Raw genomic sequence first — 72089 nt, forward strand, 5'->3', positions numbered from 1 at the left:
GGTAATTAGTAGAGGTGAAGAACCCGGATGTATGGTTTGCCACCAAGTTTGTCACAGTTGACGTCACAAATGCAACACCTGAAAAGTAAAATATAAATAAAACTAAACATAATCTATTATAGGCTACCTGTTCCTACAAAATGAACTGCAATTAAGTTATTAAAGCCGCTGTCACATACATTCTGCACCGGCCTCGGTGGTGTCGTGGTTAAGCCATCGGACATAAAGCTAATAGGTACAGGGTTCGCAGCCCGGTACCGGTTCCCAACCAGACTCAGTGGGTATGTGTAAGACCACTACACCCTCTTCTCTCTCACTAACCACTAACAATTAATAACTAACCCACTGTCCTGGACAGACAGCCAAGATAGCTGAGGTGTGTGCCCAGGACAGCGTCCTTAAACCTTAATTGGATATAAGCACGAAAATAAGTTGAAAGGAATGCACTCTGCCTGTGGGCCAGGTATACGGTGTGCGGCGCCTAGCAACAATGAATTCATGCGGCGTTATATTATAGTGCCGCATGTAAGAGACTTTTCATATGCACGCGGCGGATTTCGTACATTTTTCATACATCGACGTTATCTGTGCTGCAAAATTTGCCACAGAGTCGATTTGAAAAGCCTACCGCATGCCGCATAAAAAAAACACACCCGCAAACGAGGATCTGGTAAAAACGACTATCATTTGAGCTATTTCAAGAAAAACGTTTGATACCGCACGCCGCATAACACATACCCCATACCGCACGCCAAGGAATCCTCAAAGTAAATTTTCAACGGTCCTAAAGCCAGCGACGCATGTGTCCGTTCATCGGATCCGTCAAACAAAATTATAAAGTTTGTTTTGTTAAATGACACCACTAGAGCACATTGATTTATTAATCATCGGCTATTGGATGTCAAACGTTTTGGTAATTTTGACATATAGTCTTAGAGAGGAAGCCCGCTACATGTTTTCGTCAGTAGCAGACAGAATAGCACATACCACGGCCTTTAATATACCAGTGGTGGTGCACTGGCTGGACCGTCAAACCATGACACATATATCCCAAAGCATGTCCGGGGACTACAGGGGACAACTCTCCAGATTCCCACACAACTTAACACCAATAATACCTACTGAAAACTTATTTTATTATGTTCTAAACTACAGGAATACATAACACATGCAAGTATACAAAGTAATCTGGACTTGACAAAGTCACATGTTTGACATCAGGTCAAAGAACCTCAAACGATGCTAATTGTGAGACTTCAGTTAAATAATAACGATTCCATAGCCATCCTTAAATCCCAGCACTGAGACTAGAAAATTACAATTCAGGAGGGTCTTTCCCAATATGACGTCATTGTATGGAAATCATTGCTCCATTAAAGGGACAGACGCTAGTTTCAGCCCGTGAAAATTAACACTAAGTTTAGTTAATCTACCAACCTGTAACACATTTGAATAAAGTTACAACAGAGTGAAACATGAGTCTGTGACGTTAAAATCGGAAAATATCCTTAAAAATAGACTAGATATCGAATTAATAACCGCTACTTCTCAGATGCACGTGCGGTTTTTTTTAAATACGAAAAATGCATTTTGTGATATTAGAAACAACAGGATGACCAGAAACGCTTCTGTTATACGGAAATGGATAATCTAAACAGTAAAATATGAGTAATGTTTGATTTCAGTGATCATAAACGGCTCTAATAGTGAGACATATGCTGAAGTGTTTAAACACTAGGCTCTGTCCCTTTGAGGGAGCATTTTCGAACACTGTCCGAAACGTGCGACAATCGGATCCGACAACAAAAACGTTACGGACAAATGTCTTCATTAAAACCATTGGTTCGAAGTGATCCGTTATCGGATGCGTTTTGCGGACGATAAATGGACCGTTAACGGATATGTGTCGCAAGCTTTAAGGTTCAAGCATGTTATGTCGGATATACACTCCACCTAACTGAGCTGTCTATTCAAACGTCGGCTCCAAATATAACAGATAAAGTCAAATCTTACTGTGGAGTTTTGAACCACTATTTCTCGTTCCAGCCAGTGCACCACGACAGGTATAATAAAGGCCCTGATATGTGCAAGGACAAAACGTGTTTGTGTTGTTTTCCCTAACTGAATAGTGTTTAATTAATAATACGTGGTTTTCTTCAAATGAATGAAGTCTAATTATATATACAAATTGATCTTCTACGGGCTGTGAAGGCCACTGAGAACAATGCAGGGGTGTCAGGTGCGAATCCAGGTGTTTGTGAAGTGGGGAGGGGGGAGGGGCGCCGGTCATGGTAAGATTTTTTTTTTTAAATACCGTAGGTTTTTATTTATTGTTTTGACGTCGGCGAAAAGAGAGAGAGTGAGAGAGAAGAGAGAGAGAGAGAGAGAGAGAGAGAGAGAGAGAGAGAGAGAGAGAGAGAGAGAGAGAGAGAGAGAGAGAGAGAGAGAGAGAGAGAGAGAGAGAGAGAGAGAGAGAGAGAGCGAGCGAGAGAGAGCGAGAGAGAGAGAGAGAGTGTGTTACATACTAAAAAGAGCGCGAGGAGAGAGAAGGAAGGAGGGAGTGAGAGAGAGAGAGAGATAAGGGGGAGGGAAAGCCAGACATAGAGAGAGGGAGAGGGACGAAGGGAAGTGAACCGCAGCCCTACTTTTACCAATAAAGTACACAACAATACATTATGTATCTTCAAACAATAGTCGGCCTAATGCGTTCGAACGTGTGTACAAACACACTAATTATAACTGCACATGTTAACTACAATTACACGATGAAAGGAAATTAGCTGATGAATTTTTAATGACATCCCTAAGGAAATCTATGAAATACTCATTGTTCCTCGTGCGCTGGTGTAAACCATCGTACTTTGGAATTAATTAAAGATACTATCGCGCGTGTTCACCATTATATATTATAGAATCGTTAACGCTAAAAACAAAGACAGCCAGTCATGTACTATCGTTTTGTTTACTTTTAACTGTTTTGGTACAGGACGCGTGTGTTTATGTGCATGTGTGTTTGGATGCGTGCGTGTGTTGGTACCTGTGTTTGTGTGTGAGCGTGCGAGTGTGTGTGTTTGTGTGTGAGCGTGCGAGTGTGTGTGTGTGTGTGTTTACGCACGTGATGTGTTTATATTTAATATCTTCAATATCATCACGTAATTATTTATCATGCATATATGTAGGGTTTATTTCGTTTATTTTAGATATGTATTGATTTTTCATGCATGAATGTGTTTTAGATACTGCTATAGCGCTTCCCAGCATTATCAGATATTGTAAATATGTATTTATTATATTTTGCTGTTTTTATAATAAAGCTTATAAGTTGTATAACTTAAAGCAATAAAGAACTTGAACTTGAACTTGTGTGTGCGTGCGTGAGAGAGAGAGAGAGCGTGTGTCTGTGTGTGCGTGTGTACGCGTGCGAGTGTCTGTGTGTGCGTGTGAGCTAGCTGCAATGTTGATCAGCTCAAGGTCAACCTGAACCTGTTCGGAACGAATATAATATATAATTATGAGTCAGGTGTCCAAATGAAGCATATGTTTAACATCGTACTTGTTATGTCTGCGTAATGAGCGTGTTTGTTTGTTTGTGTGTGTGTGTGTGTGTGTGTGTGTGTGTGTGTGTGTGTGTGTGTGTGTGTGTGTGCTGTAGCTGCTGTGTGTATGTGCGCGTCTGTATGTCTGTGTGCACGCGTGCGTACGTTTGTGTGTGCGGCTGTGTGTGTGTGTGTGTGTGCGTGCGTACGTGTGTGTGTTGTGGCTGTGTATATCTGTGTGCGTATGTACGCGTGTTCATAGAATATATCACGATAGGTACGGGTCTGAGGTCTGTGGTAAGTTCAGCCGCTCGTTTGTCACTAACGCTTGCTGTACTGATTTCTAAACGTTTAGCAAAAAATGGCAGGCTGAACTTAGATCTGATTTCTCAGAGAGAGAGAAAGAAAGAAAGAAAGAAATGGTTTATTTAACGACGCACTCAACACATTTTATTTTACGGTTATTTGGGTTCGGATCCTAGTCGAGGCATGGAATTTTTAATCCAGATACCGACTCCAAACCCTGAGTGAGTGCTCCGCAAGGCTCAATGGGTAGGTGTAAACCACTTGCACCGACCAGTGATCCATAACTGGTTCAACAAAGGCCATGGTTTGTGCTATCCTGCCTGTGGGAAGCGCAAATAAAAGATCCCTTGCTGCTAATCGGAAAGAGTAGCCCATGTAGTGGCGACAGCGGGTTTCCTCTCAAAATCTGTGTGGTCCTTAATCATATGTCTGACGCCATATAACCGTAAAATAAAATGTTTTCAGTGCGTCGTTAAATAAAACATTTCTTTCTTTCTTTCTTTCTTGCGGTGTCGTTTTGTGTAGGTGTTGCTGGTGTTATATCACATACTACAGTTTAACATTCTAATTTATTAAACTTAACCCATCTCAAACTCCTAGATCCGCCACAACCAGTGCCCCACGACTGGTGTGTCAGAGGCCGTGGTATGTGCTGCCATGTCTCTAATAAAATACACAGGCCTATACAATATATTTTTCTGCTAATAGAAATATAAAAGGAGTTTCCTTTCAGACAACAATATCCGAATTATCAAATGTTTGACACACAGTAGCCGATGACTAATAAATCATTGTGCTCTAGTGGTGTTGATAAACAAAACAGACATTTAACTTTTAAACTTATGTGACGTGATCGCCGATTCTAAAGTTAAAGCCTCTTATACCAGAGAAATTGGGTGTAAGTGTAAATCTATGTAACGAGTTTTCGATATTGTTAAGTGTTTACTTACAAACCTATAAAATATCCAAGAAGCATGACGCATGTTAGAGCCACTTTATTAAAGAGCGGCCATTATTTGGCTAAGTAAAATAAAACAACAGATGGTGACCATCTCGCGTTTGGTGGGGTTTTTTTTTACTTTAAATGTAGGGGGGTGGGGGGAGCTTTTTCTGTTGTTTTTATTATATGTTGTCCAGGAAAGAAATGGGTTGGAGGAGACAGTGAATCTGGAGTGTAATGGTTCGTTCTCTATAAAACAGCCTAGTTATATTCCGAGCAGGGAAGAGGTGTGTCGGGTGTGTACATAACCTCACCCACCCCCGAACCTGCAAGGTCTGCTTTTTGCATGCAGTAATCACCGTTTTTTATAACGTCAACACTCACAAAGGTACTGTTTCTCGTACACCCCCCCCCCCCCAAAAAAAAAAAAAAAAAAAAAAAAAACAACAACAAACAAACAAAACATCTATGCCCCACCTCCACCTAGGAATTGTTTGTACCGTTCCTTTTTTATTATTGGCTCGTTTTTCTTTAAAGGTATTTTTATGTAAGTAGAAATACTCTACAGAGAGATTTGATAGTTTCAAGAACAATAACCTACAATAATTCTGTTTATAAATGAGAAGGAAGGAAGGAAGAAAATGGTTTATTTAACGACGCACTCAACACAATTTATTTACGGTTATATGGCGTCGGACATATGGCTAAGGACCACAAAGATATTGAGAGAGTAAACCCGCTGTCGCCACTTCATGGGCTACTCTTTTCGATTAGCAGCAAGGGGTCTTTTATATGCACTTTCCCACAGACAAGAAAGCAAATAGTATACCACGGCCTTTGGTCAGTTGTGGTGCACTGTTTGGAACATGAAAAAATTTCATTCAGTTGAACGGATCCACTGCGATGGTTCAATCCTGCGACGTAAGCAGCTCAAGCAAGCACTCAACCGACTGAGCTAAATCCCGCCCCTTAAAGGGACATTCCTGAGTTTGCTGCATTGTAAGATGTTTCTCTTAAAGGGACATTCCTGAGTTTGCTGCATTGTAAGATGTTTCTCTTAAAGGGACATTCCTGAGTTTGCTGCATTGTAAGATGTTTCTCTTAAAGGGACATTCCTGAGTTTGCTGCATTGTAAGATGTTTCTCTTAAAGGGACATTCCTGAGTTTGCTGCATTGTAAGATGTTTCTCTTAAAGGGACATTCCTGAGTTTGCTGCATTGTAAGATGTTTCCGACTAATAAAATATTTCTACGATTAAACTTACATATTAAATATATTTTCTTGTTTAGAATATCAGTGTCTGTATATTCAATGTGTTTTTGGTTGTCTTAATATTTGTAAGAAGCCCAAACTGGATTTTTTAGGAAATAAAATGAAAATTAACCTAGTACAAATATTAGAACGATCAGAAACACGTTTAATATACAACCACTAATATTCTAAACAAGAAAATATATTTAATATGTAAGTTTAATCGTAGAAACATTTTATTAGTCGATATCATCTTAAAACATTGTAGCAAACTCAGGAATGTCCCTTTAATTGGACATAAATCAAGATTCGAAGTTATTATGAAATCCTTTATATTCGTGGGCTTACATTTTCGTGGGTTTGCAATAAAATGCATTTCGTTGCAGGACTTAAATTCGTGGATCAAAATAGGTTATATAGTATCATAAATTTGTATTACATGTATAAACCAGGGATCGAAATTAGCTGAAATTCCTGCTGGATATTCGGTCCGGCAAGATATAACAATTGTCGGTCCGTGGTTGATGTTGACAGACAAAGACCACTCGGGATCCCAGTATTTCGATCCCTGATAACTATATTAGACCATCACGAACGACACTGATTTTACAGTACTGTAAATAATAAATAAATAGATCAATAACAAAGTAAATCGTACTCACTGCATACGAAGAATAATGTGCATAACAATCCATCCATATTGTATAGTTAATATTTTCCAGTCCACGGAGAATAAATTTCCTTCCTTATTCTTTTTCACCTTTAGTTCTTTCTGTTTTTTACCTAACGAGAGGGTGTTATTATTTAGAAAGCATGCCAAACGCAGTCGAACATAACAAAGTTGATCGAGCGGCGTGACGATCGTACTGGGCAAAATCAAGATAATAGGTTCGCAGTTAATAACAGACCACAGCACGTATCGCCATGACAGCACCGGGTAGGTCACGTGACGCGTTCTTAACGGTTAAGCATCGACCTTGTGCACAAAGGAGGTATTATTTCGGGTGTATTAGGCAGCACAGGGTATTCGATTTTGTTTACCGCAGGTCTAATCACAAACAAAAGATTTAAGAGACGACGAAAAAAATATTTACCCACCTTGCATAGATCGGTAACACTGGCTTAGTATATTTAGCTTGTTTAAAACCACTCCCGTGTGTGTGGTAATATCCCGCGTGAATGTGACAGTGTGGTGCGCGTCCACCACCACAGCCCCAACCCCCACCCCCACCTATAAATCGTGGCTATGCTAATGAAAACATACATACATGCACGCGCGCGCGCGCACACACACACACACACACACTCACAAAAACACACACACACACAGACCAATACACAGGCACACATGCATACACATACACACACACACACACACACACACAGCACATACACACACACGCACGTTCTCTCACACACACACAAACACACATTCACCCACATATACACGCAGACATAAACAAACAAACACACACACACACACATAAACACACACATAAACACATGTACACACACACACACACACACACACACACACAAACACGCTCATTACGCAGACATAACAAGTACGATGGTAAACATATGCTTCATTTGGTCACCTGACTCATAATTATATATTATATTCGTTCCGAACAGGTTCAGGTTGACCTTGAGCTGATCAACATCCCACACATATTCACTTCTAGAAACGGTTCTCTTCATTTATTTTTTTAAAAATTCGTGCTTATGTCCAATTAAGGTTCAAGCACCCTGTCCTGGTCACACACAACAGCATATCTGGGCTGTCTGTTCAGGACAGAGGGTTAGTGTCAGGGCCGTGGCAACTAGTGGGTGGGGGGCAAGGGGGCAGTTGCCCCCACCCCGAAAAAGTTTGGAAAACATTATAGAAAATTCTCTTCTTCACCGTTTGAGGAATTTTAGACTATTAACTACTCTGTTGCCCCCCCCCCCCCCCCCCCCCCAACAAAAAATCCTAGCTACGGCCCTGGGTGGTTAGTGAGAGAGAAGAGTGTGTAGTGGTTTTGTTGAAACTCGCTCTGGGTGGGAGCCGATACCTGGCTGCGAACCCAGTACCTACCAGCCGTATGTCCGATGGCTTAACCACGACACCGTACAGGCTGGTAAAAAAAATACCCCGGTTCTCTTATTTCTAGAGTGGTAGGTGTGACGGAAGGAAGGAAGGAAATGTTTTATTTAATGACGCACTCAACACATTTTATTTACGGTTATATGGCGTCAGACATATAGTTAAGGACCACACAGATATTGATGGAGGAAACCCGCTGTCGCCACTTCATGGGCTACTCTTTTCGATTGGCAGCAAAGGATCTTTTATATGCACCATCCCATAGACAGGATAACACATACCACGGCCTTTGATGTACCAGTCGTGGTGCACTGGCTGGAGCGAGAAATAGCCCAATGGGCCCACTGACGGGGATCGATCCCAAACCGACCGCGCATCAAGCGAGCGCTTTACCACTGGGTTACGTCTCGCCCGGTAGGTGTGACGGAGCTCCATTGTTTCGTAACATCTGTTGAGGTCTCTTTTCTACGTATTGAAGTATTGATTATTTTGAGAATTCTTGTCGAGCCCCTTTCCTTCCACACACTGATAGACAAAGAAATTTCAAAGAGGAAGGAAGTGTTTTATTTAACGACGCAATCAACACATTTTATTTACGGTTATATCGCGTCGGACATAATTATGATTAAGGACAACACAGATATTGGGAGACGAAACGCGCTGTCGTCACTTCATGGGCTACTCTTTTCAATTAGCAGCAAGGTATCGTTTATATGCATCACCCCACAGACAGGATAATACATACCACGGCAATTGTTAAACCAGTTGTGGAGCACTGGCTGGAATAAGAAATATCCCAATGGGCCCACCGACGGGAATCGATCCTAGATCGATCGCGCATTAGTCGAGCGCAGTACTTAGAGGAGGTCGATTCCTGTTTGTTTACATATTTATTATAGCTTCCTAACCTAAGTTGAGTAGGAACAATATTGATATATGTGATTCATGAGTGCATGTCATTACAGTTGTGCTTATTTCAATGAGTTCGCTTGATGCGCGGTCGGTTTGGGATCGATCCCCGTCGGTGGGCCCATTGGGCTATTTCTCGTTCCAGCCAGTGCACCACGACTGGCATATTAAAGGCCGTAGTATGTTTTATCCTGTCTGTGGGATGGTGCATATAAAAGATAAAAGTGGCGACAGCGGGTTTCCTCTCTCAATATCTGTGTGGTCCTTAACCATATAACCGTAAATAAAATGTGTTGAGTGCGTCATTAAATAAAACATTTCCTTCCTTCCTTATTTCAATGAGCTCTGTCCTGTGCTAGTATTGATTTAGTAAACTAGTCTGGGAATGGCAGTCCTCTTTTGCGGTGCAAGAGGGGTGAGATCTCCAGTAAAGGATCTTTTCGGTAGCGGTTGTCCTTGACATTAATAAACTTACATGCTGTTTATGCAAAACGGTGACGTGATGGCGTGGGGGCGTGTAGCATTTGGTACTGGTTAACAACATGTAAGTTTAATGTCATAATTGGACTCGAGAATATTCTATGGCATCATATTTAGGAAAAAACTGCATTTTAGACACAGTAGCTTGCGACCATTTGGTTGTCAACAATTGCCTAAGCATTACATAGAGTTTCCTCTAGCCTTCCCCTACATATCAATATCAATAAGGCGAATGCTGTGGGTGACTCGAGTTAACTTGGAAGGTGGCAAAGAGGTAACTGACAGCCATGGACCACCGCAACATAGATGAAGACACAGATAGCATCCAAGAGCTTCTGGTACAGTCCTTCATGACAGTTCCAGTTTCGGAGGGGCGAGATTGTGCTGAACACCTACAGGAGTAGAAACCCGAAACTCGGAGGCTTGTTGGTGACGACGCGGATAGATGGTGTCTTCAAAAAGACATGGGAGTCCAGCTACAATGGACACGCGCACCATAAAGAAGATGCTGATAGACGAAGACTATAAGACCTTTGTGGACAGATTTCCAGACCTGTCGTCTATCCTCTACAACTTCAGATGGAGAGAAAGATTACAAGATCTTTACAGACAGATTTCCGGTCTATAAGATATTCATGGACGGATTTCCAGACCTGCCGTCGATCCTTCCCAACCTCAGAAGATACTGACTATCATGTTTGCAGAGGAAGACTACAAGATCTTTATAGACAGATTTTCAGAGTACATCTTCATACACAGATTTCCGGACCTACCGTCGATCCTCCCCCAACCTCCGAAGATACTGACTATCATGTTTGCAGAGGAAGACTACAAGATCTTTATAGACAGATTTTCAGAGTACATCTTCATACACAGATTTCCGGACCTACCGTCGATCCTCCCCCAACCTCCGAAGATACTGACTATCATGTTTGGAGAGGAACACTACAAGATCTTCACAGCTTTCTTAACCTGTCGCCGAACATCCCCAACCTAATGAGATGCTGACCATCATGTTTGGAGAGAATTACTACAAGACCTTCATAGACAGATTTTCAGACCTACTGTCGATCCCACCCCCACCTCTCTCCAACTTCAGAAAATGCTGACCATCTTTTTTGAAGAGAAAGACTACAAGATCTTCACCGTCGATACTATGGCAGGAGGCAGATTTTCAAACCTGTCGTCGATCCATCCAAACTTCAAAAGATGCTGATCATGTTTGGATGGGAAGACTACAAGATCTACACAGATTTCAGGACCTATTGTCCAACCCCCACCCCCAACGGCAGAAGGTGCTGACCCTCATATTTGCAGAGAAAGACTATAAGATACTGACAGATTTTCGGACCTGCCGTGGATACCATAGCAGGAGACAGTGTCGTACATAGGCTAAACTATACGGGGTGCCAGTAAAAGAAAAAGTTAATTAAGGCACGTACAGTAATAGAGTTCAGGCGCGTTTGCAGGGAAGGGTTCGGGAGTAGAAACCCCTCCCTGTTCAAGCAAATGTTCTTCTTTATTATTTTTTTTTGGTTTTGTCATTACGTTTTCCGGGGAGAATGTTTTAATCCCTCTGTAAGCTTCGCTCGCCAGTCTAGACCTGCCCCCTACTAAAAGTCCTGGATTTTCCCCATGTATATTAGCCAGAGTACTCGGACGGTAAGAGAGCTAGACAGACATATGGACAGTTATCACGCTCTCTAACCATCAGAGATCAATCTACATGTATATTAATATTGCGCAATCTCTTCCCACCAAACGGTAGTCAAAGATTCCCGCTTTAATACAACAATCCTATGTTTGATGTTTACATCAATCATTTTCGAGCTCCCTGATAAAAAAAAAAGTTCATATAATTATTACTAATACACACACTACAGGAAGAAACCCGTCGGATTGTAGAATGTATAAAAAAAACCCACTCTATTTATGGCATGTCAGCCTCTTTCTTATAAAGAAATATGGTGACTGTAATGAAAATTGTATTATATTTATTTAGCTGTATTATATTGATACTATGTGCTGTGGATATGCCATTGTCAGGGTTTTCAGCACTTTCAAGTGTCAGATTGGTCAATAATAAACATCATGGATATACAAAATTATATATGTCCATGTTTTTTTCCTGTTGCATGTTAGCATCATATTAATTTGTTTTTATTAGCGAACACAAGCAGTTGTTATCAGTTACAGCAGAATATTCATTTGACATCAACATCTGATAACATAAATTTCCACTCAAAAGCATCTAACAGATGAAGTAAATAAAACAAACTAGAATTAATTTTGCATGTTTTAATATACTTCAACAAAATGTAAAGAAAAATTAATTAATATTACATATAATTTATATAGTCACATCTACATATATAATATAAACTCCGTATCACACACACACATGCACGTAGGCACACACGCACACTGATGTACATTTCAATGTATAAGAAAAAAAAGAAAAACCACCGCTCCAAAAAACATAAAATACCGGTAAATAAATAAATATAATATATTTTTATTGTTAAAAAACTAAAAACACTTCTTTTAAAAACAATTAAAATATGCATAATTTTTTCCTAGATTATTTTGGGTCTCAAATGGGTGGCTGGAATAAACATACTTTTATTTTTGTTATAAGCTTAGATGAACATGTCATGGCTATTTCTTTCTGATTAAAAAAATCATTATCAATTATTATTTCTAATATATATATGGACAGGTGCCAAGACTGCTAAATTTTAATCTGTTTTTCAAATGTTGATTTTATACATTAAAACATTCTTAATAACAAAATAAATGCATTTAATATGTCTCCAAAAATAAATTAAATAAAAATACTTTGTATAAATAAAAAATGTAAGTATAAATATTTGCAAAATATACAGTGAAACCGGTCTAAACTAGACCCTGAATAAACCGAAATCGTGTAAAAAAAAACGGCCAAATTTCATGATAAAAATATTTCTAAATTCTAAAACAAGACACTGTAAACACTGGATCCTGTCTGTAAATCGGACAGATATTAGGTCCCCAACGTAGTCCAGTTTAGACAGGTTTCACTGTATAAAGGTTATAAGAAGGTAAAAGAAAGGAAAGGAATGTCTCTGGTTAGATTAACGTCCTTCGAGAATCAGGCAGGATTCGGTCTTGAGTGTGTGGTTCCATAGGTTGCGTCTCAGCTGAAAGTTAAACGGATCAAAACTATCAGTCTTAGAAACATTGGCCTCATGCAGCGGTGTGCTGATTAAAGTTAGTTTGTTTTGTTTAACGACGCCACTAGAGCACATCGAATTACTAATCATCATCTATTGGATGTCAAACATTTAGACATTCTGACATATAGTCTTAGAGAGGAAACCCGCTACATTTTTTCAAGGCATCCTTTATATGCACCATTCCACAGAGAGGATAGCATATACCACGGCCCTAGTTTTTAAACACTAGCGCATATTTTTGACTATTATAACCGTTTTTGATAACTTAAATCATACTTTACTTAGATTTTATTGTTTAGATTATCAATTTCTGTATATTTAAAGTGTTTTTGGTCATCCTGGTGTTTTTAATATCACAAAATGCATTTCTCATATTTTTAAAAACGCACGTGTGTCTGAGAAGTAACAGTTATGGAGTCGAGTTTTATTAGTCTATTTTTAGAGGGTATTTCACCATTTCAAAGTTACAGACTCATGTTTCACTTAATTGTAACTGTATCCAAATGTGTTACAGGTTTGTAGATTAACTAAACTTAGTGTTAATTTTCACGGGTTGAAACTAGGGTCTGTCCCTTTAATAAATCAATGTGCTCTAGTGATGTTTGTCAGAATGTTAAAGTATGTAGTTAAGTATTATTTGTTGACTTAAGTATGTTCAGGACTCCAATCTTTAAGAAGGTGATCAACATAACTACAATAGGACAATTACACACACACACACACACACACACACACACACCCCCGATTAATGCCCAACTGACCGATAACATAACCACCACCAATTTGACGATTAACCCCCCGATTAGCGCCCAACTTACCGCCGCCCAAGTGTTTGGCAAGCTGGTGTCTGATTGGATGGACATCTGGCTGAGCAAAGCTTCCATGCTGCGTTTTCGTTGACTCGTGCTAAGCAGCTGCTGAGTTTCAGATGATGGCTTCTGTGATAGTTGAGAGCCACTGGTGGAAGCAGAACTGAAAAATTATCATACAATTATTTTAATAATACATCAAATACATTACGGTTTTTGCTGGGGGGGGGGGGTTCACCTGAAAATGAAGTACAATGAAGTGATTCTGTCCCAATCCAAGCCATTGGCCATGTCAGAGACATGCAGGGCTGGAATGAAAAACTGTCATAAAGAGTAGATTCTACTACTTAGCAGCAACACTCAGGTATTGGCTGCTAAACGCGAGTGGGGGAAGGGAGCGGATGGATATGGCATAAAGAGTACATTCTACTACTCTACTACTTAGCAGCAAAACAAAGGTATTGGCTGCTAAACGCGAGTGGCGGAAAAAAGCGGATGGATATGGCATAAAGAGCAGATTCTACTACTTAGCAGAAAAACTCAGGTATTGGCTGCTAAATGCAAGTGGGGAAAGGGAGCGGATCGATATGGCATAAAGAGCAGATTCTACTACTTAGCAGAAAAACTCAGGTATTGGCTGCTAAATGTGAGTGGGGGAAGGGAGCGGATGGATATGGCATAAAGAGCAGATTCTACTACTTAGCAGAAAAACTCAGGTATTGGCTGCTAAATGTGAGTGGGAGAAGGGAGCGGATGGATATGGCATAAAGAGCAGATTCTACTACTTAGCAGAAAAACTCAGGTATTGACTGCTAAATGTGAGTGGGGGAAGGGAGCGGATGGATTTGGCATAAAGAGCAGATTCTACTACTTAGCAGAAAAACTCAGGTATTGGCTGCTAAATGTGAGTGGGGGAAGGGAGCGGATGGATTTGGCATAAAGAGCAGATTCTACTACTTAGCAGAAAAACTCAGGTATTGGCTGCTAAATGTGAGTGGGGGAAGGGAGCGGATGGATATGGCATAAAGAGCAGATTCTACTACTTAGCAGAAAAACTCAGGTATTGGCTGCTAAATGTGAGTGGGGGAAGGGAGCGGATGGATTTGGCATAAAGAGCAGATTCTACTACTTAGCAGAAAAACTCAGGTATTGGCTGCTAAATGTGAGTGGGGGAAGGGAGCGGATGGATTTGGCATAAAGAGCAGATTCTACTACTTAGCAGAAAAACTCAGGTATTGGCTGCTAAATGTGAGTGGGGGAAGGGAGCGGATGGATTTGGCATAAAGAGCAGATTCTACTACTTAGCAGAAAAACTCAGGTATTGGCTGCTAAATGTGAGTGGGGGAAGGGAGCGGATGGATTTGGCATAAAGAGCAGATTCTACTACTTAGCAGAAAAACTCAGGTATTGGCTGCTAAATGTGAGTGGGGGCAGGGAGCGGATGGATATGGCATAAAGAGCAGATTTTACTACTTAGCAGAAAAACTCAGGTATTGGCTGCTAAATGTGAGTGGGAGAAGGGAGCGGATGGATATGGCATAAAGAGCAGATTCTACTACTTAGCAGAAAAACTCAGGTATTGGCTGCTAAATGTGAGTGGGGGAAGGGAGCGGATGGATATGGCATAAAGAGCAGATTCTACTACTTAGCAGAAAAACTCAGGTATTGGCTGCTAAATGCAAGTGGGGGAAGGGAGCGGATGGATATGGCATAAAGAGCAGATTCTACTACTTAGTAGAAAAACTCAGGTATTGGCTGCTAAATGTGAGTGGGAGAAGGGAGCGGATGGATATGGCATAAAGAGCAGATTCTACTACTTAGCAGAAAAACTCAGGTATTGGCTGCTAAATGTGAGTGGGGGAAGGGAGCGGATGGATATGGCATAAAGAGCAGATTCTACTACTTAGCAGAAAAACTCAGGTATTGGCTGCTAAATGTGAGTGGGGGAAGGGAGCAGACTCCAGACTCTAATAAGAGTCTGAGACAGTAATGTCATGACAACGCCATACCAATTGTATGCATGTGACATCATTAGATTATAAAAACGGACCCAGGTTGATGGTTAGGGGCTGGACTCATATACACTAAGGGTGAGGTAACTCTAACAGAAAGCTCGAGTGCTGAAGTTGGAGATCTTGGGTCGCAAGGTGATCTCTAACAGACCACCATACCATGCATATACAGTTATTATGACTATAAGCAAACGAAAAGAAGAAGGAAGGAAATGTTTTATTTAACGACGTACTCAACACATTTTATTTACAGTTATATGGCATCAGACATATGGTTAAAAACGACAGATATAACAGAAGAGAGAAAACCCGCTGTCGCCACTTCATGGGCTACTCTTTTCGATTAGCAGCAAGGGATCTTTTATATGCACCATCCCACAGACAGGATAGTACATACCACGGCCTTTGTTACACCAGTTGTGGAGCACTGGCTGGAACGAGAAATAGCCCAATGGGGAAAAGAAGAAGAATGAAACAGCCCTAGTACATTTAACTGGATACTTACTTCGCTATGGACTCCTTAGCAATTCTATCTTGAATGATATTAATCAGCCACTCTTTCTTCTGACGGAAAGCTCTGTCGTAAGTCTCGCGGAACCGGATGAAATTCAATTCTTCCACGCTCCGATCATCCTGTAATAATAATGGTAATAATAACCAGGGCTAGCTCTGTCACTCGCCAAATTTGCCAATTGCGAATTTTAAAAACAATTGGCGAATTTTATTTTAATTTGGCAAATAAATTTTATGTAATAATTGTTATGCTATTAGAAAATAACTGGGTTTTAGCAATTTTTAAGTTTAAATAGGTGATTTGGCTCATTTTTCTGCTCACCCAGAGCTTGCCCCGATAATAATAAAAAAAGGAGTATATATTTGGCCCATCCAATTCAGTAAGTATGGGAAGTTTCATTCCAGTTGCCTCAGTAATTCCAGAGAAGATAGTTTTTAAAAAATTTACAAAGGTATAACCATATTTAAATTGAAAGTGGCTGTCATACACTTAATCCTATGAAAATGTAAAATAACACACTGATATAAACATATGGGTTCAGCTTTGTCACTGAAATCCATTTAGTTCCAGGTGCTTGATTTTGATTGGTCAAAGGTACGAGGCCATGTTTTTTTCCCCAGACATCTCAAAAACAACAACTTTTTAAGTACATTACAATGCACTCCCATGTTTTATTATTTTGTCAAAATCCACTATAAGATTGATTTGTTAGGTTCCCAGGAAAGCTTGTTAATGTGATATCCAAGATGGCCACCATAATCAAAGATTAAACACTTTATAAACTAGTTTATTACGCAGGAATATGCAAATTGTCATGATTCCAATACTGACATCATTCCCATTAAAAAAGAACACATTTTATACATGTATATCCATACATAATTGGAATATCAAGTAACTGCTGATTGAAATTATAGTTGAGTATAAAATTTACAAAAAGACATAATAAACTTGAAAAAAAACACGATAACGAGATAATAACCTGCATGTGTATTTGTATCGTCAATATCATACATTAAAATAATACAATAAAATAAATATATTTAATATGCTCACCAGAGGCTTGCATAAAACAATTTGTATTCCTGATATAGGACACTGATAAAATTACCAAAAAACCCCCATATTAAACTCGAAAAAAAGAAGAAGAGATAATAACCGTCATGTGTTTTTGTATTGTCAATATCATACATCATAATAATACAATAAAACAAATATATTATGCTCACCAGAGGCTTGCATAAAACAATTTGTATTCCTGTTATAGGACACTGATAATAGCACTGTGGTAAAAAAAACTAATCTCTACTGATCATGTTGTGTCAGTCTACAGTAACTTTCCACAACATTAGTTAGACCTATACTCACTTACCGTATATCTTCGCCTGTAAGTCGATCTCGGCTATAAGTCGAGTCCCTAATTTCAAGCCCTGAAAACGTATTTTTTTATTGACCCGTTTATAAGTCGACCCATGAAAAACTACTTATAAATATTGAAATATTTCTTATTTTCAGCACATGAGAACAATAATATTTGAACAAAAGAAAATTATTTTACAAACTTCGGTTTTCACGTTTTGTACATCGCAATATGATCAGACTATTCCAATCAAACTATCATTATTACATAGCATCAAAACGAAATATTCCCTTAGTAGAGAGTGAAAGCTGTTTGACTGTTACTGTATGGTACTGTACAGATGGTTTTGTGCACAGACAACAACTTTATTTATAAACACTGACAACAGATCACTACGATAAAACTGAAAGTATCACGTTTTGCCGCCATATTAATACATGTAAGGAGGATAACTCTGGAAAGTACACTGGTTTTTGTACCAAATGATGTGTGTCCCTATTGCTCTAGATAAGTGAACTGCAGAGATCAGTCTATTTTAAGGGAAAGCTCAGTAATATTCATGAAGTTAATCACCGCCAAAACATTGTTTGAACAACCATTAATGCCAGTGACCAGATTTCAAAATAAACTCAGGCAACAGGTAGTTAGTATTGTTTACATTTTTACTATTAGTGATGACTGTTAATTTAACTAAGTGGACTGTTGTCTTGGCATGTGAGTGAGATCGTACGCCTTTTCGCATAACCAAAACCGTTCTAATGCCAAAAAAAATAGGTTATAAAAAATAAATGTGTCAAATTAAAATATTTGAGTATAAATACATGGCATACTTCAACAATAAAACTTGTAAAATAATCCCCAAAACAGTAATATTTTTTGGTGAATTTTTTTTACCCTCTTATAAGTTATAAAATACTTTTTGGGTGAAAAAAATTCGACTTATAGGCGAAGATATACGGTACATGCAATCCACATACATCAAATCATAGCACACTCTTGAAGAACTTAAACTACGCACATGATCTCTTCTATTTAAAAACACACCCACGATTGCAACTTAAATAACTCCCAAATGACATTCTGTTATATCTGAAAAAGTACTGGCTCCAGTTTTTAAGGTAAAACCGCACACATGATTTCTGTTTCACGTAAAATGTCGGCATGTGCGTTTGTGCCGTCAAGAGTTGTCTGCTCTTACCACTTGTTTTGTGATTGCTTTTGGTTCGTTATTCTCCAACAAATGACTAACATCGGTGAATTTTCCTGGCCTGTCGCTGGCGCTCTTTCGAACCTGTAAATTAAAGATTTTTATTAACGACATGCATAGTACCACAGATTACAAAGTTCAATTCTGACTCATAGTGGATTACAGATGAAAAATTCTATTCACTCGGCATATGTTAACATCAACATTTTACTTTTCAACAAAGAAAGAAAGAAATGCTTTATTTAACGATGCACTCAACACATTTTATTTACGGTTATATGGCGTCAGACATATGGTTAAGGACCACACAGATTTTGAGAGGAAACCCACTGTCGCCACTTCATGGGCTACTCTTTCCGATTAGCAGCAAGGGATCTTTTATTTGCGCTTCCCACAGGCAGGATAGCACAAACCATGGCCTTTGATATAAAAGTCATGGCACACTTGCTGGAACGAGAAACCGCCCAATTAATGGGCCCACCAACATTTTACCACTGGGGTACATCCCACCCACATTAATACACATAGACGTACAGGCTCCCAGTTTTGTAGGGGAGTGGGCTGATATTTGCCCAAACTAAATGAAAATACCAGAATCTTGATATTCACATTAGCAGTACTGCCAAACAGCTATATAGGGTTGTAAACGAAATTACTACACATTTTACATGGATTACAACCAATATTGTGGGTTGAATCATGGAAAAACATGGTCAAAAGGTTTCAGACTAGCTCATTCTGCCCAGAAATCTCTATCCTTTTTGCCCGAAAAACTCTATCGTTTTTGCCCGAAAATGAAGATTTGCCCCCCCCCCCCCCCACACCTGTCTCATACGCTTATGTCCATACAGAGACAGTCTGTGAAACAGCCTCAATATTTCCTAGCTTACTGGTACTTGTGTCATCCCTGTTCTGATCTCTGTCTCAAAGTTAGAAAGCGCTTTAATGACATCGTGTCCAGATGGTGCCGTGGGAATGCACACTTCAGATAGTTCCTCTTTGATACGGCCGGCCACGGATATAACGCTGGAGTACCATTGTTCAAACGTCGGTATCTTCTGAAAAGGAAAAAAACAGAAATGTTTTATTTAACAACGCACTCAACACATTTTATTTACGGTTATATGGCATCGGACATATAGTTATGGACCACACAGATATTGAGAGAGGAAACCCGCTGTCGACACTTCGTGCACTACACATTCCGATTAGCAGCAGAGGATCTTTTATATGCACCATCCCACAGACAGGATAGTACATACCACGGCCTTTGTTACACCAGTTGTGGAGCATTGGCTGAAACGAGAAACAGCCCAATGGGTCCACTGACAGGGATCGATCCTGGACCGACCACGCATCAAGCGAACACTTTACCACTGAGCTACGTCCCACCCAAAATGGGTAATAAATGGAATAATCAACTCGCTACTCGACAGCACCGTTTGTCTTGCACTCGTGAATTGATGTTGTCCCTCGCCAAAGGCTCGGGAAGGACAACATCAATTCACTCATGCAAGACAAACGGTGCTGCCTCATAGCTCGTTGAGTATTCTCTGAATATTATACACTCGTTGATACCCACCTCAACTTTGCGGTTGGACATCACTCTGACGAATCTACCGTAAGCCTCAAGGAGCGGGTATTCCAACTCAGCCCCGCCCGACTCTTTCATCACACTCTCCTTGGCTTCCAGAGGTGGTCTAGAAATGAATGAATGAATGGATGGCTTGATGGATGGGTGGCTGGATGGGTGGCTGGATGGGTGGCTTGATGGATGGCTGGCTGGCTGGCTGGATGGATGGGTGGGTGGGTTTTTTGTATGGATGGATGAATGGGTGGGTGGGTGGGTGGATGGATGGATGGAATGGATCGATGGATGGATGGGTGGGTGGGTGAATGGATGGATGGATGGATGGGTGGGTGGGTGGGTGGATGAGTTGGTGGTCGGGTGAATGGATGGATGGATGGGTGGAAGGGTGGGTGGGTGTTTGTTTGAATGGATGGATGGATGGATGGGTGGATGGATGGACGGCTTGATGGATGGGTGGGTGGGTGGGTGGGTGAATGGATGGATGGATTGATGGATGGGTGAATGGATGGGTGGATGGATGGATGGGTGGGTAGATGGATGGATGGGTGTGTGGTTGGGTGGGTGAATAGATAGATGGATGGATGGATGGATGGATGAATGAATGAATGAATGGATGGATGGGTGGATGGGTGGATGAATGGATGAATGGATGGGTGTGTGGTTGGGTGGGTGAATAGATAGATGGATGGATGGATGGGTGAATGGATGGATGGATGGATGGGTGTGTGGTTGGGTGGGTGAATAGATGGATGGATGGATGGATGTAATTTGTCAACATTTTGTCTCATAAGTGTAAAGTTTGTCTTCTTTAATGACCCCACTAGAGCATATTGATTTATTAATCATCAGCTATTAGATGTCAGACATTTGGTCATGGTGACATAATGAGGAAACCCGCTACATTTTTTCATTAGTAGCAAGGGATCTTTTATATGCACCATCCCACAGACAGGATAGCACATACCACGACCGTTGATATACCAGTCGTGGTGCACTGGCTGGAACAAGAAATAGACCAATGTACCCACCGATGGAGATCGATCCCAAACTGACTACACATCAATCGAGCGTTTTACAACAGAGCTACGTCCGATCCCCTTTCCTACATGCAGATTGTTACAACTTTGTGACAAAACAGTGAAATTCATCAAGTGTCGTTTTTAAAATTACATGCACTCACCTCTCTTGCACTGGTGGCTTAGAAGTCTTAGGTAGATCATCGCTTTCCTTCACCTTCAGACTCTGTAAACAAACCAAGGGAAAGTCTTGCATATACATATAGATTGGTTTATCATACAAAGAGTTCCAAACACCCAAAGGGAAAGAGACATACAAACACGAGACAGAGACAGAGAGAGAAAGACAGACAGACAGACAGACAGACAGACAGACAGACAGACAGACAGACAGACAGACAGACAGAGAGAGAGAGAGAGAGAGAGAGAGAGAGAGAGAGAGAGAGAGAGAGGGAGAGACAGAGACAGAGACAGAGAGAGAGAGAGAGACAGAGAGAGACAGAGACAGAGACAGAGACAGAGACAGAAAGAAAGAGACAGACAGAGAGACAGACAGACAGCCAAATGCATGGATAGATTAAAAAGTTATTACCATGCAGTGACTATCAACCTGGATATAAAATCTTGTGTAGAATGTTACCATGCAGTGACTATCAATCTGGATATAAAAGCCTTATGTCTGATGGCTTAACCAGAACACTATCGAGGCTGGTGAATTAAACTCAGTACCTACCAGCCTTATGTCCAATGGTTTAACCACAATACTATCGAGGCCAGTGAATTTTATCATGCAGTGACTATCTATCTACTTCTAACATCCCTGAGCTCCATGTGTCTCCTTGGTGACTATCAATCTACCTCTAACATCCCAAAGCCCCACGCATCTCCTTGGTGACTATTAATCAACCTCTAACATTCCGGAGCCCCTCCTTGGTGACTATCAATCTACCTATAACATCTTGGAGCCCCATGTGTCTCCATGGTGACTATCAATCTACCTCTGACATCCTGGAGCCCCATGTGTCTCCTTAGTGACTATCAATCTACTTGTAACATCCTGGAGCCCAACGTGTCTCCTTGGTGACTATCAATCTACCTCTAACGTCCCGGAGCCCCTCCTTGGTGACTATCAATCTACCTCTAACATCCCGGAGCCCAACGTGTCTCCTTGGTGACTATCAATCTACCTCTAATGTCCCGGAGCTCCTCCTTGGTGACTATCAATCTACCTCTAACATCCCGGAGCCCAACATGTCTCCAAAGTGACTATAAATCTACCTCTAACGTCCCAGAGCCCAACATGTCTCCAAAGTGACTATAAATCTACCTCTAACGTCCCAGAGCCCAACATGTCTCCAAAGTGACTATAAATCTACCTCTAACGTCTCGGAGCCCAACGTGTCTCCAAAGTGACTATAAATCTACCTCTAACGTCCCAGAGCCCAACATGTCTCCAAAGTGACTATAAATCTACCTCTAACGTCCCAGAGCCCAACATGTCTCCAAAGTGACTATAAATCTACCTCTAACGTCTCGGAGCCCAACGTGTCTCCAAAGTGACTATAAATCTACCTCTAACGTCCCAGAGCCCAACGTGTCTCCAAAGTGACTATAAATCTACCTCTAACGTCCCGGAGCCCAACGTGTCTCCAAAGTGACTATAAATCTACCTCTAACGTCTCGGAGCCCAACATGTCTCCAAAGTGACTATAAATCTACCTCTAACGTCCCGGAGCCCAACGTGTCTCCAAAGTGACTATAAATCTACCTGTAACGTCTCGGAGCCCAACGTGTCTCCAAAGTGACTATAAATCTACCTCTAACGTCCCGGAGCCCAACGTGTCTCCAAAGTGACTATAAATCTACCTCTAACGTCCCGGAGCCCAACATGTCTCCAAAGTGACTATAAATCTACCTGTAACGTCTCGGAGTCCAACATGTCTCCAAAGTGACTATAAATCTACCTCTAACGTCCCGGAGCCCAATGTGTCTTCTTGGTGACTATAAATCTACCTCTAACATCCCGGAGCCCAACATGTCTCCTTGTTGCATCGTGCATATCTCGTCCTTGCCCACGTTGTACTGCGAAGAATTCTGAATCTCTCGCATCTCCTTTCTGAATCTGTTCTGCAGGTCACTGGCGTATTTGATGAGGTCATTCTGAACACTGTTGAGCTGAAACAGTAATTTTTGAGACTAGATCAAAGTCAAAGTTGTGTCCTGCAACTAGGGCCTCCACGAGTCCAAAATATTGTGACTCGAGTAATCAAAGGTCAAACTCGACCCAGACCCGAGTACCCGACACTTATACTATATATATATAATACTAGATGATGATGAGATTAAGGAATAAAGTAAAATATCATTGTGCTTCTTAATTCCAGCACTGAAAATGGATGCCAAATCATGCCATTGTATTTCATTTAGAAGTGCTATGACAGACGGACGGTCAGTTTAAAAAGAGAAACAAGCGCATGATCATATAATGATTGTGTAACTTATATTGTTGATTATCTACTGCTGAAATTATTGTCCTACGTTGCAAATTGTATTGTATTTGCTCATTGTATTCAACCTTGTACAGGTACTCGAGTCCTGTGAACACTCGAGTCTTTCTAGACTGGACCCGTGCCTGAGTGCTTCAGTACTCGTGGAGACCCTACCTGCAACCGCTTTTAAACAAGACTGAATTGACAGATTATGGGAACAAATTAAAAGTGACTTAGCAGAATATCATTTGTCATGTGACTTAAATAAATTATAGTCCGTTTGTGGCAAAAGGGAACCGATGAATTGGTGTCGTTATAGGATATTAAACTCACTACCATTTTCCGTATGATGTTTATGTCCCGAGTGAAATAATGTTCAACTGTCACGAGCTTTAGCAAGGGACATAAATGTGATAAGAACTGGTAGCAAGTTTAATATCCTCTTTATTAACCATCAATCGATTTCAATTTCTATCACTAAACTCATCTGATTAACGTTCCGGTATTGTCGTAGTCATATGGATCAGGCATGGTGAAGCAGAGGGTGCTGGGGGGAGTAGGGATCTAGCCCCCCCCCCCCCCCCCCCCCCCCATAATTCTGAATCAAAAATATGATTGGTTGTAAATCCCCTGAACCCCACTAGAAAGTCATGCGCTTGGCACCCTCGATCTCACTCAGTCAGTCCCCTCAATGTTCACATGCTTCCGCCATGCCTGCATGTACATGTACCAAACATCTGGTCATTTTGATGTCTAGTCTCAGAGAGGAAACCTGCTACATTTTTCCATTTGTAGCAAGGGATCTTTTATATGCACAATTCTACAGGCAGGATAGTACATACCATGGCCTTTGATATACCAGTTGTGCTGTCATGGCTGGAACGAGAACTACAATGTATCTTTAATTACCTGTAGCTTCATTTGATCCCAATTCTGTTCAACTTGCTCTTCCGCTAGTTTAGCCTCGGGCTGCAATGTAGATATACAAAATATGAAAATAAACTTTTGTGTCATGGTAACAAAACTAAAATAAACTTTTGTGTCATGGTAATAAAATGAAAATAAACTTTTGCGTCATGGTAATAAAACGAAAATAAACTTTTGTGTCATGGTAATAAAACGAAAATAAACTTTTGTGTCATGATAATAAAAAGAAAATAAACTTTTGCACCATAATAAAATTAAAATAAACTTTTGTCATGGTAATAAAAACGAAAATAAACTTTTGTGTCATGATAATAAAACGAAAATAAAGTTTTGTGTTATGGTAATAAAACAAAAATAAAGTTTTGTGCTGTAATAAAACGAAAATAAACTTTTGTGCCGTGGTGATAAAACAAAACCAAAGTTCTGTGTCACGGTAATAAAAAATGAAAATAAACTTTTGTGTCAAGGTAATAAAACAAAAATAACGTTGTGCGTCAAGGTAATAAAACAAAAATAAACTCTTGTGTCATGGTAATAAAACAAAAATAACGTTGTGCGTCAAGGTAATAAAACAAAAATAAACTCTTGTGTCATGGTAATGAAACAAAAATAACGTTGTGCATCAAGGTAATAAAACAAAAATAACGTTGTGCGTCAAGGTAATAAAACAAAAATAAACTCTTGTGTCATGGTAATAAAACAAAAATAACGTTGTGCGTCAAGGTAATAAAACAAAAATAAACTCTTGTGTCATGGTAATAAAACAAAAATAACGTTGTGCTTCAAGGTAATAAAACAAAAATAAACTATGGTTTTCACACATCACTGGTTGACATAAAAACTGCATTAGAAAACCCCCATGAAATAGTCGGTATACCTGTAGCGATTCCCATAGTTCACCCATATTAAGCGCGTCCAGTTCTTCCTTGGTCAGATCATGGGCAGAAATTTCTTTCTCTTCAACCTTCACTTTGTCCTTTGTTTGCTTAATAGGATTAATTGGGGTCGACTGCGACTGCAACTGCAATTTTATGATTACATGAATTTAGCTACATTTTTGTAAAATTGTTGATAACATTTTTAGCTAAATATGTTGGTCTCAATTGCATCTCACTTTTATGAGAATTTTAAAATATTTTCTCATACAATCTGGATGTATAAGTATCAGATTTAGTGGCTCAGTATTAATACACAATGGACTTACATTATCCCAAAGCACAATGTACCTACATTTTAATCATAAAGTATCAGATTTAGTGGCCCAATTAAAGCACAATGTACCTACATTTTAATCATAAAGTATCAGATTTAGTGGCCCAATTAAAGCACAATGTACCTACATTTTAATCATAAAGTATCAGATTTAGTGGCCCAATTAAAGCACAATGTACCTACATTTTAATCATAAAGTATCAGATTTAGTGGCCCAATTAAAGCACAATGTACCTACATTTTAATCATACAGTATCAGATTTAGTGGCCCAATTAAAGCACAATGTACCTACATTTTAATTATAAAGTATCAGATTTAGTGGCCCAATTAAAGCACAATGTACCTACATTTTAATCAAACTATCAGATTTAGTGGCCCAATTAAAGCACAATGTACCTACATTTTAATCATAAAGTATCAGATTTAGTGGCCCAATTAAAGCACAATGTACCTAGATTTTAATCATAAAGTATCAGATTTAGTGGCTCAATTAATGCACAATGGACTTACATATTAGCTCAAAGCATAATGTACCTACATTTTAATCATAAAGTAAAATATTTAGTGGCCTGAAGCACAATCAGAGGCAGGTCTGGGTGGGGGGGGGGGGGATGCCAGAGGCCCAGGCCCCTTTAAATTTTGCGAGTTATAATTTTATTATATATTAATTTTCTTTTTTTTTACAATCCCCCTCCAAACCTCCCCCAAAGTTCCCTTGGCATTCCGCCTCGTGTCACTGGGGCCTCCCCCCCCCCCCCACCCCCGAATGGATTTTCTGGATCCGCCATTGACAATGTACATTTTAATCAATTATTTGGTTAGTCATTAATATGTTTGTGCAAACTGATGATCGATAACAAAATGTCCCAACACAAATTATAACCTACCTTTTGCTTTGAGGAAATTGACTTTGATTTCAATTCAACTAGTTCGGCTTTTTCAGTATCCGTTTCTTGTCTGCAAAACAACTGAGGTGCACCGTAATCTTCCGGGTATCTCTTCATCATGCTCAAGTAATATGCCTTATGTGAACGGTATCTGTCTGGGGTTCGAACAAGGGTTGGTATATCTCCAACAGAGGTCTGCGTATCATTATTAGAAAAAAAAACAATCATAATGAGGGGAAAAAGTACCAGATTTAGTGGCCAAAAGCACAATGTATCGACATTTAAAATCATAAAGTAACAGATTTAGTGGGCCCATATAGCACAATGTACCTACATTTTAACTACAGTAAAGTATTGTTACAACGAACCAGAAGCGACCATGATAGTTAGTTCGTTATACACATTTGTACAAGTTGTTCATTAATGTATAGGGAGATAAAACAGGACTTCACGATCAGTTCGTTCTAAGCAATAGTTCATTCTAAGCATGTTTGTTATAAATGTACTTTACTGTACCAGTATAAAGTATCAGATTTGATGGCCCAATGAAAGTACAATGTACTGTGTATCTACATTTGACTCATAAAGCAGAAGATTTAGCACCCTATTAAAGCACAATGTACTTATATTTTAACTACCAGTATAACATATTAGAGTTAATAGCACAATTAATGGACCTACATTTTAGTAATGGTACAATGGTAAAAGTACCTACATTTTAGTCATAAAGTAGAAGATTTAGTGACCCATCGGTCAATGTACATTTTAATCAATTATTAGTTAGTCATTGATAGTTTGTGCAAACAGAGGCAGTTTGTTTTGTTTGACTTTTGTTTGACGACACCAGTAGAGTACATTGATTTATTAATCATCGGCTATTAGATCTCACACATTTGGTAATTTTTGTGCAAACAGATGATCAATCACAAAATTTCCCAACACAAATTACAGTGTTCGAAATAAGCACTTGTCCCTTTGTCCTGACAAGTGAAAATTCACTCGGACAAGCAAAATATACCTAAATGGTTGTCCAGTGGACACGTAAAACTTTTCAATGCAGTTTAATTTTGAGCAACCAAAAATACAGTCCCTGTACTTTAATAAAACAAAACATTTAACTGGACAAGTGAAAACATTGCTGGACAAGTGAAAACATTTAACTGGACAAGTGAAAACATTGCTGGACAAGCAGATTTTTCAATGTACTTGTCCGGTGGACAAATGAAACATTCTGCTTATTTCTATGGCTGAATTATAACCTACCTTTTGCTTTGAGGAAACCGACATTGATTTTGATTCTTCATCTGAATAATCTGTTTCGGTATCCAATTCTTCCTCCGAATAGCTGGTCACCATTTCCTGTGTGTCGGACAACTCGGTTATGCTATACACATCCGCATATCTGGTCATCGTGCCCGGTTTGTAATATGCCTTAGGTGTACGAAAGTCGTCTTGTGTTCCTTCAAGGGTTGATGAATCTCTAACAGGGGTCTGCATATGATTAGGATTAGAAAAAAAGCACAATGTACATGTATCTACATTTATTATTATAAAGTAGGAGATATAGTTGTCCAAAGGACAATGTACCTACATTTAAAATCATAAAATAGCAGATATAGTTGTCCAAAGCACAATGTACCTACATTTAAAATCATAAAATAGCAGATACAGTTGTCCAAAGCACAATGTACCTACATTTAAAATCATAAAATAGCAGATATAGTTGTCCAAAGCACAATGTACCTACATTTAAAATAATAAAATAGCAGATATAGTTGTCCAAAGCATAATGTACCTACATTTAAAATCATAAAGTAGAGATTTAATTGTCCCAAGCACAATGTACCTACATTTAAAATAATAAAACAGCAGATATAGTTGTCCAAAGCACAATGTACCTACATTTAAAATCATAAAGTAGAGATTTAATTGCCCCAAGCACAATGTACCTACATTTAAAATAATAAAACAGCAGATATAGTTGTCCAAAGCACAATGTACCTACATTTAAAATCATAAAGTTTCAGATTTAGTGGCCCATAGCACAATGTATGTACATTTTAATCATAAAGTATCAGATTTAGTGGCCCATATAGCATAATGTACCTACATTTTAACTATAAAGTATCAGATTTAATGGCCCAATTAAAGCACAATGTACTGTACGTACATTTTAATCATAAAGTAGCCCAAAACACAATGTACATTTTAATCATAAAGTAGCCCAAAACACAATGTACATTTTAATCATAAAGTAGCCCAAAACACAATGTACATTTTAATCAATGATTACTTGGTCAGTGATACATTTGTGTAAACTGATGATCAATTATAAAAAATTTCAACACAAATTATAACCTGTTATGATGTAGCAAGAACATAGGTTGGTATTACAGAAGCATACGTTTTTATTCCGTTCGAGTGTATCACATATCGTTCGGGTGCATCACATATTGTTCTCGAACAGAATAAAAATGTAGGCTTCTGTAATACCAACGTATGTTCTTGATTACAACATAACATCACTTACCTTTGGCTTTGAGGAAACCAACTTTGGTTTTGGTTCTTCAAATAAATCGGCTTTTTCGGTATCCATTTCTTCTTTGTCACCATGATGGTCATTCAGGTAGTCCAAGTAATGATTCTGAGTCTCAATTAGCTGAAACATCAATTCATAATATTCTCTTTCATCAACTTACACTTTAATATAGTTTTAGTTTGTGTTATACCAGGTCAGGGCTTCTAGATTATGGTAGCCCCACTCCCATGGCTAGTGATATTCACTGTAATATGACACACATAAAACTTAATCAGGGCTTCTAGATTATGGTAGCCCCACTCCCATGGCTAGTGATATTCACTGTAATATGACACACATAAAACTTAATCAGGGCTTCTAGATTATGGTAGCCCTACTCCCATGGCTAGTGATATTCACTGTAATATGACACACATAAAACTTAATCAGGGCTTCTAGATTATGGTAGCCCCACTCCCATGGCTAGTGATATTCACTGTAATATGACACACATAAAACTTAATCAGGGCTTCTAAATTATGGTAGCCCCACTCCCATGGCTAGTGATATTCACTGTAATATGACACACATAAAACTTAATCAGGGCTTCTAGATTATGCCTCTAGATTATGGTAGCCCTACTCCCATGGCTAGTGATATTCACTGTAATATGACACACATAAAACTTAATCAGGGCTTCTAGATTATGGTAGCCCCACTCCCGTGGCTAGTGATATTCACTGTAATATGACACACATAAAACTTAATCAGGGCTTCTAGATTATGGTAGCCCTACTCCCATGGCTAGTGATATTCACTGTAATATGACACACATAAAACTTAACCAGGGCTTCTAGATTATGGTAGCCCTACTCCCATGGCTAGTGATATTCAGTGTAATATGACACACATAAAACTTAACCATGGTAGCCCTACTCCCACGGCTAGTGATATTCCATGTTGGGCTAGCAAATAACTACTATTGCCATGCCCGATGGCTGATGAATTTGTTTTGGTCAAATGCTGCAGTTGTCTATTTTGTAATATGAATATCCTGCCCCCACCACAATCCTCCAATGTTAGTGGTTTTAAGCTCTATCTCCATCTTTAGGTGACATATCTGATTATTACTATTATTTAGTAAAATTGTATTAACTAAAAGTAAAGTAGGGCTAGTGAATTTTTAATCGTGAATAGTACATTTTTTAGATCACTGAGCCCATGTGGCTAATGGATTTTTTTTTTAATTTTAGAAGCCCTGGTTATACCAAACTAACATTAGTTTCGAACCAAGTGTTTGACAGTATGCACTCTTAACTACGGTTAAGAAGAAGAACAACAAGTGGCCGAGGGGTTACGGTTGTTGGTTAATTGTCAAATGTCATGCGAATCGGTGCAGTAGGTCCGAATCCTACCAACCGACACTTGGTGTTTTTAAATATTATAGTTTTCATATTATATTTTATATCATAATTTGTACATATTTTTTTGGTTAAAGGGACATTCCTGAGTTTGCTGCATTGAAAGATGTTTCCTACTAATAAAATATTTCTACGATTAAACTTACATATTAAAAATATTTTCTCATTCAGAGTATCAGCATCTGTATATTCAATGTGTTTCTGGTCGTCTTAATATTTGTAAGAAGCCCAAACTGGATTTTGTCTTCAAATAATTGTGTAGGTATAAACAAATTATATTTTAGGAAATTTAACCTAGTACAAATATTAGAACGATCAGAAACACATTCAATATACAGCCACTAATATTTTATGAAGAAAAATATATTTGATATGTAAATACAATCATTGGAAAGTCTCTGTTAGTCGATAATATCTTAAAAATTGCAGCAAACTCAGGAATGTCCCTTTTAAGTGGAACATGAATTTCATTGTAGTCTTTCCAGAGCTCGCAATAGCGGCCTGTGAAAAGCAGGCAATGTTTTAGACAGAGTAGGTGAAATAAAAATTCACCTGCTAAAAAACCCTGAAAGACAGATCTATGTACGATCATCTCACCTTCTATTTAGCTGAGGCTGAGCTTGTGATTCTGTTATGTTTCAAGTTTATAATGCTTTAAAATACACCTCACAGGTCCGTGCTGTCTTTATTTCCAGCAGTGTGCGGGACGTACCTCAGTGGTAAAGCTAACGCCTGATGCGCGGTCGGTCTAGGATCGATCCCCATCGGTGGGCCAGCATAGAGTGGGATGTAGCCCAGTGGTAAAGCTAACGCCTGATGCACGGTCGGTCTAGGATCGATCCCCATCGGTGGGCCAGCATAGAGTGGGATGTAGCCCAGTGGTAAAGCTAACGCCTGATGCGCGGTCGGTCTAGGATCGATCCCCATCGGTGGGCCAGCATAGAGTGGGATGTAGCCCAGTGGTAAAGCTAACGCCTGATGCGCGGTCGGTCTAGGATCGATCCCAATCGGTGGGCCAGCAGAGAGTGGGATGTAGCCCAGTGGTAAAGCTAACGCCTGATGCGCGGTCGGTCTAGGATCGATCCCCATCGGTGGGCCAGCATAGAGTGGGATGTAGCCCAGTGGTAAAGCTAACGCCTGATGCACGGTCGGTCTAGGATCGATCCCCATCGGTGGGCCAGCATAGAGTGGGATGTAGCCCAGTGGTAAAGCTAACGCCTGATGCGCGGTCGGTCTAGGATCGATCCCCATCGGTGGGCCAGCATAGAGTGGGATGTAGCCCAGTGGTAAAGCTAACGCCTGATGCGCGGTCGGTCTAGGATCGATCCCAATCGGTGGGCCAGCAGAGAGTGGGATGTAGCCCAGTGGTAAAGCTAACGCCTGATGCGCGGTCGGTTTAGGATCGATCCCCATCGATGGGCCAGCAGAGAGTGGGATGTAGCCCAGGATGAATCTCACAGTGACACAGAGGATTCCTGGTCTCCATAAAGTTTTTCTTCTGTGTTTTTCGGTGTTGGCCAGTGAGCATCTCTCAGTTCGCTGTGTTGTTGGCAGGGCATATTTCTATTGTCTTGATTTTTAAAAACAACAGCAGGCCATATTTTACTTCCTATTTTAAGCCTGCGGCTTTCTGACCGAAATCGTTAAAGTTTCTCGTACATTTTTGTTTCCAGGATCCAGCTTAAACCCTACTCACCCCGAACCATTCTTGGAACAGTCCTTACCACTTTTTCTGTTTTCTTGAGCTTTTCATCCAGTTTGTTGATTCGTTCCGTTATTTTCCCTGTGTCTTCTTCTTTCCCAACCTGTTAATTGATATTATATTAAGAGAAAAATGGACATGGACACAATAAAATGTATGCATGAAAATAACTGTGTACTTCCGTCCACCTGCATCCCAGCCATAAATAACACCCTGTCCCACCCCACCCTGCCCCACCCCACCCCACCCATTCGAGCATAACACATCTGATGGAATATTTATTGTCCACCTGCTTCCCAGCCATATATAACACCCTGCCCCACCCCACCCTACCCCACCCATTCCAGCACAACACATATGGTGGAATATTTATTGTCCACCTGACTCTCAGCCATATATAACACCCTGCCCCACCCCACCCCACCCCACCCATTCCAGCATAACACATCGGATGGAATATTTATTGTCCACCTGACTCTCAGCCATATATAACACCCTGCCCCACTCCACCCTACCCCACCCATTCCAGTATAACACATCTGATGGAATATTTATTGTCCACCTGCTTCTCAGCCATAGATAACACCCTCCCCCACCCCACCCCACCCCACCCATTCCAGTATAACACATCTGATGGAATATTTATTGTCCACCTGACTCTCAGCCATAGATAACACCCTCCCCCACTCCACCCTACCCCACCCATTCCAGCATAACACATCTGATGGAATATTTATTGTCCACCTGACTCTCAGCCATAGATAACACCCTCCCCCACTCCACCCTACCCCACCCATTCCAGCATAACACATCTGATGGAATATTTATTGTCCACCTGACTCTCAGCCATAGATAACACCCTCCCCCACTCCACCCTACCCCACTCCACCCTACCCCACCCATTCCAGCATAACACATCTGATGGAATATTTATTGTCCACCTGCCTCTCAGCCATAGATAACACCCTGCCCCACCCCACCCCACCCCACCCATTCCAGCATAACACATCTGATGGAATATTTATTGTCCACCTGACTTTCAGCCATATATAACACCCTGCCCCACCTCACCCTACCCCACCCATTCCAGCATAACACATCTGATGGAATATTTATTGTCCACCTGCCTCTCAGCCATAGATAACACCCTCCCCCACCCCACCCTACCCCACCCATTCCAGCATAACACATCTGATGGAATATTTATTGTCCACCTGCCTCTCAGCCATAGATAACACCCTGCCCCACCCCCATCCTACCCCACCCATTCCAGCATAATACATCTGATGGAATATTTATATATGAAGAATGTTTGTTTGCCGACAGCACTGTATATACATGATCACAGTAACATATTCTTCCACAACAAATATTACTGAATCTGTGGCATGAAACAGTTAATAGCTCGGAGACAGCATGGAATTTGTTATCAGGGCCATAGCTAGTGTGTGTGGGGGGGGGGGGGGGGGGGGGGCAGGCACAAAGGGGCAGTTACTCTCACCCCCCCCCATAAATTGTTTTTACTGGTCATTGATATTGATGTTTTAAGTATGTAACCTCTCTGAAATGGAAAGAAGGACATGTTTTATTTAACGACGCACTCAACACATTTTATTTACGGTTATATGGCATCGGACATATGATTAAGGACCACACAGATATAGAGAGGAAACCCGCTGTCGCCACTTCATGGGCTACTCTTTTCGATTAGCAGCATGAGATCTTTTATATGCATCATCCCACAGACAGGATAGTACATACCACGGCCTTTGTTACACCAGTTGTGGAGCACTGGCTGGAACAAGAAATAACCCAATGGGGCCACCGACGGGGATCAATCCTAAACCAACCACGCATCAAGAGAGTGCTTTACTTTAACACTGGGTTACGTCCTGTCTCTGGTTCAGATGAAGTAGCTAATAGGCTGCGGATTAAAAGTTAAAAATGCCTACCAACAGAGTGACCATATTTTGGTCCTCGTGGTCTTCGAAGTGAGAAATGATGTCGTCCATCATGCACCAGTCGCCTTCGCCCGTTTCTTCTGTACCCGACTCATCCGACGATGAGCTGGATGAACTCGTCCAAGCTGTTGCAAAGAAGGACAAAAATCATAAAACCAAGCTGTCTATCTACTATACTATACTCCTCAAAAAAAGTAGGGGAACCTGAAATATTAATGTTAATATCAACTATTAGACATCCTAGTAAAGAACGTTAAGGTCTGTTTATCAACACACCGAAACACATTCCACAGTTTGCATATGCATCACGCAGTTGCCCCATACACGTACGTGGGGTGTCATTCTCGATTTTGACCATTTCCAGGAAGGTCGATTAATCACTGTGGAACGGGGATCGATCCTAGACTGACCGCACATCAAGAGAACATTTTACCACTGGCCTATGTCCCGCCCCTTCATGAATTAGTAAACTACCAGAGAACGAACCGTTTTCAACATTGACAACATGTGGTAATTCCTCCTGGTAGACTGAACAACCGTTCGCGACTTACTTCAATACCTGCTGTGTGCAACGTTTCTGCTAGAGGGTACCAAATAGAGGGTAAAATTACGTACCCTAAAATCTTTCAAATTAAAGGATATATGTTTTCAAATTTTTAGATAATTTTTTTAAATTATTATTATTATTATTTATTGTCCCAGAAAACATCTGTAATGCTGTAATGGTAGGGTTTTTAGATAATTATAGTATGGGAGTGTTCGAGTGGGCCGTTGGAATCGACAGAGAACTGTCCTACACATTTTCATAAACATAAATACGTAGAATCCACATAGGCATAAATTTCTGATTCAGTTCAGATATTAGAATATTCCGTTTTATTAGTTTGCACTGAGATTAAGACTTTTGATTACCGGTAGTATTTTAGAAACATGTTTCGTTTTAGAATGACCAATCAAGCACTCCCCAAGCATTACGAATGAATCCTTCTATGAACAATATCGAACATTGACGATGTTTTACAAATGAATCGTTCGTATCATTTTGGCAGTTTACACACTAACATGAGAGCTGAGATCAACAAATGAAAGAAGATATTGATGTATTTTTGGCAATTTATTTAATGTTTCCAGAAGAAGAAAAATGTCTATCGATTTCAGAACTGATATGGCCCAATTTAGGGTCTTTTGTGAACTTGCCCGTAAAATATAGGGCTTTTTAGGGCTAGATCATCAAAATAGGGACTTTTTAGGGCCACCCTTCAAATTTAGGGACTTTTCAAACATGTCTGAACCTTGTGTAACTTGGTACTCGCTATCTCCTTCGGGGTTGTTCTTGGGTTTTGCCAAGGCGTTACTGACAACATCCTGAAAACAAACAAAATGTAGTGATAGATAATGCTGTATATAGAGAATCATACATGAGTGGCCGTTAGATACCATTTATCTCACGAGCAAAAGCAAGTTTGATACGTTTTTAAACGAGTTGTGAGATAAATAGTATTTAACGGACACGAATGTATTACTCTTTTTCTTACATCTTCTCAAAAACAAGGTTTTAGGCAAATTTTAACATCTTTTTCGACTAAAAGTTATTTACAACTGTTGCACTTGTATAGCTGACTTACGTGTCACAGCCTGCAACCACTACAAAAATGGGTGCCTGTACACCTATGGTGCTGAGCATACCAAGAAATAAGATGTACCATGGAGTCATAAATTGTTTCTAAGAACTTTTTCTGACCTTCACATTGTTCTGTTTCAGTAAAGATTCCATACAAAAAACACAAAACAAATCAAAAAGAAAAGAAAAAGACATACCAGGGAATCATGAATTGTTTCCTGGAACTTTCTACGATCTTCCCTCTGTTCTGCTTCCCTCTGTTCTGTTTCGCTATCTTCATAACTGTCATCTAGAAAATTTGGCACAGACCTTGAAAAAAATGAAATAATAATAATTATATAAAGTTTTGTTTTGTTTAACAACACCACTAGAGCACACTGATTTATTAATAATCAGGTATGTGGTGTCAAACATTTGGTATTCTTACACATAATCTTAGAGGAAACCACTACAAGGGAACACTTTTTTTCAAAATTTGTTTTGGTGATCATTTGAAAATTGAATAGCAGCTACTATTTAAAGGGACATTCCTGAGTTTGCTGCAATTTTTAAGATGTTATCGACTAACAGAGACTTTTTAACGATTGTAATTACACATCAAATAAATTTTTCTACAGAAAATATTAGTGGTTGTATATTAAATGTGTTTTTGACCATTCTTGTATATGTACTAGGTTAAATTTCATTTTATTTCCTAAAATATAATTTTTTCGTACATACAAAATTATTTGAAGTCAAAATCCAGTATGGGCTTCCTACAAATATTAAGACGACCAGAAATACATTGAATATACAGCCACTGATATTCTAAACAAGAAACTAGATTTAATATGCAAGTTTAATTGTAGAAATATTTTATTAGTTAGAAACATCTTACAATGCAGCAAACTTGGGAATGTCCCTTTAACATTTTAGATTTTAATCAGACATGTGGAAAGATATTTATATCATTAGTTACGTGTTGTTGGGTTGTTGTTTTTTTGACAGGGTATATGGGATTGTACACTCCTCCAAAATCTGTATTTCCTGAGGCGCAGACGAAGGAAATATAGATTTTGGAGGGACATACAATCCTGTATGCCCTGTCAAAAAACGTGTAACGAATTTATTATCATTTAGATTTTTGTTTTATAATTAAACTAAAATTATACTACGAGTTAAACTTTTAAAGTGCACACACATTTTGAGTGAGAATTTTTTTTGTTTTTTTTTTAATAAATAATTATTCAAAGTATTTACAGCTTTTTTGTTAGCTGTTTGGGCATAAAGAGTGTCGTCATCAAGGATCCCGGGCGATTTCACCCTAAAATCATTTCGAACCCTGTTGTGCAAAGGGAGACAAAACTCTTAGCGCCTTATTATCTTGCGTGTTTTAAACGTTTATGATTGTTGTAATCGTATCGGTAAAACAAAATTAAACACTCGCAGCCGAACAAAAATATTTGTCGTGTTGTACTAACTTGTAGAACCTGTAAAAAAAGCATGTCAAGTTATTACTTAAAATATGTTCGTGATAATTAGCCCAAGTTCTAATACGGTAACCGATTACGCAATGCTATATTCTAGCATTAGCTTTCAATACGCGAAAAACTACAATTTATCGCATTTTTGGGCCAAAAGTACTCAAGAAATCTTCAAATAAACAGTAAAAATAAATTTTACCGAGTTGTGGTATTCCCATAATGGCATTTATAATGAATTTAAGACTTTTAACAAATTTAATTAGCGAGTCGTATTGGAAAAAAATTGTCGGTCTCATCCGCAGTTTGTATTTTCGTACAACCAGTCGAGCAAATCACGTGACATTTCGTGCACCCAATCAAATTGTGTATTTTCCCGCAAATGACACCGTGTACTTGTGGTAGCTGTAGCACATATTCCAGTAATATATACTTCCCCAATGCAGGGAAACCCTTAACAGCTCGGGGCTTATTATAGCATATTCTTTTATATAATATTCACATCTGCCGATGATGGGCCGATGATGGGCCGACATCGGTTTAATGTCGGTAGCCGACGTCGGACCGCTTCCGTACGGACGAGCAAAAATGACTACGGGCCGACATCGGCAACCGACAGCGGGCCAACGATTTGGTCGACGATGGGCCATCGATGATCCAACGAAAAAGGCATGTTGGGATGCTTTAAATATAGACCAATAAAAACGCATCAAATTTATATAAAAGGTAACATGAAAAAATATATATATATATATATATATATATATATATGCATGTATATAAAAAAAACGTATCGTCCGTCAACCTGTTTCAGTGGTTGCGTCATTTGTGCGCAACAGTACGTACATTTGAAGATTTCTGACGTCGTTGACTTTTGCATGGGGAAAGTAAACAAGTGTCTGTCACATTCACAGACATATTCGTAAAAACAAGGTTAAAACGAGCAAAGAAAGCAAGACTGAACTGGACTCACTCATAAACACGGCACATTTCTTAATGTCTTTTTTTCTATGATTTTCAAAGACTGTAATTTGAAAGAAAACTTAATTTTAAAAACTATGTTTGTCTGTTCTCAACTGTACTATATAGTTATTGAAGACACATGATTGTCACGGAAGGAAGGAAATGTTTTATTTAACGACGCACTCAACGCATTTTATTTACGGTTATATGGTGTCGAACATATGGTTAAGGACCACACATATACAGAGCCGGTTTATCCTAGTGGCACGTGTAGCAGTATATATATATATATATATTTTGCATGGGGAAAGTAAACAAGTGTATATATATATATATATGTATATATATATATATATATATATATATATATATATATATATATTATTTACTATTATAACCATTCATTTGCTCACGATTGAACAAGACATCAAAGTTGATATATTCGTTTTCCTAAAGTGTTGTTTTTTAATATATTGGTTCTCGAGGACTCCGTTTTGTAATTTGCCTTAAAATATTTCATATGATAGGACTACATTTTAGTGTGAAATATCGATGCACGCAATTACTAGGGGTAGTAGGCGGCTTTAAAAATATAAGAATATTGAACTAATTTATTTTCTTGTGGTTTAATAATTTCTAAATTGGGCGGGACGTAGCCCAGTGGTAAAGCGCTCGCTTGATGTGCGGTCGGTTTGGGATCGATCCCCGTTGGTGGGCCCATTGAGCTATTTCTCGTTCTAGCCAGTGCACCACGACTGGTGTATCAAAGACCGTGGTATGTGCTATCCTGTCTGTGGGATGGTCCATATAAAAGATCCCTTGCTACTAATGGGAAAATGTAGTGGGTTTCCTCTCCAAGACTAATATTATGTCATCTAATAGCCGATGATTAATAATCAATGTGCTCTAGTGGTGTCTAGTGGTTAAACAAAACAAACTCTTTTTTTTCATTTCTAAATTCGATGTTAAAAATTTAAAAATTGTAAATAAATTTATCTAAACAAAAGCAAATTAAAAATTAAAACAATGGTCTGTTCGTTTGTTTATAATGATGACAAGAGTACACTAATACCTGGTGCTTTTCTTCGGCTTCAGACCAAAACCTCTCTTCAGACTCTTGTTCTTCTGGCTTTTGGTCGTCCTCTCTTCGTTATTTACAGCCACATCAGACGAGGGTCTGTTTTTCGCAAGAACGGTCCTTAACTTTTCCATTTTGAATGCACGGCAGCTATTACCAGTTATGACAGGACGTAACAAATAACAATTGGTCGTCAAGGAAACAGACGGCGGCGAAAGCTACGTCATTATGTCACGTGGTGTAACGTTCGACAGATTGGTTCGTTGACCATTGTCCTCTTGTGCATGATTAGTTTAAATTTAAAAAAAAAAAGTTTGTGGGTATTGGGTATTCAAAAGCAAGTGCCTCCTACCCTTCCCCAGGGGCGTTAGCTGGGAGGGTAGGACGACTCCCCTGCCCACACTGAGGCTAAACTATTTTTTACAGTGCAATATTAGGTTATTGAAATAGTAGTTCATTAAGATAAACGTCTCGGGCACGATATTTGGTATTGTGATGTTTATTGCTGTGCCGTCCTATAGCAGTTTGTTTTGTTTAACGACACCACTAGAACACATTGATTTATTAATCATCGGCTATTGGATGTCAAACATATGGTCATTTTGACACAGTCATAGAGAGGAAACCCGCTACATTTGTCTATTAGAAGCAAGGGATATTTTATATGCACCATCCCACAGACAGGATGGACACATATCACGGCCTTTAATATACCAGTCGTGGCGCACTGGCTGGAATGAGAAATAGCTCAATAGGCCCACCGACGGGGATCGATCCCAAACCGACCGCGCATCAAGCGTCGTCCAATAGAAATAGGTACTTCTAGAGGAAATGTAGACGAAAAGGTCCGCTATTTTAATATTATACACCCCACCCCTCCCCCTCCCTCGGCACGTGTGCAGTTATTTTAGCAGGAAGTGGTCTAGACAGTCGCGAGTGACGTTTATGGGGGGTGTCGAGACAAGCTTCCCCGAAAAATGTATTGAAAGAAATAGAAAATCAGCTCGAATGGGGGTCGACACCCCCCCCCCCTCCAAACTTCCTTGGAACAAGCGCCTGCCTCCCACCCACCCCACCACCCTCATCCCTCCAGATCACGCTACTCTCCTTTCTCCAGGGATGTGATTTTTCAGCTTTTTATCCGATTTCAGCTTTTTTTGCATAAAATAAGTTTCACAAAATAGATTGGATTTGATCGGAAATGCTAAAAAATTACCTTTATTTAGATATTGTATTGATATTTCAGCTTTTAAAAGATATTTTTAGCTTTTATTTTAAAATAGGTATCACATCACTGTTTCTCCCTATGCAGCTCGGACTCGTAGGAACCTCTGGGGTGGGTTGAGCACAGACTAATGGTGGGTACAAGTAGGGAGGAGCGCAGTCCCCCCCCCCACCCACCCCCCCCCCCCTCCCACATAGACGCATGTCCTTTGATATACCAGTCGTGGTGTACTGGCTGAAAGGAGAAATAACCCAATGGGCCCACTGACGGGGATCGATCTTAGACCGATCTCGTCCCGGGTCGTTTCAAAGCATGACGAATCGGTGTCGTTTTCAGCCTACTTTGCTTTCTTCCATAAGCGTCAAACTGTGGAGGTTTAAACAGAATATGGGGGGGGGGGGGGGGGGACGTAGCCCAGTGGTAAAGCGCTCGCCTGATGCGCATCGGTGTGGGATCGATTCCCATCGATGGATCCATTGGACTATTTCTCGTTCCGGCCGTGGTATGCGCTATCCTGTCAGTGGAATGGTGCTTATAAAAGATTACTAATGAAAAAATGTAGCAGGTTTCCTCTCTAAAACTACATTAAAAAAAAAAAAAAAACCCACCACAGTCTGTTATCTTTAAGATGAATCTTTAAGAACAAAGTATGGTACAAATGTATCCCTACCCTTTAATAAAACATCCACACCAATATCATTAGATAACAAAAGAGAGGTGACGGAATTTGGATGTATATGGATACCCTTTAATAAAACATCCACACCAATATTTCTTATACATGGAGCATTAGCCCGAGTACTCTGTAAGAGAGCTAGACGGACATTTGGACGGTTATGGATCATTAGCCCGAGTACTCTGTAAGAGAGCTAGACGGACATTTGGACGGTTATGGATCATTAGCCCGAGTACTCTGTAAGAGAGCTAGACGGACATTTGGACGGTTATGGATCATTAGCCCGAGTACTCTGTAAGAGAGCTAGACGGACATTTGGACGGTTATGACAGCGTCGACCATATAGAAAAACTGTGAAATTTTATAAATGGAAACATAAGTCATCGGAAGAAAAAATAAGAAACATGCAAACAAGTAAAGCTAAAGATTTTTGAAACTTACTTAAATCAATAAATGACAATAGTACTACGAGTGAAACAAAAATAGATCTAGATAAACTATTTGAATATTTTAAGGACATTAATGAAACGAATGATGATGAAAATGATGAAATAAATATCGATATTTCGTATGAAAATAATATACTTAATGGTGAGATAACCAAAGATGAAGTTCTAAATGCTATTAAAAATCTTAAAAACAACAAAGTTACGGGCATTGATGAAATTCTAAACGAATATCTTAAATATGCAGAAAGCAAACTCGTTCCTATTTTTACAAAATTATTTAATCTTATTCTTAAAGCCGCACGCCCTAGTTCCATCCAGCGAAAATAAATTATAATTTAGTTAATCTACAAACCTGTAACACACTTAGATCACGTTTTTATAAAATGGAGTGAAAAAGCAGGTTTTATATCGATAAATGCCATGGGAATCCCCATGTCCCAATTGCTTGAAATAATTTTGAAAGTTAGTATTCTGATGTCACCGGTAGATGTCGCTCGAAGCACAACAATGTCAACGTCACGACAAATTTCACAGAGTGCGCACAGACTTGGGGTGCGTTCCTTTCACCTCTCTTGGACATGTTCCAACTGTTCTGTCCTGGTTGTATCCCCTCTCCAGATATCGTAAGACTTAGCAAAATTATTGGTTTTAAGGGTTTGTAACGTTTTGTATTGAGATACTTACTTGTCTGAACTTTATTGTTACTGAAAATGTTCACGAACTGTGAAGAAAAATCTCACAAATGAACAACAAGCAAACGACAACAAATCGGATGTTGATTGCGCGAACCGTGCACGAGAAAACAAACCGAACCAAAATGATAACGGTCACGTGGTATACAACCGTCTGTGACATTGAAATGGGAATATCCCCTCTAAAAATAGATTAGACCTTGTCTGCTCAACGGTTTTTTTTCAGAGGCCCGTGGCATTTTATGAAATACGAAAAATGCATTTTGTGGTATTTCAAACACCAGGATTACCAGGATTACCAAAAAACACTTCAGGTGAATGGAAATGTATATTCTAAATAATAAACGGTAAGTAAAGTTCAATTGTATTTGTGAAAAAATGGGTTTAATAGCGAAAAACAACGGCGTAATGGTTAACAACTAGGGCGTGTCCCTTTAATAGTGGCATACTGCCAGATGATTGGTTAAAGGGTATTATTAAACCTATATACAAGAAGAATGGTAGTCCAAAAGAACAGCTATTTTAAATAACAGATCAACTATTTTTGTTGAATTTACTGAAAAGCTCAACCACAATCAAGCCGGTTTCCGTAAACATTATAGTACAAATGATCATATTTTTTCCTTATATGCTTTACGTGAAATCACACAACGAAAGAAAAAACTGTATTGTGCCTTTGTTGATTTTTCTAAAGCATTTGATACAGTATGGCGAATAGGTTTATTTCAAAAGATGTTAAATTTAGATGTAAATTCCATTATATTTCTTAAGAGACATACTGAGGCTTAGAGTACCCTAGCCCGAGTACTCTGACTGTAAGAGAGCTAGACGGACATTTGGACATAAACACGCTCTCGTTACAGTCAGAGACCAACCTATGTCTTTTTTTGGCAATTCCTGACTACCAAACGGTAGGCAACGAGTCCCGCTCTAATACCACAACAATCCTATATTTGACGTCAAATACCTTTACATCAATCATTTTCGAGTTAAGTGATACAAAAAAATCCACATATTAATCACTAATACACATACTACAGAAAGAAACCCGACAGCACCCACATTCAGGTACGCTTCGTGACACTCCGTCGCAACAATTGCAAAGCTCGGCGATCTATTTCGAGACGTAGACCACGTGATCGCGCACTGGGCGATTCCGCCTTGTGCAGCAGTTACAGGGGCCGTCTCATATCAAGCGAAGTTACAACATGGAAGAGTTGGCTAATGCCGTTTTGGATGAATTTGGATTTCATTACGTCATTAAACCAAAACAATTACACATTATTGATTCCATTTTGAATTTGAAGGATACATTTGGGGTGTTATCGACAGGATACGGCAAAAGTATGTGCTACGTACGGCCTCCTCTTATGAGATGACCCCTGTAACTGCTGCACAAGGCGGAATCGCCCAGTCTCGAAATAGATCGCCGAGCTTTGTAATTGTTGCGACGGAGTGTCACGAAGCGTAGCTGAATGTGGGTGCTGTCGGGTTTCTTTCTGTAGTATGTGTATTAGTGATTAATATGTGGATTTTTTTGTATCACTTAACTCGAAAATGATTGATGTAAAGGTATTTGACGTCAAACATAGGATTGTTGTGGTATTAGAGCGGGACTCGTTGCCTACCGTTTGGTAGTCAGGAATTGCCAAAAAAAGACATAGGTTGGTCTCTGACTGTAATGAGAGCGTGTTTATGTCCAAATGTCCGTCTAGCTCTCTTACAGTCAGAGTACTCGGGCTAAGAGTACCCCAATCCCTGTGATTTATGGTACATTATTAATACACAGTATATAAAACAAATACATACACATTACAGTATAAAAAAACAAAAAACAAAAATACCATCCCAGTTATTAATGAAGTGACTTTTTGTAAAACGCTTGGGGGAAAACCCCATTTGCTCAGGTCTCACTACACAGATGACTTCCACTATAGTTCCTAATTGTGGCACATGTTATGGTTCACATATTCACTTCTAGGAAATGGTGAAGAATTAAAACAATATGTATGTTTAATGGTAAGCCTTCTGGCTGTATTTTTCCCATGTTATTTTGTAATATTGTGCATCGACCTTTTGGGACATGGGTATATAGCGCAAGTGACAGCCGGAGTGAATCGGTTAATGAACCACCTGTTCGGACCGGTACTACAGCCAGATGCGGTCATATAGCAAAAAACTGAGACGGAAATGTTCACAATTTTGGAGTGAATATAAATGCTTATATAATGTATGTTCGCAATGGTGTATGTTGTTAGTGCCAACGAGAACCCGTTCTATGGGCAATCTTCGCTTGAAGTTGGGCAGTTTAACATCGGTTTCAATGGCAAATGACATCTGTGTAGTGAGACCTCAGTCGATTTGACCTGCACGGACCTGTGATGTAGCATCCGGCGTTCTGTTAGCAGGTCAACATGCCGACAGCAGAGAATTATTTTTCGAAAAACAGCTGATTCGTAACGGACGCTAGTTTGGACATGTTGGTCTCATAACATTTGTACATCTACTCGAATGGTACCTCGATTAGTGAGGAAGTGGTATATAAGCACGTTAACCTAGTTACCTACCTACCTGTGAGGAGGACATATGTTCAGTCCCGACTTTTGAAAGTGGGATATTAACATTTGACTGTAACAAAAATATGTGTTCGGATCAGAACGCATTTAAAACAACAAGCAGAATAAATAACATTATTTTATTGATTAATATCACATAAAATAGGGATCTGAATTTATTGTTTTAGACAGATCGGTATGATGCAATGCAGGTATGAACACATACAAATAATACGATTTATCTTGCTACCTACACCCGTTACTACAGATGTTGTTCATTGTTTATTAAGCTTTCAAAGACACCACGGGGGGGGGGGGGGGGGGGGAGAGAGACAACCCACACTATGTATATACATGTGTATGTATTTTATAAAATTTAATAGTTTAAAAAAACAAATGATGGGGGTGGGGGTGGGGGTGGGGGCATGTTCCCGTGGGCACCCTCCCTACGCCACTGCTGCGACAGCGCATGACCGTAACACTTTTCAAAGAGGCACTTTTGTGGGTTATATTTGTTGTATCTGTGAAAATGTCCTTCTCAACTGAATTTGAAAGAAGTCTGGCAACCTCGAGCCATACCATTATATTTTACAATGCCGCCCCTGCTCTGGTACCCTCCACGCCTACACCCTCACCCTTCTGAGCTCTAGTTTAGCTCGTGTTCGTCGTAGTTTCTTGTTTGCTGTATTATGCGCAGTCGTAGAACATGTGCCGGTGGGGATACAGGCTTGGAAGAGATGTTTAAAAAAAAAAAAGGTGTCATATTTATCGACCACATTAAATAACTGTCGTAATCCCCAGGGATGAAGTGGTCACTGCAGATCCTATCCCATCGTGATTGTCCTTTCCATTACTCACGGGTTCTGTTTAAGAGCCACCTCCATACAAACCCTGTGATTGTCGGTTTGTTTAAAGTTCGGAAAAACTGCTGCTTTGATACATCCAAACACTAAACAATGGTTCACCATATTTTACATTTAAAAACCCTCTCCAAAAGAATATACCATCGATACAATTCAATTCAGTAGAATAAAATGTTTGCGTTTTAAAATTACACGTGTCCCACCTTCCCAGTAAAATTTCTGAAAGACTGCGAATCACGCTTTCATGTTATGTCGGTTAGCGCGTCACGGGGTCACATGACTTAGTTCTTGGAGTCGACAGGCGTTTTGGCAAGCGATGGGAAAAACGCGATTTTCCTAGGTAAATAGTGTTTGCCATATCGATGCTCTCAAGGTGGGACACCTCTGGCCTTTTTAGTTGCAGTGTATTAAACATGGATACTGTTGCATCAAGGCATCTTATCATATGCATATAGCTATAGTTGTGAAAAAAGTTTAAAGTTTGTTTTATTTAACGACACACCAAGAGCACATCGGCTATTGAACGTCAAACATTTGGTAATTCTGACATGTAGTCATCAGAGGAAACCTGCTACATTTTTCCTAATGCAGGAAGGGATCTTTTATATGGACCTTCCCACAGACAGGAAAGCACATAATATGGCCTTTGACCAGCTGTTGTACACTAGTTGGAACCCAATAGGTTGAATGGATCCTCCGAGGTGGTTCGATCCTGTGACGCATGCACCTCAAGCGAGCACTCAACCGACTTGGCTAAATCCCGCCCTCTGTAGGTGTGAGGTTTTGGTGGTTTGGTTTGGGGAGGGAGGTGGGGTGTGTTTTTGGGGTGTGGGTTTTTTCCCCCGAGGGGTGTGTGTGTACAGATAACAAAAACTTTTTAAAGATAGCTTCGCACACCAGTTAACTCTATGACCCAGCTCACAACTGTCTGAAAATAGTTGTACACCATGCACATTTAATTTCTCTTCACAAATACATGTACATATGTTATTGTAACCATCGATATAGTCGTCGTATTCCACTTGTTCAAGATAATGTGGTATATATATATACAATACTATACGAGTTTTCGCTAGATATAATTTTTACGAAACGTTTGGGAAGTTCACGAGTTTCGTAAAAATAATATCTAGCGAAAACGAGTGTGGTATTTTATTTATTACACTCCTTCAAATCACGCAAATTATGAAAAACCAATTAATCAATTTTGCATTTCAAGACCGGATGTCGATTTGCATAACTAGCCGGTGCATGACTACGTGCCGCCGTATTGAGAAATAGTTCGTTGTACTTCCGCCACTTCTCAGTGACGTTTTCAGGGGAGTGGCGTAGACGTACTTCCCCTTAAATTTCCATCAGGTTTCTTTTTTAATTTAAAGAAAGATGTAAGGTACATGCATAAATATATGTTTATTTTCACATTGGGTGAAAAATGGGTAAAACTAATGCATAATTCCATCTTTTAACAAAACGCCCCCAAGAAACAAATGTTCCCGTTACGCCACTGGTTATGCTAATAATGATGAATTCACAAATCACAACTGACAATAACAATTTGTTGACCAAAAATCTAACCAATAAGAGATTAACAAGTGTTTTTGCAGTTAAAAACGTGTAGCTTGCAAAAGCAGCTGAATTCACGGGAAAACTAAAGTTACAACTTTAAGGTCGACGACAGTCACTTTTTACGCCCTTGTTTTGGCTTTGTACACAATAAATATAGCATATCTTACCGTAATTTCACTTGAAATCCATATTTCGTAAAAAGTACAATTTTTTTAATCACAGAATTTTCTTCAAACACATTCAGGTGCTTCAGTAATGTTAAAAATAAGACACAAAAAAACAAACAAACAAATGTTCAAAAAAAAAAAAATCAATAGGAATTTTGCACTGGATTTTTTCCAGCATTCTTAAAACGGAAACGTCATGTACCCAATTTATGGTTATTGTAAGGAGGTGCAAAGTGACGTCATTGGAATTCTGACGTCATTCAAATTCAAAATTAGCTACGGTCTCACTACACAGATTACTTCCGGGTTCCTGATTGTGACACGTTATGGTTCACATATTCACTTCTTGGAAATGGTGAAGAATTAAAACAATATGTATGTTTAATGGTAAGCCTTCTGCTGTATTTTACCTGTGTTATTTTGTAATATTGTGCATCGACCTTTTGGGACATGGGTGTACAGCGCAAGAGACAGCCGGAGTGAATGGTTAATGAACCACCTGTTCGGACCGGTACTACAGTCAGATGCGATCATATAGCAAAAACCTGAGACGGAAATATTCTCAATTTTTGAGTGAAAATAAATGCTTATATAATGTATGTTCGCAATGGTGTATGTCGTTAATGCCAACGAGAACCCGTTCTATTGGCAATCTTCGTTTGAAGTTGGGCAATTTAACATGGGTTACAATGGCAGATGACATCTGTGTAGCTTCGCCACATCAAAATAAAAACTGGTCTACTAACCTTGACCCCTGTTATGCTAATAAGGTCGCTGTCCAACCAATCGAAATTGACTCTGCTCCCTGTTGACAAATCAAAATACAGTTTGTAATACGCACCTGGTGGTGCGTACGAAATTTGTACGACACCGCTATATCTTCACCAGGAGGATAATAAACACCTGGATTATTGCAACGTGGCCATAAATCAGTTATACATTGTGGTATACATCTTAATTATTGAAATGTAGCCATAAATCAGTTATATTTTGTGGTATACATCTTAATTATTGAAATGTAGCCATAAATCAGTTATACATTGTGGTATACATCTTAATTATTGAAATGTAGCCACAAATCAGTTATACATTGTGGTATATTGCGATTCTGGCTACGTTGTTATAAATCGAGGGCATAACAGGTTTTTAATTTTATTTAGTCAACGTTTGCTGCTTAAAATGGGGGTTGTGTTGGGGTTTTGTTGTCGTTTGTTTTGTTTAAACAACTAATGTCATGATAACGAGCTATACCTAACAAGGAACGTACTCCAGGCGCATGATCAGGGGGAGAAAAGAGGAAATGTTTTCTCTAACGACGCACTCAACACATTTTATTTACGGTTATATGGCGTCGGACATATGGTTACGGCCCACACAGATACTGAGAGAGGAAACCCGCTGTCACCACTTCATGGGCTACCCGTTTCGATTAGCAGCATGGGATCGTTTATATGCACCATCCCACAAACAGTAGTACATACCACGACCTTTGATATGCTAGTCGTGGTGCACTGGCTAGAACAAGAAATAGCCCAATGGGCCCACCGGTGGGGATCGATCCCAGACCGATCACGCATCGAGCGGGCGCTTTACCACTGGGCTACGTCTCTCCCCAGATCAGGACCCATATTCACAAAAAAGTGTAAATTTACGTCTACGACTAGCACTTACGTCTGCCGTAGATTTACGTTTACGTGCAAGAAGCACCTTATTCTCAAAGATGGTCGTAAATGTAAACGTAACTTAGTTGGACGTAAATCTACGATTTAACACTCTCACTGGAGTAATTAATAAAAACACATTAGAAACGATGGCTACCGGGTAAATAACAAATGCGCAAAACGCAATTTTGTTTGTCGTCTGCTAACAATAACATAGCGAACAGTGAACCATGGCATTTTGGTATTGGTAGGGATCCGCGTTTTGGTACGAACTTGAGGACATTTCTTAAAAAGGAAAAGATAACTCAGGAGAAATTGGCCGTGTCGAAAACATCCGTTCGATCACGAACAAAAATATGTTCAATCCGTGGGCGTTCGCCATCGCAAACTGCTTAATTTATTGGAAATACTGCTAGTTTCCGTAAATAATAGTAAATAACGGCGATCGTGCTTGATTTATTATATGTACACAACTTACGTGCAGCGGTAGTTGGAACCTGAGGCACTCTTATATTTACGTCCAACTTTACACGTAACTTACGTTTTCGTTGTTTCGTGAATAGCTCTTCAGTCGTAGATTTACGTTTACGTGTAAAACTAGGCTTACGATATTTTGTGAATATGGGTCCAGGAGGAGAGTTTCAAAAGGTCAAAACCACCCTCTGCTCAACCAAGTTTTCGTTTTTCTCAGTTGTATTTTCCAGTGGAGCATGACTCGACCCCTCAATAAACTTTGGTCGCCATTGTCTAGACCTCGCCCTGCTAAAATCCCTTCACACGCAGCTGTACACTGTGTACATTTCAAGTCACATCGCAGTGGAGGACCCAGCAAATCCATTTAGGGGTCCCCATTGACATGAGGCGGAATGCCCCCCCCCCCCCCCCTCCTCTAGATCAGCCTTTGCATAGTGTACATTTCAAATCACACAATGCGTGCAGATCAACTGCCGCACGATTTTGTCTTCAGCATGACTCCTAGCTCAGTGTTCAAGTTGGGTCTTTGAATATGTTCGAGTTGTTGAAGTGTTTTTCTAGCTCTCTTTTCACTCTGTCGACATTGACCTTCAAACGACCTTCATACCGGAGAAGCTCTACGTCATCAAACCACCATAACTGGTCACATGGTTTAGCCTTCTCGTTTCTGCATCTTCTGTAGTGATGGAGTGTTGCAATTTTCGGATCTACAGGCGATCTGGAAATTAAAAAAACAAACAAACAATAAAAATGGAAATGAAACGAAAGTGGAATATAATGATTCTTTAACAGTTGGGGCGGGGCGTACCCAGTGGTTAAGCGCTCCATTGATGCGCGGTCCGTCTGGGATCGATCCCCGTCGGTGGGCCTATTGGGCTATTTCTCGTCCCAGCCAGTGTGCCACGACTGGTATGTCAAATGCTGTGGTTACACGTTCGTTTCACAAAGAAACCCGACGCCTCTATGCGAAACGAACCTGCGCTGTACGTTCTTGTGGTGACGTAGAGCAAAGTGTGTGCCCACGTGACACGTTGGTTCTGGTCAACAACATGTAAGTTTAATGTCATCACTGGACTCGAGAATAATCAAACTATTTAAAGCTCTGTGGCATCAGATTCAGGAATTTTTTTTAGAGTATTTTAGACACGGTTGCTGGCTACCATTTGGTCGTCGACGATTGCAGAAGTATTACACACAGTTCCCTCTAGCCCTACCCTACAACATATCAATAAGGGGAGGGCTAGAGATGAATCGAGCTAAATAAACGAGTGCAATAAATAGGAAGCAAACTAAGGTATGTGAATCAACTGCTATCGAATCACTAACCACTAGCAACTAAACCTCTGTCCTGGACACATAGCCCAGATAGCCGAGGTGTGTGCCCATAGCAGGTCAGGTCACGTTCAGAGAATGCTGTAGTAGCGCACGCCTGTCATGGGCGCAAGTGCCAACTAATGCCGGCTCCTTCGTCCAGAATTTGTCCAGGACAGCTTGATTGGACCTTAATTGGATATAAGCACGACAAAAAGTTGAAATGAATAAATGAGTGAACGAATAAATGAATGAATGAATGAATGAGTGAATGAATGAATGAATGAGTGAATGAATGAATGAATGAATAAATGAATGATTGATTGATTGAAAGGTATGTGACGTTCTGTATATTTATATATCGCACCCTAGCCACAATTTAACTCTACATCAAGGCTAGGAGTGTTCCTGAGGCACCCCCCCCCCCCCCCCCCCCCCCCCCCCCCCCCCCCCCCCCCCCAACCAGCCTAAAGTGACAAACCAATTGTGTAGTGGGTGTTGTGCTCAACCATTGTTTGTTTTCCTTCTGGTCTTGGCTCGCGGCCTATGTGTGGATTTCTAGAAAGACTCTTACACCAAGTGTCTTTCGACGGCGGCTGCGTGGTGTGTATCCTGCCAGTACACTTTAGAAGGTAAGTGCACGAGCTTCTGTCTATCTTTTCTGGGTCTCATACGTTTAACGTACGACATGAACAGCAGGTCAGTGTTGTTGTTAGTCCTGCCCCAGTTCGTGACGAACTGTTCCACCAGGAAGATGAAAGCACCAGCTTCGGGTTGAAGGGACGCCATTTTCTGCAAAAAAATGAAGAAAGAAAAATGATGCTTGTGTAACAAGTGATCGACCTCGGTTGTGTAGTAGGTAAAGATTGTTTGTTTTTGTTTAACAACACCACTAGAGCACATTTATTTATTAATTATTGTGTTTTGTTCGTTTGGGCTTAGGTTTTGAGTCCTTGCAACGTATACGAATACAATAAAAGAGGAAGCATTTGTTGGTAGTAACTTTTATCAGTGCGTCCACCATTACAGGCCTGGAGTGAGAACCCCGGAAGTACTACGTATGACGTAAGCAAATCATGTTAGATACTCTCTAACCTTACATCCCCCTTTCTCTAATTTAAAAGCTTAAAATTATTCTCTCCTTTCCCAAGCAACACTCCAACTCTTGCTTTAGTCTTCAAATGGGACACTGGTTAACTAATGAAACTTCAAAGAAAAACTAATTTCCAACAGTTCTTTCTTTCTTCAAAACAGTCCAACTTTAACTTTAGTGTTCAACTGGGAAAACCTGAATGATTACTTAAACTTAATAAAACACATAATCTACTGTGACTACACAGTTAAAAGCTATCCATATTTAAAGGTCAAGTCTTTTGGGTACTTTAACTACACGATCCCACATGGAGAAGATACAGAAGCCGACTGCTCTATGGTCTCTTTGGGCTTCACGGGGACAGGGTCCACGTCCATATCAATGTTGTCATCTGCAGAGCTTGGCAATGTCGATGGCACTGCAGGGTTGACCCTAGGATAAGATGGCGGGGTTGAAGATCGTCGGTTCAGATGCCTCCGGTTCCTTCTGAATAGCCCAGATGGTGTCTTGACTATAGATATAGGATCTTGAACCAATAGGCTTCACGACTTCAGCCTCCATCTCAGTAGGTTGCTTGATCCAGACTGGATCACCAGGCGACAGAGTAGGAAGTGAGGTAGCTCTGTGTAGCCTGTCAAAATTTTCTTTCTGTGTTTCCTTCTGGGTGGCATTTGCCAACTTTATGTCAGACAGCTTAGGCCAATTAGGTATAAGCAAGGGAGGGACGACTTGAACTCTCATCATCAGACAGCGGCCCATGGACATTTTAGCTGGACTGAAACCACACTGGAGCGGAGTCACTCTATAGTTAAGTAGTGCCAGATAGGGATCCTCGGCTTTCGTCACAAAGTTCTTCAGTCTGTACAGCTCTCTCCGCTTCCCCATTCACTTGAGGATAATGAGGACTGCTAGTTTAATGGGTGAATCCATAGTCTGTAGCAAATCGAGTAAATTTGTTTGATGAAAACAGCGGTCCATTATCTGATTGAACGACTTCAGGAATATCATGGCGTGCGAAGATGCTCTTGCAGTGCAAGATCACAATCTCTGAAGAGGTCGAGTACTGTAAGTGTGCCAGTTCAATGTTGCGAGAGAAATAATCAACCACCAGTAGATATTGCTGACCACGCCAGTCAAACAAGTCCATTTCCACTCTCTGCCAAGGGTAATTGGGAACACTACTCGACTTCAATGGTTCAGGTCTAGCTTTTCTCTCTGTTTCACAAGTCCCACAGTTTTCTACCATGGATTGAATCTGCTGAGATATTCCTGGCCACCACACAGAACACCTGGCCAGTGCTCTGCACTTTACAATGCCCTGATGGCCATCGTCAATTCTGGTCAAAATATCTTTCCTTAGTCCTGCTGGGATGACAAGCCTAGTGTGAAATGGTCATTGAACCGTTAGCTCGTCTGTCACTATGAAGAATGGACAGACATCTGTATCAACTTTAGACTTTACTGCAGGCCACCCTGCTTTGCAGTAGCGTGCAACTTGACTACAGACCTAGTCTTCCTGCTGCCTAATCTGGATCTGCATTAACCGATTCTGGGTTGCCGGTAAACCATCAATCACTGACAAAGGCTGTTGTTTCATTTTCCAACAGTAGGTCAGCTTTCTGAGGGGATCCCACAGGGGCGCGTGACAGTGTGTCTGCAGTCATCAGGTTCTTACCCACTGTGTACATCACCTCATAGTTGTACCGCAAAAGGAGCATACGAAACCTTTGTATTCTTGGCGATAGCTCATCCAAGCCTTTTGACTTCAAGAGTGTCAATAACGGTCTATGGTCTGTCTCTATGGTGAATGATGGGAGCCCCAGTAAAAAATCCGCAAATTTCTCACATGCCCATGTAGATTCCAGTGCCTCCTGTGCATAACGTTGCTCTGTTGACGTCATGGATCTGGAAGCATAGAAGACAGGACGCCACGTACACTCCTTCTCCTGCAGCAGGACTGCTCCCAGCCCATAGGATGATGCATCTGCCGACACTTTAGTAGGTCGACCAGGACTATATTGAGCTAGCACTGGTAGTGAACTCAACTGCTCTTTCAGATTGACAAACCCATGTTCCTGTGCATCTCCTCAGGTCCATTGGATGTCTTTTCTTAGCAACTCACGAAGAGGTCTTGTCTGGTTAGCGAGGTCTGGAGCAAACGTCAGCACAGTTCAACATGCCCAGAATACGTTGCAATTCTGGCACATTGTGGGGACTAAGCAATTTCTGGATCATCTCCACTTCCGCTGGATCCATCTGCACACCTTCCTTCGAGATGATATATTCCAGAAACATGATACTGTTCTGACTCAAAGCATACGTTTCATTTAGGGTTGCACCTGCACCTTCCAATCTCTGCAGAACCTCCTTCAGCCTCTCATCATGTTCCTGCTGTGAGCGTCCTGACACCAGGACATCATCGAAATCACAGATCACTCCAGGGATATTAGACAGCAGCTGTGACATGATACCATAAAACACCTCAGGACCTGAAGAAATTCCAAAAGGTAACCGCTTGTAACAAAAGCGTCCAAACGGAGTGATAAATGCTGTCAGCTCCGGCGAACCTTCATCTAGTGGCACTTGATGAAAACTACTATTAAACTCCAGTTTGGTAAACACAGTCACTCCAGCCAGCTGTACCAACAGCTGGTCCGTGGAAGGAAGTTGGTAGTTTTGTCGCTTGACACTCTCGTTTAACTTTGTCAAATCTACACACAACAGGATTCTGTCTTTCTTCTGTTTTGGCACCATTACTATCGGTGAACACCAGTCTGTTGGTGTAGTCACCAGACGAATCACATCCAAATCTCCCAAACATTTCAGTTCCATTTTCACTTATATCTGCAGTGGCAGTGGTACCTGCCTTGGAGCAGAGACTGCATATGGTACCGTATTCTCTCTCAGCCTAATCGTGTAGGTTTCCTTTGTTCTACCTAGACCCGAGAAGAGCTTCGGATACGCCTCTTTGTAACTATTGGATGTACTCTGAACAGAATGTATGCGTTGAACCAGTTGTAGTGCTTCTATCGCTGGCCTACCTAACAGTGGGTCTTGCAAATTCTGCACAACATAGACATCCTGGGTTGTGACAGCACTTTTGCACTTCATCTTTGTGCTAAACGTTCCCAACACATTCAGTTAGTTTCGGCCAGGGACAAACAGTTCTTTCATAGATTTCTAGAGTGGAGTTTTCATCTTCGGAATACAGCTTTCTGGGATCACAGTCACATCTGCACCTGTGTCCAGCTTGAAGCACAAACTTTGATTCTCCGTGAAAACATTAATACGCCAAGACTCAACCCCTGTTGTCTTGGAAACTGCGCCTAGAAACGCATTTTCTTCTTCATCTTGGGTCACACCACCAACGTCTCTGTGAGATCTGGCTTTCTGTCTATCAGGCTTTCCAACCTTGCTGTAACACATTGCAGCATAATGTCCCTTTCTAGAACACTTGTGGCATTCAGCGTCTTTGGCTGGACACACATCTTGTGGTTTATGTGGCCTTCCGCATTTCATGCATTCATTTTGCTGTATATGTTTGGTTTCTGTGCTATATCTCTGACTCACTCGATCTACGATCCCTGGTGCATTGCTTGTAATTGCATTTGCTTGAATGTGTGAGGACTCATGAGCTCTACATACTTCAATGTATGACGACAAGGTTAACTTTCTATCCTCTAAAAGGTTCTGTCGTCTGTCACCCCAAATACTACCCTGGCCCTTAGCATGCGTTATTCATATGTGTTAAAGTTGTATGTTTTGACGAGTTTCCGCAGAGAGGTTACATATGCGTCAGTTGTCTCTCCCTCTTCTTGGTTTCTTTTGTTGAAGAGAAATGTTTTATATATTGTATTGGCTTCGCACAGGCAAAACTGTTCAAAACATTTTTAAGCACCACATGAATGTCATTTTCATCTTCATCTTCCCCAAATGAAAACCCATCAAAGATGCCAAAGGCTTCTTCATCTACACATGCCATTACAGGCCTGGGGTGAGAACTCCGGATGTACTCCGTATGACGTAAGCAGATCATGTTAGATACTCTCTAATCTTAAATTAATCACCAGTTAATGGATGTCAAACATTTGGTAATATTTACATATAGTCTTAGAGAGGAAACCCGTTACATATTTCCATTTAATAGTAAGGGATCTTTTATGTCACAGCATTTGATATACCAGTCGGTCTGAGATCGATCCCCGTCAGTAGGCTGTTGGCTTATTTTTCGTTTCAGCCTGTGCACCACAATTGGTATGTGCTGTCCTGTCTGTGGGATGGTGCGTATAAAGATCCCTTTCTACTAATGGAACAATGTTGCAGGTTTAATATATCCATTTGGACCTCAAGTGGCGTCGTTAAACAAAACAAACTTTAACTAACTAACTTCCAATCGGTGCTCGGAGCTTAATTGAACATAAGAAAGAAAGTAAATTAAAATGACTGACTGATAAGATGAATGAAAGGATCGATGGATGGACTGATGAATATATAAATGGTTGGACAGATGAATGGATAGATGTGTAACTGAAAATATTGGTTTTATGTATTTTATGATGTTAGAAGGGTTTATACCATAAATTTCCACAGTGTTTTGTGATATCTGGTGGAGCATAAGCATACTGGTTAAATTTGTGACCACGGTTGTTTTTTTAAGGCAGTATTTTTAGTTCCTACAGAGGGAAAAGTAAGCTGCAGGTAAAAAGCTAGTTACGATATTATAACGGAAACTTTCGTCTACGTCTCAGAAGACCTTGTCGATGTCAGCCAGTACATTATCGTAAACAAGAATTCAGGCTGTCGAAAGGTAAACGTCACCTGCCAATTCATCAGGGCGGAAGAACAACATAACTAACGGACGGACGAATGTGTGGATGACTCACTTTGAAGAACTCGGGCAGGGTGATGTTCTCTTTCCTGGGCATCACGATTTCGTCGACGTCGTACACCCCGACGTAGTCGTAGCCAGACAGACGTGCGCTGCAGTCGAACACCATAACCTGTTCGTCTGCCTGAAACTGGGCGTCGTTCGGCCGATCCACATCCAGGAAACCACGTCCAGGGGGCGCTGCTGTCGGGTAAAAAGAAAAGTTCAAAGTTAAAAAGTGTTTTTGTGTTTATCGACACTACTAGGGGTCGGATGATTCGGGGTTCGGGTTTTTTTTTTTTTTTTTTTTTGGGGGGGGGGGGGGTGGGGGGGGGTTACATGAATGTAAAGTATAACATTAGTCAGAATTATATCGTCTGCTGCTTGTTGTGCATTCGGACATTAGTGTATAGTTCGAACGGACCTACAAGGAAAGTGTGGTTCTTTCTTCGTCCGAAAATTGTTACATTACCCTATATATAGCTGGTTTCAAAACTTGTGGCAGCATGTTTCAACCATTTCTCAACCGAAATAGTGCAACAAATGGACACACAAACCAACAATGTATAACCTACCGTATTCATTAAATCCCGATTGAAGTATTTGCGTAATTATTAACAAAATAAATATTCCAATGACAACCTCCAAAACCTTTCCCGCCATTTTAAATTTGCTAAATAGAGGGAAGCAACTCGTCCCGCACATTAAGGAAAGTGCTATGTATACACGTGTACAAGTTGGGGGGCATAGACAATGGGAGGCCACGTGTACTTAGTGCTTGGTAAAGCTGTACCCTAACCGGCCGAGGGCGACACGAGCGATTATTTTAGAAATCACTGATTTCAATAGACCTCTTTCACATTCCACTGCGCATGTGCCCGTTGCGGGGTAACTCGAGGACGCAAACCGCGCAACTCAATATTCGCAAAAACGCGATCTCGCAAACCAGGTCACCACTAGACATGTGGACAAGTTGGGGGGGGGGGGGGGGGGGGGACACGCCAAGTTAGGTTCAGTGAACCGCATAGACAATGGGAGGCCACGCAATAGGACCTCCCAGAATGGGGGTTACGCCAAAACCTTTCGGGAAAAGATTGGACTAATATCTCCCAGGTCTTGCGCATGATTAGACGTCCAGGTTCGGGTGTCATCTTATTCCGAATCTATAGCGGTAGGTGAACCCGACAAATTCTGTCGACATCCAACAAGAGGTAGTTGTCATTTGTGAATTATTGCTTATCGACCCCCCCCCGACAAGCGAAATAAAAAATATTGCCCCGTGACGTCAGGTCCACCATGTTGTTAACGCCCGGCAGTTGTCAAACCATCGGTTCGGATTCGTTGACGCAATAAATTGTAACAATCCCTCATCGGCTATGGGCTGAAATAATATATATTATATAACTATATATATTATATATATTATATATATATATATATCTATATATATATATATATTATATATATATATATACATGTATATATATAGTATATCGATATATACGACTTTTTCCTATGCTTGTAAATGTACTGATGGTATCGCTAACGATCTCGACCAATGTTCTCAAGTAAAAAATACAAAATAGTAACCAAACACTATTGTACATACAAATATGTGTTTACTTCAAACTGATAATCTTCTAAATTCTTCAAAACAAACAACGCAAACAGCATGTCAACTTAAACTTCTGCGTTTACATGTGATGTCAAATTTTGAGCCGCGTGTGACGGCTCATATATGATTTAAAACTTCGTAAATATCAGATATTATTTCAAGTGAAGTCGTATGTATCTGATATAAATGACCGGCCTCGGTGGCGTCGTGGTAGGTCATCGGTCTACAGGGTGGAAGGTACTGGGTTCGGATCCCAGTCGAGGCATGGGATTTTTAATCTAGATACCGACTCCAAACCCTGAGTGAGTGCACCGCAAGGCTCATTGGGTAGGTGTAAACCACTTGCACCGACCAGTGGTCCACAACTGGTTCAACAAAGGCCATGGTTTGTGCTATCCTGCCTGTGGGAAGCGCAAATAAAAGATCCCTTGCTGCTAATCGGAAGAGTAGCCCATGTAGTGGCGACAGTGGGTTTCCTCTCAAAATCTGTGTGATCCTTAACCATATGTCTGACGCCATATAACCGTAAATAAAATGTGTTGAGTACGTCGTTAAATAAAACATTTCTGATATAAATGATAGTGAAAATGAAATAAAATAAAATAATAAATAAAATAAGATAAATAAATAAGTAAATAAATAAATAAATAAATACATAAATAAATAATTTGTGGATAGACATGTAACACTGATTAGTAGTTGTACGACTGTCTTTTTTAATGAAACGATAAGGGGAAAATAGAGCTGCGATAAAGGTCTATGTGAGTTAGGGGTTTTGTTGGGTTTTTTAGGGGGAAGGGGAGGCATATTTTATTAAATTTTAAATACTGATAGCCTACATGTGGAGAATTAAACAGCACTGGAAATCCGCGTGAATATTTAACTATAATTCTAATTTATTAAAAGTAGCAAACACATTCCACTAAAGTTAATTTTATTGTATGAATCTTTTAATTTTGCGCTGTTAAAATACCCTTGACAGGCGGCTCCAGAGACTTCGTCTAAGTTAATGTTTCACTGCTTTTGGTCTTAAACTTTAGTAGACCGTTTTTCGCAGCCATTTTAACATCTTATACAAAATATGTATGTTAGTCGCTAGAGATTCACAGCTCCTAGGAAACTACACGACGCTCATGACAACTGTCGATCATGCCCCCCAATTTGTATATAGCCTCGATACCGTCCAATTCTGCAAGGGACGATACTTTTCGCGCACATGCGCAGTGGGAATGTGAAAGAGGTCTATTGCCATATCCTAACTGGACGCGTGCGACGCGACACATTTATCCGTCGCGCCGTACGCGTGCGGTTAGGATGTGGCAATTGAAGTCAATGATTTCTAAAATAATCGCTCGCGGCCGGTTAGGATACAGCTTAACGCTGATTTACGAGAGCGGGATGTAGCCCAATGGTAAAGCGCTCGGTTTAGGATCGATCCCCGTTGGTGGCCCATTGGGTTATTTCTCGTTCTAGTCAGTGCATCACGACTTGTATATCAGACCGTCATAATATGTGCTATCCAATGAAATAGATGAAAGGAAACAAATACGTTTGACCTACCGGCCAGTCCCACTGGAAACTCAAACGGAAGTAGAATCAAGTAGCCCTGTTTTCTGTAATATTCCAGAACCATCATCGCTTCTTTTTCCAGACGGAAATGAAATCCCTGGATTTTGTGCACACCTTGTAACTTCTGAATCTCAAACCACTCCACCAACCTTTGCGCGCTCACTTTGTTATACAATGCTTTCAAACAGACGGCCATCTTGCCTTCGTGCCTTTCCGGAAATACGACCGGAATACTTTTAGTCACGTGATCAACGCAGTTCGTCGCGGAGAAGAACACTCTGTTTTGGCTTGAGCTATTTTTAGAAAGGTCGCACCGAAACTGGTGCGCTCCTAGAAAGCCTTCAATATGTCTAAACATAAAAATCGCCCTCGCGGTGACAATACGGCCGCGTGGGTTGAAGAAACAACACAGGAACGAGTTGTTGTTGTGTTTGTAGTACCTCCATGCCGTGATGACGACGGCGAAGTGGGTGCTGTTGGAGCGATGACGGTTCACAATGGCCGACTGGACAAAAACCTCTCGGTGGATGACTTCTATCGGGTACCAGGCAACATTCTGAGGTATAAAAAACACAATAAAATATATATAATATTTAAAATCACAGAGTCAGTTGGTAGGATTCGAACCTACTGCACCGATTCGTACGCATTTGACAGCCCCGCGACCTAACGCAGGGTTTAGGATCTCTGCATGCGGCAAAGTCTTTGGATTCTAATTAAAATTGAATTTAGAGAGAGAAAGAGAGAGAGAGAGAGAGAGGAGAGAGAGAGAGAGAGAGAGAGAGAGAGAGAGAGAGAGAGGAGATAGGAGAGAGAGACAGATAGACACACAGAGAGACACACAGAGAGACGGAGAAAGAGACAGAGAGACAGACGGAGAGAGACAGACAGAGACTACTACTACTATAATGACTGCACTGCAATAATTGACTAATAGTAACACAAAAAATGGCCACGTGGTAGTAAAAACATTGTTTTGTTTAACGACACCACTAGAACACAATGCTTTATTAATCATCGGCTACTGGATGTCAAACATTCGGCAATTCCGACATACAATACGATTGAAATCAGCTCTACCGGTCCACCATGTAGTTATAGAACAGTGGAGCTGACTTTAATCAGATTGTTCTGACATACAGTCTAAGAGAGGAAACCCGCTACATTTTTCCATTAGTTGAAAGGGATCTTTTATAAGCACCATCCCACAGACATGAAAGCACATACACCAGTCGTGGAAACTGACTGCTACGAGAAATGGCCCAATTGGCACACCAACGGGGATCGATCCTACACCGACCGCGCATCGGGCAAGCGCTTTACCACTGGGCTACGTCCTGCCCCAATAGATAGATAGATGGATGGATGGATGGATGGATGGATAGATGGATGGATAGATACACAGACAGACAGACAGACAAATAGTTATATAGACATTTAACTAATGGCAGTATTCCGGACCTGGTGTCATCAATTTCCGACATTGCAGCTTTAATATCTGAAAGGTTATTGACATCTAAGCCAAAACTTAAAACGTCAGTTTGCGCTAAGTCCATTTATTAAAATGCAGGGCTGAATCCATCATTTCAAACGCAGGGCTAAATTGGTCAGTTGAAATACAGGCCATAATCCGTCAATTGACATGCAGGGCCAATTCCGTCAATTCCAATCCATAATCCGTCAATTCACATGCAAAGCAGTTGTAACAGACGCGATAACACGCTGCAGCTCCTTGTATCGGTCTGTAGCATAACACCGTACCGGCCTCGGCGGTGTCGTGGTTAAGCCATCGGACATAAGGCTGGTAGGTACAGGGTTCGCAGCCCGGTACAGGCTCCCACCCAGAGCGAGTTTTAACGACTCAATGGGTAGGTGTAAGGCCACTACACCTTCTTCTTCTTCTTCTTCTCTCTCTCTCTCTCTCCCTCTCTCTCTCTCTCCCTCTCTCTCTCTCTCTCTCTCTCTCTCTCTCTCTCTCTCTCTCTCTCTCTCTCTCTCTCTCTCTCTCTCTCTCTCTCTCTCTCTCTCTCCCACTCCCACTCCCTCTCCCACTCCCACTCCCACTCCCACTCCCACTAATCACTAACAACTAACAACTAACCCACTGTCCTGGACAGATAGCCCAGATAGCTGAAGTGTGTGCCCAGGACAGCGTGCTTGAACCTTAATTGGATATTAGCACGAAAATAAGTGCAAATGAAATTAATGAGACCGTGCCAAATTGTGTAGTAAGTGTAACACAATACCCTCACATTAAAGGAACAGATAGCTAACTAATTTCTCCTGACATTAAAGGAACAGCGATGGGCCAGTGGTGGTCAGTCTATAATTCATATATGAACTTTGTGGACGGTGCGAGATGACCGCGTACGACTGTGTTGACGGACAGATCCGGCCTCAACCGACCAATGTCGCTGCATAACCTGCATACCTTCCTCGTGCCAGTAGTGTTTAAAAGAAGAGCCAGCAAGCTCTATCGACAGTCTTTTCTCAACCACGAAAAGTTCCGGCCAACGGCAATCCAAGAATCAGCAACTTTGTTGACCCAGCCGGTCGTTATACTTTCTGACGAAAGTAAAAGTGAAACATCCGACGATAACGTGAGGCAGATGCAGTTCCTGTGAACATTTTATCCCGAACCACGATCATCCTATCAGTTAACTCTGTGACGAGAACCCAGAGAAGAACTGAACTATACCTTGTGAAATGTGTAACTTATAACCTATTAAAATCTTCTTTAACTTGATCGATCTTCCGAGTTTATCAACCGTTGTACGGGTGTTTCACAACGCGCGCTCGTACAGCGACGACTATAAAAGAGTACTACCACTATACGAATCATCAGAGTGTCACTAACCATACGACTGGTAGTGGCACATAAGGAGGGGGGGGGGGGGGGGGGGGGGGGTATTTCAGTGGTGGAGCGTTCATCTGAGGTATGATCGGTTATAAAATCAGTCTCTTTAGGTGAATTCATTGGCTTTGTCCTTCAGTGGATTAGTCCTGTTGTTACCACTGCTCCACGACTGCAACTATGATAGTTTTTCCCCTTTAAAGGGACATTCCCGACTTTGCTCCATTGTAAGATGTTTCCGACAAATAAAACATTTCTACGATTAAATTTGCATATTAAATATATTTTCTTGTTTAGAATATCAGTATCTCTATATTCAATGTGTTTCTGGTCGTCTTAATATTTGTAAGAAGCCCAAACTGGATTTTGTCTTCAAATAATTTCGTACGTACGAAAAAATCCTTTTTAGGAAATAAAATGAAATTTAACCTTTTACAAATATTAGAACGATTAGAAACACGTTTAATATACAGCCACTAATATTTTATGCAGAAAAATATATTTGATATGTAATTACAGTCGTGAAAAAGGCTCTGTTAGTCGATACATCTTAAAACTTGCAGAAAACTCAGGAATGTCCCTTTAAGATAAACACAACAACAATTGTTCTTTGCAAATCTGTAGTCAGATATTAAAGGCGCATATAGACTGGATGCGGCGCGTGCGTGCGTTTTTGGCATATACACCATATACGATTATTTCATTGCTGCTGGCCGCATGCATTTTACAGACGTACGCATCCAGTCTAGACGCTATCACTGAAACTAATGGGGTTTTTTGTGTGTTTTTTTATTCCGGACCGCACGCACGCGTCGCATCGAGTCTATATGATCCTTCGTTACAATAGCCTAGACTACAGAAACAATAGGGTAAAAGTAAAAGGTACACAAACATACTTGATAAAGTGACCATTGGTTAGTGCCTATCCAGAGTTAGAATGATCACAGTCTCAGCATAATGATAATATTTTGACTTGAAAACAACGAATTTTGCAATTCTGAGCAGAGATCCATGTTGTCGATTTTTTTTTCTTTAACTGATTGGAATATATTTTATTTTATGTACCCTAACTGAAAAAATATATAATATTCTTTCTGCAAGTATCGTATTCATGTTTTTTGTCGTTAGCCGAACGCAGTTTGGGACGCCGATGGTAGTTGTTTACATAATGACGTCATCAAAGCAATACTAAACAATTATGCAGAGCCACACACATTTCTAACTTTTGTAATATGTAGAGATGGTCTTTGTTACAGACAACATCCACCTTGTGTATCAATTTGGTTTTAGGTCATAGTTAATTCTTCCACAGGCCTACCACACTACAAGTCGTGTAAATGTAACGTTCCTTAGCATACCTTAAAGGGACAGATTTTAGTTTCAACCCGTGAAAATTAACACTAAGTTTAGTTAATCTACAAACCTGTAACACATTTGGATAGAGTTACAATTGAGTGAAACATGAGTCTGTGACTTTGAAATGGTGAAATATCCTCTAAAAATTGACTAAAAGTAGACTCCATATCTGTTACTTCTCAGACGCACGTGCGTTTTTAAAAATATGAGAAATGCAATTTGTGACATTAAAAACACCAGGCTGACCAAAAACACTTCGAATGTACGGAAATGGGTAATCTAAACAATAAAATCTAAGTAAAGTATGATTTCAGTTATCCAAAACATATGCCTTAGTGTTTAAAAACTAGAGTATGTCCCTTTAAGTCAAGGTGCTACGCATCACGTGATCGAATAATGATTATTGTGCAGATGACACAACAATAATATCAATAAGGACAAGTACAATTAATGCGGTGCTGTACCATCGATAAACATAGAATAAAAAATCTCAAGATGGGTATATCCTTGCTTGCAACTGTCTATAACTTGGTTGTAACCAGGACGGAATAAGTAGTGCTCGGAATGTTTTAATGATGATCGTGGGCTGGGGGGAGGGAGAGAGAGAGAGAGAGAGAGAGAGAGAGAGAGAGAGAGAGAGAGAGAGAGAGAGAGAGAGAGAGAGAGAGAGAGAGAGAGACAGAGACAGAGACAGATGCAAAGAGACAGAGAGAGAGAGAGAGAGAGAGAGAGACGGAGAGAGAGAGAGAGAGAGAGAGAGAGAGAGAGAGAGAGAGAGAGAGAGAGAGAGAGAGAGAGAGAGAGAGAGAGAGAAGCAACCTATATCGACCTAGGCCCTATATCCATCTATATCTATCTATCAGTCAGTCTATCTATCTATCTATCTATCAGTCAGTCTATCTATCTATCTATCTATTTATCTTACCTTCTCGGATTCCAGCACCGTGACGTCACGTTGTTGCAGCGTGGTCAGCCCGTGTATTGTGCGGACCACGTATCGGCTGTTGTCGATGTAGTTGATGAAAATCAGAGTCGACAACAATGAACAAAAAACTATAGCAGCGAATGTGATCAACGCGTGTTTCAACAGCGTCATGTGTATCAACACAAACTAAAACACAACAAAAACACAAAGCAAACTCCAATAGTCTCTAAAACACAGACAGTTTCAACACACGAAACTCAAAGAATTTGAACACGTGAAATTCCAAAACTTCAACCACATTAACAACGTCATATATATCAAAGCACACTAAAACAAAATCACACACACACACACAAAAACTTCAGTATATTATAAAACACAAGCATTTCAACACACGAAACAAGGAATTCAACATACGCGAAACTCCAAAAACCCAACCACGTTAGACACGAGAGGTCCAACATTCAAAGAAAACGAAGACATTAAAAGACATCACAGACGTGAAAACTCAAACCGGTCAGTTTTGGCATCCAGTAAAAACAGCAGGGAAAACAGCTATTATTTACTCGGATGCGGAATCCATATATTTAAATGTGCAGTCGATAGCACGGCTGTCGTATGTCGTACGGTAGCAGCTTGTCTTCAATGAAGTAATTACCGTTGGTCGATTTATTTAACAAGGAAATGAATGCTTGTATTTGTTTAAAAACTAAACGAAAGGAATTAGCAAATACTGGGGACTCAATAGCTGTTCTAAGGATAGGAGTATGGGGTATGAGGGTCTTATTCTAGTAATATATATATATATATATATATATATATATATATATATATATATATATATATATATATATATATATGTATGTATATGTGTGTATGTATGTATCATGTGAGCGCTGGCTGCGTTAAACACCCCATCCCTAAACGCACAACAGGACACGATATTTTAATACCATTTTGGCATCGAGTAACAAAACTTATATGTGTGTGTATGTATGTATTGATGTATGAATATCTATATATTGTATGTATGTCGTAGTTGACCGTTACATACATAGATATTAAAGCACTGGCGCAGAGGATAATTAAATCCTTTCTGGCCTCACAAATTGTCCCATGCCGTTGCTGGGACTCGAACATTTGGCATCGAATCGCCCGCAAATTTGCAGACTAACCACGATGCGTACGTAGGTAGGTAGGTAGGTATTTGTGTGTGCCTGTCGGGCTGCTGGTGTTCTCTTGCATTTGCCAGCGCGGGTGGTCCCCCCTCTCACCCACCTCAAAACTGGCGCCCATGACAGGCGTGCGCTTGCTCTGAATGTGCACGTTACGCCCAAGACCAGACCTAACCATTTAGGAGGGGGACCTGCGTTAAACGTGTATTAAGCGCACAAATGTTCAAGTTTATTTTGCTTAACGACACCTCTAGAGCACATTGATATAATAGTCATTGGCTACTGGATGTCAAACATTTGGTAATTTTGACATAGAGGAAATCCGCAACATTATTTCATCAGTAGCAAGGGATATAGACAGGATAGCACATGCCACGGCCTTTGATAACGCAGTCGTAATGCGCTGGTAGGATCGAGAAATAGTCCAATGGGTTCACCGTCAGGGATCGATCCTAGAGCTACCGCGTATCATGTGAGCGCTGGCTGCGTTCCATCCCCCTAAACGCACAAAAGGACACGGTATTTGAATAATGTCAGAAGACCATTTTGGCATCGAGTAACAAGACTTAGTAAAAATATATCTGTCTGTGCAAACTACAACATTGTGAAACGCGTTCTTTAATTAGTGTATGTGGCGGGACGTAGCACAGTGGTAAAGCACCCATGGCTGATACGCGGTCGGTCTAGGATCGATCCTCGCCAGTGGGCCCATTGAACTATTTCTCGTTCCAGTCAGTGGGCCATGACTGGTATATCAAAGGCCGTGGTATGTGATATCCTGTCTGTGGGATGGTGCATATAAAAGACCCCTTGCTACTAATAGAAAAATATTGCGGGTTTCCTCTCTAAGACTATATGTCAAAATTGCCAAATGTTTCTCATTCAATAGCCGATTATTAATAAATCAATGTGCTCTAGTGGTGTGGTTAAACAAACTTTACTTTTCTTCAATTCATTGTGAACGTATTACTCGTAGTGAAATCAAATAAACAGCTTTCGGTCAAAATTGTCTCGGCGAATTAAAACTGAACAATTGAGAATGCACTTTCGACACCACCGGTGTAAAGTATACTTTTGACCCCCTGAGAATACCGGCCGGGGGTTACTTTTTTACGGCAAAAGGGTAAATAAAAAAATAAAAAAAAATAAAAAAAGTTTTCAAATAAATAAAAATACACAAGCAAGCAAACAAACAAAATATATTGCCTATTCTATTGAGATCGGTTGTACAACAGTGCTGTATTCTATTCAAAATCACAATGTATTGTGTAGAGCAGTCAGTGTTGTATTCTGTAGTATTCATTTTAACCACAGTGTCTTATTATGCTATTCTCATGATTTCCAGTCCCGTGTACGTTTTCATTATTTTCTATTCAAAACTGTCGTGAGATTTTCATGCGGTCTTTCAGTGCCAACTTAACCAGCTAACGTTTCGCTAACGTTTGCGAGATGTGTGATTGGGTCCCTATACACCGTTGTATATATAAAAAAAATCCCTTGTTGCCTTATCGGTAGCGAATGGATGTCCTGTCGTGTTCTCTTTGTCTTTCTTGTCTCTGTCTGTATATCTCTATCTGTCTACCTATATGTATATGGGGTCTCTCCTTCTCTCTCTCTCTCTCTCTCTCTCTCTCTCTCTCTCTCTCTCCTCCTCTCTCTTCTCTCTATCTCTCTCTCTCTCTCCCTCTCTCTCTCTCTCTCTCTCTCTCTCTCTCTCTCTCTCTCTCTCTCTCTCTCTCTCTCTCTCTATCTCTACTCTCTCACTCTCACCCACACACACAACTCTCTCTCACACACACATACACACACTCTCTCTCTCTCTCTCTCTCTCTCTCTCTCTCTCTCTCTCTCTCTCTCACACACACACACACACACACACAACACTCTCTCTCTCCTCCCATCCCCTCCTCCTCTTCTCTCTCTCTCTCTCTCTCTCTCTCCCCTCTCTCTCCTCTCTCCATCCCTCCCTCTCTCCCTCCTCTCTCTCTCTCTCTTCTTCCTCTCTCTCTCTCTCTCTCTCTCTCTCTCTCTCTCTCTCTCTCTCTCTCTCTCTCTCTCTCTCTCTCTATATATATATATATATACCCCTGCCTCACTGCGCCTCTCTGGGGCGGGACGTAGCCCAGCGGTACAGCGTTCACTTGATGCGCGGTCGGTCTAGGATCGATCCCCGTCGGTGGACCCATTGGGCTATTTCTCGTTCCAACCAGTGCTCCACAACTGGTGTAACAAAGGCCGTGGTATGTACTATCCTGTCTGTGGGATGGTGCATATAAAAGATCCCTTGCTGCTAATCGAAAAGAGTACCCCGTGATGTGGCAACAGCGGGTTTCCTCTCTCAGTATCTGTGTGGTCCTTAACCATAAGTCTCTCTCTCTCTCTCTCTCTCTCTCTCTCTCTCTCTCTCTCTCTCTCTCTCTCTCTCTCTCTCTCTCTCTCTCTCTCTCTCTCTCTCTCTATCTCTCCATTAAGTCTTGAAATACGTCTCATATATTAGACACCAAAATAGCTCCTAGTTTACAAGTTTGCTCACGCAGATATGACCAAATATGCATTCTTTTGTTTCCTTTTATACTATTTAGTTCAAAAGCCTGCCGCCTATGCGCGTCTAGTTTCTTGTTGTATATCATAACACGGTATTGAATCGGGAGTCATCACGTCATACCATTCATTCAGAATTATCTTTATTCTTTTCACTGAACGACAAAGAAAATGCATATTAGACAGACAGAACTATATAGCTATATGTATACATGTGTGTCATTCGCCGGTAGGTTGTGAGAGAAAAAAACATTTAGCGAGACCCTTAATATGTGGTATTAAAGGGGGCGTGTCACTTGTTTGGGTTTTTTGGGGTTTTTTTTGTGAAATGTAAAGATTATATTTTGAATTACATCCATATAAGTTCATTTAGTGTTCAAATCAACTGTCAAAATAACCACAATATTATGTTAGACACAAAATAGCCGTAGTTTAAAATGTGCTGAGGTGTCGTTAAATAAACATTCCTTTCCAATCTCTCTCGACCAAGTGTCAAAATAACCATATGTTAGACACCAAATAGCTGTAGTTTAAAATGTGCTAAGGTGTCGTTAAACAAACATTCCTTTCTTTTCTAATGTTAAAAGTTAAAGTTTGTTTTAGTTAACGACACCACTAGAGCACAATGATTTATTAATCATCGGCTATTGGATGTCAAACATTTGGTAATTTTGACATGTAGAGAGAAAACCCGCTTCATTTTTTTCATTACTAGCAAGTGATTTTTTTTCTGCACCATCCTACAGACAGGATATTACATACCACGGCCGTTGATATACCAGTCGTGGAACGAGAAACATCTCAACGGGTCCGCCGACAGGGATCGATCCTAGACCGACCGCGACCCAGGCGAGCGCTTTACCACTGGGCTACGTCCCGCCCTTTCCCTTGTGATACAACGCTGTAAAACCAACTTTCTTTCTTCTTTCTTTTTACTTATTTCGGTGCTTATATCCAATTAAAATTCAAGCACGCTGTCCTGGGTACACATCTCAGCTGTCTGAGCTGTCTGTGCAGGACAGTGGTTTAGTTGTTAATTCTTAGTGGTTAGTGATAGAGAAGAGGGTGTAGTGGTCTAACACCTACCAATTGAGTCTTTAAAACTTGCTTTGGGTGGGAGCCGGTACCGGGTTGCGAACCCTATACCTTCCAGCCTTATATCCGATGGCTTTATCCACGACACCACCGAGGCCGGTAAAATCAACTAAAGTTTGTTTTGTTTAATGACACCACTGGAGCACTTTGATTTATTAATCACCGGCTATTGGATGTCAAGCATTTGTAATTTGATAATTCTGACTCGTAGTCATCAGAGGAAACCCTCTACATTTTTTCCTAATACAGCAAGGGATCTAAATATGCACTTTCCCACAGACATATATGCACCAAACGTAATTGGATTTTCTGTTCTATATGCTTAAATAATAAAAATATTCCAGGGAATGTAGTTTTAAAGGGTAAAAACGTAGATCAATGGTGTTTGCCAACGAGACTCCTTACCTTAAAGGGACGGACCCTAGTTTTTAAACACTACAGCTTATTTTTCACTATTAGAGCCAGTTTTGATCACTGAAATCAAACATTACTTATATTTTATTCTTTAGATTATCCATTTCCGTAGAAGCGAAGTGTTTCTGGTCATCCTGATGTTTTTAGTACCATAAAATGCATTTTTCATATTTTTTAAAACGCACGTGCGTCTGATAAGTAACGGTTATGGAGTCGAGTTCTAGTCTATTTTTAAAGGATGTTTCCCTGTTTCAACGTCACAGACTGTTGTTTGACTCTGTTGTAACTTTGTCCAAATGTGTTACAGGTTTGTAGATTAACTAAACTCAGTGCCCATTTTTACGGGTTGAAATTAGGGTCTGCTACTTTACCAAGCCTTGAAATAAGAGGCCTGTACACGATTGCGCCGGTCACCATGTCCGAAGCTCGCGTTGTAGTAAAAGCCGGCTGTTTTGGAGTCGAATACACTTAATGCACCGATTAAAAAAACATGATTACGAATGAAAAAATACAAATGTGTACCAGTGGGATTCGAACCGGTTCGCGGGGCACGTGACAGTCCAACACGAAGTTCATCTACAGTCCGCGTAACTGTTTAGTAGGATTTTTCATAGTCTCGATTTTGCGGGAACTTACATTGTAAAAATAATAATTGTAAAAGTGATGTCACGCATAATTAGTAATTGACCTTTCGTACTTAGCGTATACTTCCTGTGGCGTTTTCGTTTAAAGTTTGCAATTCAAATTGCCTCGTGGTTAACAATTAAAGGATGTTGAACAACATAACTTCAGTCTTTGCTGTACTGTATGATTTCTAAAATAATCGATCATGTAGCTCGCGGCCGGTTAGGATACAGCTTTACCAGAGGACATATATTAATGCATCATAGACTAGTAAGTACGTAACAATAATAAATGTCATCATTTGGTGACTATTGCCTTAATTGCTGCATTGGTTATTTAGTAATTAAATATATCAATTACTGAACAACATAAAACATAATTTATTTAATTTTTATGTACAATGTTTTGTGACAGGTACAATTTCTTTTATGTCGGGCACAAATTGATTGGTGCAGGACATTGTGTCAGGTACACCAAAATTTTATTTCAAGGCTTGTAACCATAGGTAGATTTAATACTTAAGCTAGAATAGGGGCGGGTCCACGACTGGTATTATACATCAAAGGCTGTGGTATGTCCTGTCTGTGCGATGGTGCATATGAAAGATCCCAGGATCGACCCCCGTCGGTGAGTCCATTGGGTTATTTCTCATTCCAGCCAGTGCACCATAACTGGCATATCAAAGGCCGTGGTATGTGCTATTCTGTCTGTGCGATGGTGCATATACAAGATCCCATGTTACTAATGGAAAATTATAGTGGGTTTTCTCTCTAAGACTATATGTCAAAATGACAAAATGTAAAACATGCAATAGCCGGTGAGTAATAAATCAATGTGCTCTAGTGGTATC

The 72089-nt window shown here is 40.3% G+C and overlaps 3 protein-coding genes across 4 annotated transcripts in view; all 3 read right to left on the reverse strand.

Moving 5' to 3' along the window:
- The window catches only part of LOC121387865 (neuropilin-1-like), a 15700-nt gene extending 8684 nt beyond the window's left edge, over positions 1–7016 (reverse strand). Inside the window, exons 1-2 of the mRNA XM_041519092.1 lie at positions 6696–7016; positions 1–78 (exon numbers count right to left, since the gene is read on the reverse strand). The exon at positions 1–78 is cut by the window's left edge and continues 16 nt beyond it. Of these exons, the coding sequence (XP_041375026.1) occupies positions 1–78; positions 6696–6732 (115 nt within the window). The 5' untranslated portion in view covers positions 6733–7016. The remainder of the gene's footprint in view (positions 79–6695) is intronic.
- Positions 7017–11993: 4977 nt separating this feature from the next.
- On the reverse strand, positions 11994–39644 carry LOC121387728. The gene is made up of 18 exons (XM_041518923.1): positions 39467–39644; positions 36169–36280; positions 35643–35715; positions 34342–34475; positions 32412–32492; positions 29279–29407; positions 28012–28239; positions 26749–26943; positions 25526–25669; positions 24631–24690; positions 23246–23407; positions 21397–21458; positions 20208–20325; positions 19516–19683; positions 18617–18709; positions 16050–16177; positions 13542–13695; positions 11994–12687 (listed from the first exon to the last, which is right to left on the reverse strand). Exons 1-18 carry the CDS (start codon positions 39604–39606, stop codon positions 12622–12624), a joined length of 2247 nt encoding a protein of 748 aa, XP_041374857.1. The 5' UTR covers positions 39607–39644; the 3' UTR covers positions 11994–12621.
- A 10195-nt stretch (positions 39645–49839) lies between these two features.
- Positions 49840–65900, reverse strand: LOC121387835. 2 transcript variants are annotated; one of them, XM_041519060.1, is made up of 5 exons: positions 65391–65900; positions 60247–60811; positions 57088–57272; positions 51686–51903; positions 49840–50518 (listed from the first exon to the last, which is right to left on the reverse strand). In XM_041519060.1, exons 1-5 carry the CDS (start codon positions 65559–65561, stop codon positions 50314–50316), a joined length of 1344 nt encoding a protein of 447 aa, XP_041374994.1. In that variant the 5' UTR covers positions 65562–65900; the 3' UTR covers positions 49840–50313. The 2 variants fall into 2 exon arrangements, with proteins under 2 accessions (XP_041374994.1, XP_041374993.1); XM_041519059.1 differs by having other exon boundaries at positions 57088–57275.
- Positions 65901–72089: the final 6189 nt, after the last annotated feature.

The sequence above is a fragment of the Gigantopelta aegis genome, chromosome 13 (genome assembly GCF_016097555.1).
Source record: "Gigantopelta aegis isolate Gae_Host chromosome 13, Gae_host_genome, whole genome shotgun sequence".
Classification (NCBI taxonomy): domain Eukaryota; kingdom Metazoa; phylum Mollusca; class Gastropoda; order Neomphalida; family Peltospiridae; genus Gigantopelta; species Gigantopelta aegis.

Coding starts and splice junctions, on each gene's coding strand:
- LOC121387835 (XM_041519059.1), bottom strand. CDS start 65,561: ATGACGCTGTTGAAACACGCGTTGATCACATTCGCTGCTATAGTTTTT. Junction 60,812..65,390: donor CGGTGCTGGAATCCGAGAAG/GTAAGATAAATA, acceptor TTTATACCTCAG/AATGTTGCCTGGTACCCGAT. Junction 57,276..60,246: donor GTTTCCAGTGGGACTGGCCG/GTAGGTCAAACG, acceptor TTTACCCGACAG/CAGCGCCCCCTGGACGTGGT.
- LOC121387728 (XM_041518923.1), bottom strand. CDS start 39,606: ATGGAAAAGTTAAGGACCGTTCTTGCGAAAAACAGACCCTCGTCTGAT. Junction 29,408..32,411: donor TCAAGAAAACAGAAAAAGTG/GTAAGGACTGTT, acceptor TTGATGTTTCAG/CTAATTGAGACTCAGAATCA. Junction 13,696..16,049: donor GCTAAGGAGTCCATAGCGAA/GTAAGTATCCAG, acceptor ATAATTTTTCAG/TTCTGCTTCCACCAGTGGCT.